General features: G+C 40.3%; 2 protein-coding genes across 10 annotated transcripts; one reads left to right on the forward strand and one right to left on the reverse strand.

Annotated features, from left to right (window-relative positions):
- Window positions 1–12,456: 12,456 nt before the first annotated feature.
- Window positions 12,457–41,664, reverse strand: C1H12orf4 (chromosome 1 C12orf4 homolog). Of its 9 annotated transcripts, none has more exons than XM_034785055.1 (14): window positions 41,530–41,664; window positions 39,053–39,247; window positions 38,629–38,774; window positions 37,633–37,814; window positions 34,403–34,502; window positions 34,198–34,319; window positions 32,533–32,639; window positions 31,594–31,791; window positions 29,066–29,204; window positions 25,190–25,266; window positions 22,767–22,969; window positions 16,729–16,786; window positions 14,781–14,848; window positions 12,457–13,139 (listed from the first exon to the last, which is right to left on the reverse strand). In XM_034785055.1, exons 2-14 carry the CDS (start codon window positions 39,228–39,230, stop codon window positions 13,047–13,049), a joined length of 1,671 nt encoding a protein of 556 aa, XP_034640946.1. In that variant the 5' UTR covers window positions 39,231–39,247; window positions 41,530–41,664; the 3' UTR covers window positions 12,457–13,046. The 9 variants fall into 9 exon arrangements, 8 of the variants coding, with proteins under 8 accessions (XP_034640946.1, XP_034640929.1, XP_034640986.1 ...); XM_034785038.1 differs by lacking the exon at window positions 41,530–41,664 and adding an exon at window positions 41,073–41,197; XM_034785095.1 differs by lacking the exon at window positions 41,530–41,664 and adding an exon at window positions 40,894–41,049 and having other exon boundaries at window positions 25,190–25,264; window positions 29,076–29,204.
- On the forward strand, window positions 41,156–57,651 carry RAD51AP1 (RAD51 associated protein 1). Its single transcript, XM_034785108.1, has 9 exons — window positions 41,156–41,323; window positions 44,889–44,938; window positions 46,092–46,233; window positions 48,128–48,237; window positions 49,356–49,442; window positions 51,279–51,431; window positions 51,810–51,968; window positions 54,833–54,988; window positions 56,180–57,651. Exons 1-9 carry the CDS (start codon window positions 41,304–41,306, stop codon window positions 56,305–56,307), a joined length of 1,005 nt encoding a protein of 334 aa, XP_034640999.1. The 5' UTR covers window positions 41,156–41,303; the 3' UTR covers window positions 56,308–57,651.
- The last annotated feature ends 14,438 nt before the right edge of the window (window positions 57,652–72,089 follow it).

Raw genomic sequence — 72,089 nt, forward strand, 5'->3', positions numbered from 1 at the left:
AAAGGCAATGAACATTAGGTGCCTAACTCTCCTTTGTGTCTCTGAAAATCTCTCCGCATGCCGCCATGCTTAAATAGGGGCAATCAATGTTCATGCTTCAGGGCATCAATTGGTGGCTGCAGTGATCAGGAAGGAAAGATTCCCTGGTGTACAGTAGTATGTAATTGGCCAGGTGCACTATGACAAAGTGGATAGGACACTGGAGTGGGAGACAGGAGTTCTTTGACCATTTGTGCTATGTGTCCTTGGACATGTCACTTAATCTATCCGTGCCCCCTGGGTAATAATGATAATCGCCATTCTTTGTGAGGTGCTTTGGGATCTACAGATGAAAAGTACCATTCATGTGCCAGGTAATAGGGGAAATTTTTCACTTTCCTGCAAAGTATCAGATACTGTCCACTCCTGGAGGCAGAAATAAAGGATCAGTGGTCCAATCTGCATGGCAAATACCATCTTCCAGAATATATTTAAAAAGTAAAAGTCAAAAAAGGTGTTGCCCTTGCGATAAACAAAATATCCTTCACCTTTGTGCAACATCAGTGTTTCTGTAACTTGTTTTTAAGGTTTTTAAATCCAACAAAATTGGCACATAAACAAACTTAAGAAAAAAGATATAGCAATTTCCAAAAGTATATTTTTATCTGCAGCTCAAATCACTTACAGGAAGGATTCATAAATAGAGCTTAGCAAGGTTAGTTATCAACATGACAGTGGAGTGTGCTGTTTTGCATGTAGTAACATCAGGTTTAAAGACATGTCCATAATTAAGGCACTGCTTGAAAGGAAGAACCATTTCCAAGGGCAGGGAGAATGGCCCGAAACGGATAAAAACACATCCAAGATAAAAACTGGTGGTCAGACAGTGGTTTCACCACAACTAGTCTACAGTAACTATCCACATCCTTTTGTGAGGCTGGTCAAGCTTGAGGGAAAACACGTGCCAGTGACCCACTGCAATTTTCACTTCTCAGTCTGTGGGGAGTGCCAAAAGATTCATGTCTCAAAAAAGGAGATTTAGCCTGCTTGTACTGGTAGGATTTCCGCTTCAGAAATAACCTGAATCTTCCTGGCTTGTAAGTGCAATAAGTGTGAGAAGGAAGCAAGCCCTCTTCTTTGTTGAGCGATACTATTTCTGCTTGGCTTTAAAAGTCGTCTTCGGAACAAGCTCAAAATGATCCCTATAAATGACTTGTTGTGAGTGAGTACAGAGCACTTTGGAGGATTATAATTTATGCCAGGCAGAAGCCATTCTGGTTCAATTCAAGCCACTTAAAATAAGATATTGGGAGACAACCAAACCCGCTTCAAGTCTGCTAACTTTCCAGTTCATAAAAAGAACAGGAGTACTTGTGGTACCTTAGAGACTAACAAATTTATTTGAGCATAAGCTTTCTTAAATTTATCCTTACAGGGCCTATTCCTGCAAAGGTGCCGGGTACCCTGAAGTCCCATTGAAGCTATTGAGAATCAGAAGTGTTCATGAGCTCAAGCCTATAGTTCCATTTTAGAGTGTCAGGTGAGATTCTTCTCAGTAGGGAAGAGACAACCACTCATTTAAAAGAAACAGCCTGCAGCTCTTTCTCTCTTCCTGCATGCCTTGCTCCAAACTTGAATAAATACGTTCAGTTAAGGGCCCCATGCCACCCTCCCAGGGGAGGAGCATTTCCTGCAGGAATGCAGAGAAAGTGTTTGTATGCACATGGTGCTCATCAAGGAGTGGATTTGAAAACGGCAGAGCAAGTGGGACCTGGCAGAGGAGTTACTGGTCCCAGTGCATCAGAGAAGGGTGGGGAAGCACAGAAGCAGTGCGGCCCACTGCATTAGGCATTGAACTGTGAGGTGGGTTCAATTCCTGGCTCTGCCACTCCAAGTCACGTCCCTCCTTGTGCCTCAACTTCCCCAATGAGGCCATTGATACTGAACTCCTTTGTAAACTGCTTTGAGATCTAGGCATAAAAAGACCACTATAAGAGCTAGGTATTATTAATTAATATTATGTAGAGCTGAATGGATTAGTCTGATTCCAGACCAGGGCAGCAGGCTGTTCCCGGAAAATCAAAGAAATGGGTGCTTAGCACTTTCTGAAAGTCAGGACCCTTTAAGATATCAAGTTGGGCACCAAAATCATTGAGACACCCAAAATTTTGTCAGCTAAGACATCTGAGTAAAATGCTAGGTTGTTCTGAAGCCCCAAGATGTGATATTTCTTTCACCAGCCACCAGTTTTGATTATTATGAATGGGGGCAAATACATTGCTGTTCTTCTACCCAGTTAGAGCTCTGACAGCACCCTTATCCCCGGATATCCAGTTGCAGACATTTGGATGAAGTACAGAATGTGCTGTGATTAGTATAAATTACATGGGAATAGCAGCCATAAAACTGTAATAAGAATCAGGGGAGCGAGCTGAAGCCAAATCAGAAAATTTGTATCTAGCTGACCCCCGGTGTCTCACATGCACAAATCCACCAAGTTAGAATGAGAACAGTTCAGTTCTGTAAAGATGGAATTTCCATAAAAACAGCCACTACCAGAAAAAGGGTTTTATTCCATGGTCAAGTCAATTTATTATAAAGTTCAGCTAAGACTAAGCCACTGCTGGTCTTGAGTCACATAACATTTTGTTGATAGCTCCCATGTGTTGGCCTTATGAACACTAGGAGAGGGAATTGTTAACTTGAGTTGAACACATCATAAAGATGAAAATAGTCACATTTTGTCATCTCCCAGATAGATTAGGGTTGGTCCCTAGTGCATAGTCTTGACTGCTTTTTTTTCAGTTTATTTGTAAATTATATAATAGATATCACTTCATTTTGGGATATTGTTCCATACGCTTCACTGTTAAGATATTCTCCCTCTAATTCATCATACATTTTCCTATGTCCAATTTAACCGCCTTACTGTCAGTTATTTAACACCACTTGGAGCAGCCTACATAAACCTTCCTCCTCCTTGATGTTTACGCACGTCCAGGATTTCCAGATGGTTTTGATATTCCTCTTCGGCTGTCGTTTAGCCACTGTTACTCTGTATCCCTTCATACCTAGCACCCAAAAAATGGCACATAAGTCCGAATTCTGACCTCAGTTACATCTGAGTAATTCTGGAGCAACTCCATGAACTTCAGACTTTGACTTCAGTAGATTTCCTTTAGATTTACACCAGTGTAACAGAGCAAAAGTTGACCCTTTTTAAAATAAAGGCTAGAACTAGTGGGAAGGTCTGAAATAACATCACAATCCTCTTGCTCTAGATTGCGTAAGATTGTTACATAAAACTAAACTCAATTTTCCCCCCTGTATTTATTAGTATAAATTGCCCACATTTGTTTTTAATCACAGAAGAATATTTGGGACCAGGTGCTTCATATTTACCTAAATATAAGGATCATCATTACTTCTAGTCCTAACAATAGAAACTGTTTTCTGCTCTGTGATTTCATTAATTTTCCCATTGGGTATTGGTGGTTGTCCCGAAGATAAAAAATTTCTCAGTCTCTTCCCAGCCCAAGATGTAACATACAAGTCAGATGCTGTGCCCTATATTCACTTTGTTTGTTGACCGTTCTGAAAGGAGAAATATTACTCTATGAGCCAAGAAGAGATTTCAGGCTCTGATTTGCTCTGCATATATATTTTCCAAAAGAAACTCTACTTCATGCTGGGGAAGGTGACCATGAGGAGCACATATATCTTCTTGCCAAAGTTCAGCTGCATTTGACATCCAACTCTTCATATAATCCTTCACTGCCATCTTAGGGTCTCTTCCTTTTTTTCACCTTTCTGCTATATCCCATTGAGAGTATAGCTGCAACTCACAGTATGCAATATTAAATTCCATTTGCTGCTTTCTCTTCCATATCACCTTGCTCTGTGTAGCAATGTCCGTCCTGTGGTTCTAGGTTATCCCTGTATGTCGCTACTCTTCTCGCTATTGCAGTGCTATCAGTGAATTTGAATAGCATAGATTTTGTTTTGATTTCAAAGGCATTAATGGAAGTATCAAAAAGAATTGGCCCCAGCACCAAGAAGAACTTTTCCAAGTCATCCTGTTCCTACTCCCCCCCTGGGTTCTTCCATCCAGCAAAAAAATTCCCTCTGTCATCACTCTGGCCATATTTGTGGTTTTGCATTTGAACATTCTGATGCTACAAGGTGCTGAGTGCCCTTGGCTCTGATTTAACTTCATTAACGTTATCGCCTGTTGCTTTGGGATCCAACTTTAGCAGGAGGTGAAGTTACTCAGCCGTGCTGCTCAGGAGGCAGCCAGCACTTTCAGAATTGAGGCCTAACTTCTCATGCAAAATGTTTATTAAAAGCCTCACTGTGCCCAGAGCACATTATGTTCACCTCTTCACCGTCCAGCTTCCTCACAGAATTCTCTGGGTGAAATGGGAGCTGCTCCTTGTAATCCCACCGCAGCCATTGTCTCGCTTACCATTTGTGTCTAAGAAGCTCATCAGTTCATCCCTTTCCAAAGGGCACTAAAACATTCTTGCCACAGAGGTAGGTGGATGTACTAGTATAGAGTGCCTGATTTCACCTCCAGCCCTCTAGTCAGTCATACCACCGGCTCAGTGAAAAATCTCACCAGTGACCGTGCTGGAGGAAATCTCATTTGGTCCTGGAGATTTGTTTATGCCCATCTTTTCCATCAAGTCAACTTTTGACAAAAGCAGTGGAAACAGCCACTTGTGCGCATGTACACTCTGCTCTCACTGATTTAGCAATTCATGAGCCAAGCCTTTCTCCCCACTCCTATCCTTGGAGAAGGCTGGGTTTGAGTAATTTGGAGTGTTAGGTACAACACTTATTCACCAAAGGACTCTGCCACCTCCCTGTGGCCCCATCCCCACTTGGACACAAGGGCAGAGACACATCTCCCCTCCCAGAGAGACAGGGCTCATGGCCTGGGGCTCCCTTCTTCCTGAAAGCAGCAGCAGCAGGATTCTCCTTTCTCCCTCAAAGAGACAGAAATGGAAGCAAAACTCCCTCTAGCCCAGTAATTACCTTAGTAGCCAAGGTGTATCTGCTTGGGTGGGTGGACCAGTCCTGCTGCACTCTTCTCCTGTCACACACAGCTCTCTGCTAGGGTGGTGCTGGCAAGGCCCCTCTGAGAATTTGTCTTGGAGTTAATGCTCTAGTGAGCTGCCTATGGGAATTCACACCTCTCACAGTGATTATTTTGCGCTGTTTGCAGGCTCAGCCAGACATTGCTACATCGGTTATACTCAGTTCATGTTTTCTTTTCAACCATAAGGACTAGAAACTTACGTATTTTGTTAAATAAAAGCTCAGGTTCCAGGAGCTAGGGCCTAACCCATGGACCTATAATGACTATACTTTAATCTGGCCCTGAGTCTCCATGGGAAACTGGAGGAAGAGGAAACTCAGCCTGTTCACCCCATCTGGCAGTAGGAGTGAAGGGAACAGATCATGGGTTGATTTCCCTTCTTTCTAGAACTTTGTGATGTGCATGCTCCAGCCACTCAGAGCTCCCTAACATGCCAACTGCACTGAGCATGCTGCAGCCCCACAGTGCTGGTCACATGGCAAGAGCTCTGTATGAGGTGGGTGACAGGAAGGGACCATGAGTTTTAATCTGAGTTCTTCCACTGACTGATGTTAACAAATCTGTGCACTTCATAGTCTTCATTACTGAGTTAAGGGCTCATACCCCTATTTTAGGAGGCCAACAAGTATCATCCCCCACTCCCCCCATATTACACATGAGAAACACAGTAAAGTCACTTCTCTCACAGGTGGGAAGTGAAGTCTTTGTTGTGTCTCCTTCTAAAGGATAACAGCTTACTAGTGCTACCAGCCACTCCTTTATCTCAAGTGTAGAGGTCTGTGCTGTGAATTTAAAGGTCCAGGATTCCAACAGCTGATTACCTATGTGGGTGGTCAATATCATTGCCAATAATAGGATTTCTGCTTTGTTCAGTTTGCTGCTAAAGAACATGGGAAATTACATTAAAAAATTTAAAAGAACATTAAGATTGTAAAGTCAAGCTCTCAGAAAAGGCCAGGATTAAGGTTGCACATGCACATGCATTGTGGTATGTGTTTTAATTACATGATCACACATTATGGAAGGCACACGACCCCTGCCTCATTCAGTGCATAAGATGGACAGTGAATGAGGTGCAGAGTTTTGCAAGAGGAGAAAGGATATTCTCTTATGTTTAAAGCACTGGACTGAAACCCCACAGAAGTGGGTTGTATGCCTGGTTCTCTCATAGACAGGAAATAATAGTAATCCTGAGTATTTTACATCATCAAAATGCTGTACAAACATTAGCTAATATCCCCATGGTGCACAAGGAAAAAGTGGAGGGACAGAGCTTAAGTAACTTGCCTACTGTTACACAAGAGTTAATGGCACAACTATATTAGAACTCAGGACATCTTAATTCTCAACCCCAGTTCCTTCATTTAGGCTATACTGCCTCTCCACAGCTTTCCTTTAGATTGGCTCTGCTAACCTGTCATGTAAAGGGCAAGGTAATAAGTCACACGAAAAATATTGTGGCTCCAGTCCATGCTTCACCAACCATAGTCTGTTACCAAAAGAAAACTATTGCAGAAGAAAAAATCCTTAGGCTTGATTCGTCTCCTGGTGGTGTAAATCAAGAATGACTCTAGTGAAATTATTGGAACTACCCCAGTGTAAAACAGGTCTGAGAGCAGAGGGAGGTCCCATATTTGAATACTTTGGCTCAAATTCCAACCTAGTGTGAGCAGAGGGTATTCTATTTGGCCTTTTGTTCTTACTGCAGGTTCTCCTATTAGGGACCAGAAAGAAGCTGTGTGTCTCAATTGTTTGCATGAGTCTTCTCTTCCTGGGTGTCAGTCGTCATCCAAGCAAACTGCCATATATCATATAACTCGAGACAATAGAGTATTGGCCTTCGCCTGCTGGAGGTTTGCCAGTTACATCTAGACTAAACAGAGACTCTTAAATTAACTTTATTTAATGACCTGAATTCTGTTCCTATAAAACCACCTGTAATTTATATTAACTATGGTGAGTAGGTCAATACACTGGTAATCAATGGCAGTGTCCCATTCCTTGCTTGTTTCTCTTATTAGTAATTATTCAGTAGGAGCCCAGCCCACCTGCTGCCAACACACAATTTTAAAAAGTATTTTTAAGGCAGTAAAGACAGTGAACAGCACTGTCATCCTTCCAAGGAATGTTGCATTGCACATACAAATAGCAATCGTCATGCCTATTAAGTCATTTTCCTCTTAGTCTCCAATAGCTTCCCTGGACCCATACAGGAGCTCTCAAATGGCAATTCGTCTTTAGGCTGTTGTTTTGTCTATTGCTGATTCTCTTGTCATTAAATACATGCATCTGTCATGTGTGGACCAACCAGGGTGACCCAAATGGCATTTTTTAGATTTACACTATATATGCAATATGAAAAAGTGGCAGCAAAAAATGTTGATCAACATGGCTCTCTTCTCAGCTGTATGGTAGGAAAAGCAGCAAGTAAAATAGCAATATATTGCGTCAAAAGCATCTGACAAACGTACAGGTTCGGTGGACAAAAAGAATGCAGTGTATTTCCTTTACAATATTAAGACTTTAGGGAGGCTCCCAATACAGGTTCTATTAGAAACAGTAATTGTCCCATAAATTACTGCCTCTTAAGTTTTAGTAAGCCACAAGTTATACTTTTGTATTGAAGACCAGTTAGTATGCCAGTTAATTATACTCAAAAGTTTCTCAGTTCTTCAGGCTTTACTAGGGCAGCATTCCTGTTGAAGGCAATGGGATTTGTAAAATCAAGACGTGGGAGGGGAGCCCAGGATTAAAAGGAAGGTCACGCTCTCCTCTCAGTTACACCAATATAGGTTCTCTGAGCAACTACTAACGTCAGTAGAGTTACTCCGGGTGTACACCACAGTAACAGAGCAGTATCTGGGCATAAATTTTATAGCATTATAGGCAGCCCACAGGAATAATCCAGACTCTCCAAATGCCCAAGGATTTTCGCTGTGCTCATTTCTAGTTAATGGATATACTGGCTGCAAAAACTGGCAAAGTACACAGTGTATAGTCCCTTTACAACTCCTAAGGGGAATACTTAGGATACTGCATCTTTATTAAATGGGATAGTGGTTAGAGCACTTGCTTTTCTGGGACCCAGGTTTGATTCCAGCTCAGGCTAGCAATGTAAACTGAGCTCTAGCAGGATTATTCCAGCTTCTTATGGCTGCATTTACATCCCACCTCTTTTCTTGCACACTGAATCAAGGTGCAATACTTACAATTGTCTTAGAAGCTGCTGGCATGGGACAAATGGCACTCAGCAGATGACGTCCACTGGCTCCATTGTACAGGGTCTGTGTAGCTCTCAGAGGACGACAGTGTTATGCAAATCCATTTGTTGGTTCACGTTTTTCTGTTACATGGGACTTTTATTTAGCTCCTCAGTAAAATGCCTTATAAAGTGATTAGGAAATGCTTCCAGCCACAAGACTATTAGTGAGGCCTGGTGCACAAAAGGAGTCAGGTGCCAAGTCTCAGTTTTAGGCTCCACTGTGATTGACAAACCTTCAGGTGAATTCACACAAAACAGCTGGGAGAGGAAGAGGTCCGTCTCCCTCATAGCTTTTAGCCCAGTGATTAGGGCTGTGGGAGACTGCTGGTTCAAGTTGCCCCTCCATGTGAGGGAGAAAAGGGATGTGAAGTACGATCGGGCACCTCTTAGGGCAGTGCACAGAGCCAGAGGAGTATGGGATATTCTGCTGTGGGGACTCCCTCAGTCTCATCTGTTGCAAGCTGGTTAGTCACTGGAGCAGGGGGACTGGATCCTCACATCCTGGGGGAGTGCTATAACCATTAGGCTATAAGTATCAGGGGGTAGCCGTGTTAGTCTATATCTACAAAAACAACAAGGAGTCTGGTGGCACCTTAAAGACTAACAGATTTATTTGGGCATAAGCTTTCGTGAGTAAAAACCTCACTTCTTCAGATGCATAGAGTGAAAGTTACAGATGCAGGCATTATATACTGACACATGGAGAGCAGGGAGTTACTTCACAAGTGGAGAACCACTGGTGCCTGCATCTGTAACTTTCACTCTATGCATCTGAAGAAGTGAGGTTTTTACTCACGAAAGCTTATGCCCAAATAAATCTGTTAGTCTTTAAGGTGCCACCAGACATTAGGCTATAGTGTCACTCTCATGCTTGTGCTCTCTTGCTCTCTCTGGCCCAATAATTCTTTCATTATCTTTGCAGAGTTCAACAACTTGCACATGAGAGCTTGCGGGACCATCAGAAAAGCCATTGCCCAATGGTTAGAGCACTAACCTGAGGTGTCAGCCTTGTTCAAATCCCTTCTCCTCAGGGGAAGGGGGGACTTGAACTGGGGGTCTCCCACATCCAAGGTGAGTACCCTAACGCTGGCCTAAAAGTTTTATGACAGAGTTATTCCTCCTCTGCACCCCCTACCTCTGAGTACCATGTAAAAATGGCATAGTAGGCACCCAATTCCCAGACTGTCTATGCTACAAGCTGGGGCTGTGATTCCCTGGCTCGTGCAAATACAAGTACATTAGCCCTCATTGTGCTAGCGTAAGTATAAATAGCAATGTAGCTGCAGTAGCAGCAGGGAAGACATGCAGAGAACAAACCTGCCTGAAACCCATTGGTATGTACTCAGCCCAGCTCAGCTATGCCTCCACTGCCTCTCCCCTTCCTAGCATGGCTACACCGCTATTTATACTAACGCTAGCTCTATGAAAGTTAGTGCATGTGCACACAAGCAGAGGACTCGCATCCCAAGCTCATAGTGTAGCTGTAGCTCAAGAGAGGGTTCTTTGCTGAGAATCACAAGCAGACAGAGGCGCCTCACTGCAGCCTGGACTTGCACATCTCTCTTGTCCATATCACTCATTGTCTAAATTAGGCGGCTCCCTGCCCACATACTGACTTCTGTGAATCATATAAGAGGTCTCTCTCCCATTCATTATATTGGGAGCTTAGGCTTCCTCCTCAGGCCTTGTGAATCACATTGATTTTGTATCAGAGGGGTAGCCGTGTTAGTCTGGATCTGTAAAATGCAACAAAGAGTCCTGTGGCACCTTATAGACTAACAGATGTATTGGAGCATAAGCTTTCGTGGGTGAATACCCACTTCGTCAGACGCATGTAATAGAAATTTCCAGAGGCAGATATAAATATGCAGGCCAGAATCAGTCTGGAGATAACAAGGTTAGTTCAATCAGGGAGGATGAGGCCCTATTCTAGCAGTTGAGGTGTGAACACCAAGGGAGGAGAAACTGCTTTTGTAGTTGGCTAGCCATTCACAGTCTTTGTTTAATCCTGAGCTGATGGTGTCAAATTTGTAAATGAACTGAAGCTCAACAGTTTCTCTTTGAAGTCTGATCCTGAAGTTTTTTTGCTGTAGGATGGCTATTTTAAATCTGCTATTGTGTGGCCAGGGAGGTTGAAGTGTTCTCCTACACGTTTTTGTATATTGCCATTCCTAATATCTGACTTGTGTCCATTTATCCTTTTACGTAGGGACTGTCCAGTTTGGCCGATGTACATAGCAGAGGGGCATTGCTAGCACATGATGGCGTATATAACATTGGTGGACGTGAAGGTGAATGAACCGGTGATGATGTAGCTGATCTGGTTAGGTCCTGTGATGGTTTTGCTGGTGTAGATATGTGGACGAGTTGGCATCGAGGTTTGTTGCATGGGTTGGTTCCTGAGTTAGAGTTGCTATGGTGTGGTGTGTGGTTGCTGGTGAGAATATGCTTAATGTTGGCGGGTTGTCTGTGGGCGAAGACTGGCCTGCCTCCCAAGGTCTGTGAAAGCGAGGGATCATTGTCCAGGATGGGCTGTAGATCACTGATGATGCGTTGGAGAGGTTTAAGCTGAGGACTGTAGGTGATGGCCAGTGGAGTTCTGTTGGTTTCTTTTTTGGGCCTGTCTTGTAGCAGGAGGCTTCTGGGTACATGTCTGGCTCTGTTGATTTGTTTCCTTATTTCCTCGTGCGGGTATCGTAGTTTTGAGAATGCTTGGTGAAGATCTTATACGTGTTGGTCTCGGTCTGAGGGGTTGGAGCAAATGTGGTTGTACCTCAGTGCTTGGCTGTAGACGATGGATTGTGTGGTGTGTCCGGGATGGAAGCTGGAGGCATGAAGGTAGGCATAGTGGTCGGTCGGTTTTCGGTATAGGGTGGTGTTAATGTGACCGTCACTTATTTGTAGTGTGGTGTCTAGGAAGTGGACCTCCCTGTAGATTGGACCAGGCTGAGGTTAATGGTGGGGTGGAAGCTGTTGAAATCGTGGAGGAATTCTTCCAGAGTCTTCTTCCCATGGGTCCAGATGATGAAGATGTCATGAATGTAGCATAAGCAGAGAAGGGGCGTGAGTGGACAAGAGCTGAGGAAGCGTTGTTCCAGGTCAGCCATAAAAAAATTGGCATATTGAGGGGCCATGCGGGTGCCCATAGTGTTACCACTGGTCTGGAGGTATATATTGTCACCAAATTTGAAATAACTGTGCATGAGGATAAAGTCACAGAGCTCAGCAACAGTTGTGCTGTGGCATCATCAGGGATACTTTTCCTGACAGCCTGTATTCCGTCTGTGTGTGGGATGTTTGTGTAGAAAGCCTCCACATCCATGGTGGTTAGGATGGTGTTTTCTGGAAGATCACCAATGCATTGTAGTTTTCTCAGGAAATCAGTGGTGTCACGGAGAGAGCTGAGAGTGCTGGCGGCGTAGGGTCTGAGTAGAGAGTCCACATAGCCCTTCAGTGAGAGTGCCTTATGCTCCAATACATCTGTTAGTCTATAAGGTGCCACAGGACTCTCTATTGATTTTGTAGGCACCTAAAAATTAGGTACTGTGCTGTCAACATCACAATGCCTAAACTCCTTTTGTGCATCCAGGCCTGACTTCCCCAAAAAAGAGACCTTTATGTTCTTCACATTTATCAGGCAAAGCCAAACCTCTGAAGTTAGCAAGATCTGTAGAGTCAATATAACAAGCTGCTATATACAGCAATGGGTTTCAATTTTTGTGATATTAATTTTTTGCCTTCAAAGGTGGCCCTTAGCAAAAGATTTTTTGTTTTTTTTTTGTACTTTTGTGATCCATGTCAGATCCCGGATATCCTCTACTCTGAATATAAAGATTCAAATTTAATATTAAATTAATCCTGCCTACTTTTCTGTACAATGCACAAAAATAGCTCTGATACTATTACTGAATTGCCTATGTGGAAGTCCCACCAATGCCAAATCTTCTTACTAAACAAGAGATGCTACACTAAAAATACCAGGACATGAAAAAGAAAAAAAAAAACCATTGTGAAAATGGAAATTACTATACTCTGTTTTTTAACAAAACTTGAAACCCATAATCACTGTCACAAGAGTATATTATCTACTGAATGATTTGCACAATACAAGAAGTTAGTGGTTATTTTTCATTTTATTTTACCTTTCATTTTGTAACTGTTATGGGAGGGGGTGTCAATTTTATTCTCATGGTCAGGGTGACCTTATTACAGTTGTTTTTACAATGTTTCCAGATTATTTAAGTTATTCTAAGAAGGCTTGCCTGACATAATTCATGCTCTTCTAAATTGCACTGGGCAAATTCAGAAAACAAGAATGTTTCCAAAAATGTATAGATATCTATTCCTGCTACTGTAAATGCTGAGGTTTGAAAATTACTATGTTTCTATAGATAACATTTAAATACACACATTTTAGATCACACTCAAATATTTACTGTACAGGATATGTGTAAAAAGATGAAATATTTCACATTAATATCTTGCTGAAAGACTGACTATTTGTTTTTTTGGCAAATACATCAAGACAGAACACTGATTTTATGAACTTTTAAATGGATATACATTATTTTGTTTGCAACTTGTAATAAAATTTAACTTCCAAATAAACAGTCAATTCTGGGAAAAATACAGAGGAGAAATTCTGGTATTTAAACCAATACTCTCATCTCTTCCAGTGACATGCATCTTATTACTTCAGAGGGGTTAGTGCTTAGATGTCAGAGTCAGCGTAGAGGACACTCGAAAGATCTGGGGGAGCATATTACTCAGCTGATAAAACATTTCCTCAGATATAGTCTGTAAAAAAGACGACAAAAAAAGCATTGATTTGTTTGCTATAATTTGGATGAGTCAAACCATTCTCTCTATATTCTCCTCTCTCCTCCAGTACTTTACTCGGTATTGGAGTCTTATAGCAGCACATCTACCATCCAGATGAAGTTTCCAACCACCATGCTATGACTAGGGCCCTACTTGAATCGTGGGATGATCTTCAAATAAATGCACCCGAGTTGAGGATAAGAGATGGAAAATCGCAGAAAAGTAATAATGGACCTTTGTTAATAGCAGTAATTTGGAAAAGCTAGAGTAGACCTATTTGCTTAAGAAAAAAATGCTGGAATAATATAAACACAAGTATTATGTTATGCCTGCTAATTTTTTTGTAACCAGACATTTTGCTTCAACTCTATTCCTTTTTTTTAAGTGACCAGTACAGCATAAAATTCAGGAAATTAAGTCTTAACACAATGGCTATAGAAATCAAGACCAGCCACATTAGCCTTTTACATTTTATAGATATTAAACGTTAGTGCAGAACTAATTGCATGCTCAAAATGCATGCAAAATTGTGATCTGTGCAAAATACACTAATTAAAAACAAAATTGTGGTGGAAGCCTAATATTGCAGTACGAAATTTCCGTAATTTCCACAATATTGCGAACAAAATATGGTCATAGCTATAACCTAATTCTAGTCATTAATAGGACAAAACCTACTTGCGAATATTACCGTGTATTTACATTAGTAAAATGATCTATTTAAAGAGGATTTCTTCCTCCAGTCACTAACTTTCTCTTAAGTAGATTTAGCATAGTCCTTTTCATGATTTCAGATTGGTGTCTCACTCTCTGAATTCCAAAATTAGATCTGATTTTGCGAGTAGTCTATTCTTGGTTCTCACTGCGTAGAGGCTCATAACTTTGTGTTGACAAGTAATTTTTTAAACTTATGAATATGCTTCCAAATAATACTTCCTTCCAGTTAACTTTGAAATGTATATAACTTTAAGGACCAGAGCAAATGAACAAAACTTAGCACTGATCACAACTTTTGGATGACTTCCTGCTTCTGAAGATCATTCAGAATTCAAACAATTTGGTAGTTATTAACAGACAACTTTGTAGTTCTAGTGCACGTCTTTTGGGGCCTGATTCAGTGGAAGTATGATTGGGCTCTTGCCACACTAACTTTCAAAGATGCTGGAGAAGACCAACTGAAAGCTTAAAATAAAGTCATTTAAGCTTACACTTCATACCTTCCAAAGAAACTAGCAGTAAAGTTATATCTTTATATTAATGATAAATATGTATCCTCTAAAACACTGTGAATTCTGACTCCAGTTATCCGATGTGTCTGTTATTAAATAGAGATAATAATGATACATCCTATAATGCCTTCTATCTGTGGCTGGCAAAAAGTGGTTCAAGCATTAAGTGTCATAACACCTCTAAAGCATGTATTATTCCCAATTTATAGATGAGAGAACTAAAGCACAGAGAGGTTAACTGATTTTTTTTTTTTTTTTTTTTTAAGATTATATAGAAAGGCTAAGGCATAGCAGGGAACAGAACCCAGACTTATCAGCACCCAGAGCCCTGTTCTATTTTTGTCTCCTTCTAAGCCATACCAGGAGTTAATTTCTCAATTTAACCTACCTGCGGTACCAGAAATTGTACGGTCCGAGAAATTCCTCCATCCCATGAAGCCATTTCCATCATGAAGCCTAAAAGACAACATTCACATATTTACATGCTATATGCATTAGGTTTTCCTTTTAATGACACTTATCAGAGTGTGGTATACATTTACATCTATAATTATGATTTCAGCAACCTGGTGGAGCTGCATAAACAAAATCAGCACCTCTGGCCCATTAGTTTTCACTAGCCTGGCCAACCTGCTGGTTCAAATCTCTGGTCAGCCTGGAGATCCTGATGATCCACTATGAAGAACACCATTCTAGTCTTGAAGAGTGTGAAGTTCCAGCACTTGAGCAAACTGCACAATCTGGTGCTGGTCAACATGGAGCTGCAGTAGGCATCAAAAGATACTTTCTGGATCTGAATTATTTTGACAGCTTGCTTTCAACAACTAGCTATGCTTTCTATAGAACTCTGGTGTGAGCACACCTGGAATATTGAATTCAGTTCTGGGCACTCTAATACCAGAAATAGATTGACAGCCTGGATGAAGTTTGGAGAAGGGCAATATAAATTATCATGAGGAACTGATTTGTGAAGAAAGAGCAAAACATGTAGATTGGCTAGCTGCTGACATGGTGTTTATAGGACAGGGGTTCCCAAAATATGGACCAGTATAAGTCCACAATACCATACTGCTGACAAAAATATGTTAAACACTTTCCTAATAGTATTTTTCTATGGTGCTGATATAGGGATGTAGTATAATTGTGAATGAGCATATGGCCCCCATCTACTGGCCCCCACTAAGAAGAAACTGGCTAACTTCAAGTGTAGGGGACATAACATTCAACTAATATTTGAAGGGTTTGAACAGCAAAGATGGAGAGGAATTATTTAAATGTAGGGCACAGGAGTACAACCAGTAGTAATAGACAATAATAGATAAATAAAAAAAGGGAAAAAACTGAGGCTAAATGTCAGGAAAATTCCTGCTCGTTCACCTCTGAAATAATCTCCAAAAAAAATTAGTAGAAGCTTCATTGTGTGGGTCATTTAAAATGTCAACTGAATGAGATACTGGAAAATATACTGTGAAGGAACAATTCTGCACTGGCAGATAGATGTCTTGATGATGTAATGTGTCTTTTTTCATCTTTGTCTTCTAGACTTAGTCCTTGTCTACACTTACCGGGGGTTTGACGTATGACGATCGATGTAGCAGGTCAGATCGCTCTCCCGTCAACTTCTGTACTCCACCTGAACGAGAAGCGCAGGGGGAGTTGACGGGAGAGCATCTCCAGTCGACGTCACGTAGTGTGGAACCCACGGTAAGTAGATCTAAGTACGTCGACTTCAGTTACGTTATTCACATAGCCCAAGTTGCATAACTTGGATCGATCTTCCCCTTGTAGTGTAGACAAGGACTTATACCTGGTCTACACTAGGAATTTACAGGCATACAGCGAACATCTCTCAGGGGTATGAAAAATCCACACCTTTGAGAGACAGATCTATACCAACTTAACCCTCTGTGTAGATAACTCTAGGTGGACAGAAGAATTCTCCTGTCCATCTTGCTACCACCTCTCAGGGAAGATGGATTACTGACGCCAAAGGGAGAATCCCTCCCGTCGGTATAGATAGTGTCTACACTGAAGTGCTTACAGTGGTGCAGCTGTCACGCTCAAGTATAGACAAGTCCTCATATGACAAGTGTGTGTTAATATTACTTTTTTCCCCTCTGTTCTAATACAGTATCATGTGTTCATCACTTTTTAAACAGGAAAGAATATAGAAAACATACACATTAATGGGAAAGTTGTGCCAACAGATACAAAATTACTTCTGACGCTCTATTTTGAATTCCTCACATTTTTCGTCTCTTTTGCGACATGTAATTTTAAGTGATTTGTGCTGACAGTGAATGTGACACAGAATAATAGATGAAGCATGCACTAACCTTTGACACATTTAAACACAAGCTCTGCCCTCTTTAAGCACCATGGTATAGTCATTTCCTTAAAAAAGAAAATCTAATTAAAAATTGGTTTAAGTTAATAAAAATATCAACAAGTGGCTCAAGACAATAGCGTTGCAAGACAATGTTTTTTCTATCAGGTCTTTAATATTTTCGTGTTTATCTTATTCCAATGTCTTTATTACTCCCATATTGTCTTTACAGTCTCCAGCAAATGAGCAGGTGCGAAAGGTCATAATGCTAAACACAATTTTCTCTACTAGAAAGCAGAAAGTTCTCTTCTTAAGCGGAGGTCTCTCGAATGTCTCAGGCCATAGACCACATTTGCTAATGTTTATTGATCTGCTTCATTCTTTTCAAATATCATAGACAAAGAACACTTAGTTTTCCAATGCATTCTGGAAATGTTTATTGTTATGGATTACCACAAAAACTCAGCTACTGAGTTATTTACAGTGCTGCGACAGGCTACTGTGTGAACAGTGCAATATGCATTTTTAAGCTGAGATTTTCAAAGGGGGATATTGATGAACAGCGCCCATTTGTCTCAAGAACATTCACATGCACTATTACCATAAGCGGCTTTGAAAATCTCAGCTTTCAGGTATTAGGTACAATTAAATTGCTTATATGGTCAGATCCATACTTTGGATTGCTAGAGTAAGGATGTGTTTAACAGCCTAACTGCAGTCACTGCATTTGTTGGTATTTCTTTTGAGGACCTCTAGCTATGACCCTCATACTATGGCCACTGGCATACTAAAAATGCCTTGGGCAGATAGGTCTTGTGTTGGGGTTGGATTTATATCACAAAATAAATTCAAAAATTCAAGTGATACAGATACAAGAAGAGATGGAGGGGGAATTTGTAGCTCCGTTAAATACCAAGATTAGGTATGGTACCCTGCGCCTATAACGTTTTCCAAGAGGCATGGCTAATAGGGACTTGTCAAATAAATTTGAGATCTAGAAAAAAGTTTAAACACTGGGGAACATTACAGATGCTCCCCAACTTACGCAAGCATTCCGTTCCGAAATGCCTGGTGTAACTTGAATTTTGCGTAAGTCAGGAACATATACCCGACAATTATGCGCAAAAAAAACCAAAAAACAAAAAAAAAACACCCAACTGTTTCTAGCTTACGGAACTTTTTCCGTAAGTGCGGGTTTGCGTAACCCGGGGAGCTTCTCTACATGAATTTCGGACATTCCTTGGAATCTAAGCCAAAAAATGGAAAATACTATTTTTATCTCACTTGTAATCCATCAGTGGCAGATATATAAATGTCAATTTTATTAACCTTATTTAAAAAGAATCATTCCTATGATTCACACTCTGGAACTTCAAAAGATAAGCACCTCCCAGTATGAAGAGAACTATGCATATAAACATGGACTTGCCACTCTACATACCCTTCCAAATTTCCAGTTTAAGCACTTTTGTATTCCATAAAACCAGCAAATGGTTCTAAATCTGCACAGTGTAAATGACAGACTGTCAAACACCACATAAAGAGCATCTCTACAGCGGGGGGGAGGGGGGGAAATCAGCCTTATTTAAAAAGTATTAAACTTCTGATCATTTCGTAACACAAATACAGTTCACCCTATACGTTGCCTCAGAGGGTTGCTGTAAGCCACAGTTTCCACCTACACTAGATACAGTGGATCGTTATATATTATTTAAAAAAAAACAAAAAAAAACCTAGAGTGGCGGTAGAACCAACATCGTAAAATGGTCACATTTAAAAACAATTTTCTCATGATGCAAATCCTTAGCATCTGTTTGCTTTGCCCTTAGATTACGCAACAAATGAATCAGTTAGCACAATGCTGGACAACAGAATATATATTTTTTCAAGCTTTCCGGAAGAAATACTGGGTCTTCATTGTAATTTATCTGCCTACACAGGCTGTCTGTCACATGTAAGGTAGGCGTTTGTTGGTGGTTTTGATCCCTGTTTTGGCCTAGTTTAAAAACCAGTGTCTAAAAAGAAAGGTCCTGTTGCCCTGAAGGCAAATTAGCAGTAGTTTTGCAGTCAGTAAGGTCAAAAAACATTTGATACCTTAAAAGGACCTACCGAAGAAGCAGGATATGACACCAGTTCTTGGACAGTGTCAGAGGAGTACAGATGTTAAGTGTTGGGGACACTCACGGAAATAACAGATTGAACACAGAACGCCAATGAATTAAACCCACAAAAACTCAAATATGAATTAGAACCCGAATCATTACTGTGTTATCTTTAAAAGTGATATACTCATGATTTCACTATGCTATCAGGTTATTTTTCACATTCAGAGTATTCCACTAAGGTTCATAAGGCTACTCAGACCAGATGGGCAGGGTCCTATGTGCCAGTGTATGGGGTAAAAAAGATACTATCATTCTGGGTTGAGTTTTGATTAGTATCACTCTAGTGAGGTGCAAGAAGTGTTCAGGGAGTATGGTCTGCAGTCAGTAACCATGATCTCATCACTGTCTTGCCCTGTAAAAATCTATCAAAAAAAAGAGCTTGATTTGTTAGGAGGGCCATTGTCTAGGACAGAGGTGGGCAACCTACGGCCCGTGGGATCCTCCTGTCCGGCCCCTGAGCTCCTGACCCGGGAGGCTACCCTTGGCCCCTCCCCTGCTGTTCCCCCTTCCCCGCAGCCGCAGCTCACTCTGACCCCGGTGCTCCGTGCTGTGCGGTGGCGACGGCATGGCTGAGGGGGGGAATCCTGTCTGAAAGGAGTTCAGCCAGTAACACCGATAAAGCATGTGATGAGAGAAATCTTTGCTTTGAATTCACTTTGCTTGATAAGTTAGGTATTAGTTTGTGTTTTAACTTTTATTTCTTTGTAACCAATTCTAAATTTTATACCTTATTACTTGTAATCACTTTATCTATCTTTCTGTAGTTAACAAACCTGCTTTATTGTTTTGTTTAAAGCAGTATGTGTTTCGATTGAAGTGTCTGGGAAGCTCCATTTGAGATAAGGTTTGTGCATGTTATTTTCTATTAACAAAATTACGGACTTTCTATGAGCTTGTGTTATTCAGAAGGGTAGTGGGCTGTACACCACACACATTTCTAGGGGCAAGTCTGGGCCTGGGAGTTTGCTGGTGTCACTCTGACACTCACATTCAGGAGTGGCTGGCTAAGAGCACTCATAACTCATCTGGGAGTAATTTACATGCTAGAGAGGCTGTGTGTGAACAAGGCCAAGAGTGGTTGCAATGTGAAAGGGACCCCAGGTTAGAGAATTGAGGGGACACAGCTGGCCATCAGTTCAGATTGTACCCTGGGGAATGTCACACAGGTGCTTAAGTTTTTACAGCATCAGGCCCTATAAGGGCTAAAAATAGAGAGTCAAGTCCTGAAGTCTCTAAGCAGTTCTCAGTCAGGCAAAAGTCCAATTAATTTCTATACATTTGCCTTAGTAAGGACCGGGCTACAATAGTTATACTCTGACTAAATGTGAATTTGGTAGCTGTCTCATATGATATATCTGATGGAAATGAGGAGTGGAATTGTTTATAGTGGTACAAGGGCACATACCCAAAATAATCTGCAAAAATGATACAAACAGCCAGTTTATGCTACAGGTAGTAAAATCTCCATTTCTACTTTTTGGACTTTTCAGAAAATGTTCTGCATCCCTGTAATGGTCACAATAGGTGCCTGACTGACACCCCTGAGAAATGTTCTGCTTTTCTATAGAACAGTAATACAGGCAACAGAGGCCACAAAATATTCCTCCTCTTTCTATCCATGGCAACCACAACACCTGAGGAACAAAGCAACAGCTCTGAGCTGAGGGAGGGAGGGGGATCCTGTCTGAGAGGAGTTCAGCCCATCTGCTCAGACTGCCAGTTGTGGTGTTTTCAGTGATGAAATGTAAACACCCGTCCATTAGGAAATAGCATGAAGTTACCTCAGGTTATGCAGCACACAGGACAGAACCGGGTTTGCACACATTGAAGTCTACAGAGTGTACTTTTTAAAAAACCCAGCAGTATTATTATTACAATTATTTGCACTGCCATATCACCAAGGGGCCCCAGTTATGGACCAGGACCATTAGGCACAAGTGAAATAGGAAAAGCAACTTTTTTTGTGACATTCACTTTATATGAAGTCCCAATACCAGTAAAAGAGAAGTCACCCTTCATTCAGGTTAATAAACTCCACGCAGTTGCTAAATTATAAAAATCCATCTATAAAAGGGCTTTTTTTTTTCTTTTTTTTTTGCAGAACAACAAAGAAAGCTCCTGATGAATGCCTGTCACAATGAAACATCTCAACATCTCTGCAGCTGTGCTCCTGGTTAACCACTTTACAAAAAAAAATTTTTGCGTAGGTGGTAAACACAACTTTAGAAAACAAGGTTTCCAAAGGCACCAAGTTCAGATTAGCTTTCAGAAATCTGATATTGTTCATTTCTCCCTGTCAAATGTATTACAAAAGTTGTATGTTTTAAATTAGGTCAGCCAGCTGCAATAATTTGTTTGTTACCAACAGTTCCAATTCAATTCACAAAGTATATCAAGGATGAATATATAGTTTTGCCTAAATCTACACATACTATGCTGGTCATAATGTTTATTCTGCAAATGCTTAAACCAGAAAACCAATACAAAAAGGGAGATAAAAGAAATTAGCATTTAAGAATCTAAAGAGCTAGGTGTTCATTCTATTCTTCAGTTTCACACATTAGAACATGTCTTTTAACTAGGATCCCATCAGAAAACGAGGAGCAAGTCTACACTACAGTGCTAAATCGGCACAGCTGCACCAATGCAGATGCACGGCTGTAGCACATCTGGTGAAAACATGCTATGCCAACAGGAGAGCCATCTGCCATCAGCATAATTACTACACCTCGGCGAGAAGCAGAAGCTATGTTGGCGGGAGAGTGTCTCCCACTGACATAGCACCGGTGAGAACCATGAAAACTTGCGTCGCTTGGGGTATGTGTATGTGGTTTTCCACACCCCTGAGTGACATAAGTTACAGATGCTCCCTGACTTACGCAAGTGTCGAATTTTGTGTAAGACGGGAACGTTTACCCGACAATTACGCAAGAAAAAAAAAAAAAAAAGCTTACGGAACTTTTTCTGTAAGTGCGGATTTGTGTAAGTTGTGTTTGCGTAACCCAGGGAGCGTCTGTATATTGACTTGGGCTATAGTGTAAACCTGCCCTTAGAGTACAAGGATGGGATATATATAATTTTTTTTTTTTTTTTTTAAGATTATGCAACTGAAAATAAAACTGAACTAAAGGTTGAAGAAAATCCACAAAATATATCACAGGAATCAACTGATGTTCTCCCTCCCTAATTAAAACCTAAGACTCAAGTTCTGATAACCAATCTCCATGAATAGACTTATGCCTGCATAGATCAACTCAGGTTTGCAGCCTGAAAAAAGGTTTATATCAGAGATAAGATTTCATTTTTAAGAGAGTTAATTATCTAGTTCTAAACTTTTAGGTTGAAGTATATAATTATGCACAACATTAACTGAGAGTTTCCTAACTTTTGCACAATTACATCTTTTACAATAATAGGTCTTGATCCTACAAAAGAATCTGTGCAGACCCTATGTCTGTGTGGAGTGCCATTTAAATCAGGATCCCTACTGGTGATTCCTTTGCAGGACTAGGGTCAGATTGATTAGTTTCTGAAGAAGGACTATGCAATGCTAAAAGTAGTGTTTTAAGTTAGGTTGCTTTTTCCTCCCTCTCCCTTCTCCCCCCACTTTTTTTTGTTAAATATAAAGACTGAGACCATCCTGTACTATCTACAAATAATAAATAGAACACAGAGACAAACAGTGCTAGTACGCTCTAAATTTCTCACCTCCACTCTTTTTCAACCAGCATCAATGAAAACTGGGAGTATGGCACAGCTACTGTAGAGCTTTCTCAATTAGACCAGCAAATGTAGGAATATGCTACTTTTCTGAGTGCAAATATAGAGGTTAAATTACTCTGTGGTTTTGTTGGTTTTTTTTGTTTTGTTTGCTTTTACTTACCTCTGACATATCGTGTACCAGTAGAAGAGGGATGCTAATTGTAGTAATATCATGTGTACAGCAAACTTTGAGAATATTTCTGAGGCCCATGATCGCAGGATCCCGAGCAGTAATGTTACCAGACCTTACATTATCATCCACACACAGATGAAAAGCAACATGAATTTCAGAAAGATTTGAATGGCGTGTGATGTAAAATTCTCCTGCAAAACAATGAAAGAGAATGTAATCTCTATCATGCTAGTAATCTATACTAAATACAAACATATATAATAAACATCAAAGCATGCTGGGAATGACATGTTTTAATACCAATGGTCTGAATCCAATGTGGTGTGTAATGCTCCTTTATCAAATTAAATCAATTGCTGTACTTTCTTACTGTTATTTTAAAGACACAAGGCAAAATGTGCCCATCTAACCTAGATCAGTAGCTATAAATAAGAAAAGACACTAACAGATGTAAAAACCTGCGGAACAGTGACACCCATCCCCTGTTCACATTGACCCAAGACTTATTTCCATGCTTTTCCACTGTATTTAGTTGGCATCAGAGATCTGGTGTAATAAGGCACGGCAGTGCCAATATAGACAGATATGATCTATATGTGGTAGAAGACGTCAGTAGAGAAAAAAAATAAAGAGGAGGTGTAACAGTGAAAACATATACGCAAGCAGTGAAGTGCAGACAGATGTGGGAGGCGGAAATACCCAAAATGGATGGGTTAAAATAAAGGCTACAAAAAGCCTGTGGGAAAGGATAGTGGGTTATCTAACAGGAATGTACAGGAAGATGAAGCGGGTTATCAGAGAGCATCAAAATTAAAAAGAAGGTGTAGTAATGGGGGTTTGTTTAAAAAGTGCCTAAAAACTATTTGTCAAAAGGTATTTTTAGACTTGGTGGAACACAGTTTTAATCCCCAAAGTGGAGGAAGCAATGAAGGGCAATGGAGTCTTGGATCTGATATTAGCCCAAAGTAACAGAGATAAAGGTGTGAGGAAATTTTGGGGACAGCCACCACAAATTAAGATGCTAATCCAACAAACAGATCCACTTGGGTATAGCCCTATTGAAGTCAAAAGGGAAATCTCCGGGGGGAGGGGGAAGGTCACCTGCGTGAATCTCGTTGCAGGATTGGGACCTAATTATAAAGATGGGATATAGAAACAGCATCAGTAGGATGCGGATTTTCATGAACAAAATATTTTTGAAATTAAGGATATTGTAGGTGTTGTAAAAGCGGCAAACAAGCCAGTTGGAAAGTGGAGAGAGAAAAGGGGGGAGAATTTAACACTACTCTTCTACCAGCAGTGACACAAAATATAAACATTTTTAGAAGTAGCCGAAGGAAAGGTATGTGAATGAACTGGAATACAAGAGAATTATAAATCATAAAGGTAAAGGGGTCAATAGAAAGGAAAGGAGGTGTGTGCAGCAAAAAAAAAAAAAAAAACCACCCGCAGACAAAGTAAAGGAGGCAAAAGGAAAGAATACTTGTGATGGGAGGTGGCAAGGGAAACAAAGTTCTGAGTTGGGCCCTTTGCTTCTGGTAGGCTAATTTCAACACTGCTTACGCAAAACAAGGGAGAAATGTTATTCTCCCTATAGGGCTGGTCTACATGCAGTTTGTACATTAATTTAACTGCCCTGGTTTAGAAACAGCTTTAGTGAAATCAGTGCAACCACCACACCCCCAGCTTGGACATCTTCACATCAGTTTGAATGTCTTTTAGCTGAAGTTGGCTTGTAATTAAACTAAACTAATTTAACTGAGTGATTTTAAAAAGTGTCCACATTAGGAATTACCCTGATTCAACTAAAGCTGTTTCTAAATAGTGCACAAATTGTGTGTAGATGTTCAAATCATTTCTACATAAACTTTTCTTACTAATGGGACAACACATACAGAGAAGCAATGAGAGATTTCCTCCTGAAGTCCCTGGTTAAATAAAGCATTTAAGAATATGCTTAATTTTAAGTGTATGAGTAGTCCCACTGACTTTAGTGGGACTACTCATTTGCTTAAAGTTAAGCACATGCTTAAGTGCTTTGCTGGATCACAGCAATAGTGACCAGAATCAACTATTTTAAAAGACAATTGTTTTCTGAAAATATTTCAATACTCCTTCAAATATTGTAAGGTGGGTTGTTTTTTTATTAGCAAAACAAATCTTAGGCACAGACTGGTTAAGCGACTTTCCCAAAGTCACATGGCAAGTCAGTGGCAAAGCTGGGAATAGAAACCAGATGTCCTGACATCCAGACCCGTGCCTTAGCCACAAGAACACCCCTTCTCTCTGATTCAGGGCAAGCTGTGTTTAGTTTCAAATTTGTGCTCTGAATTTAGAACTAGAAAAATATGTATCTATAAAGCACAGTCTGCTTTAAAAAAAAAAATACAAATCCTCATAATAGTACTCACCAGGCAAAATATTTGATTGGTTTCGTTCAATATTCTTGGACTTATCTTCATTTCCACCATTTCTGTTTACTGAATCTGTATGTAATGTAACCATTAAATACTGTACATTGTATATAAGCTATGTATTACATTAGCCTTGGTAAACGGACATTAAATATTTTCACTCATCACATTTTAAGAATTTAGGAGCTGATCCAAAGCCCTCTGAAATTAATGCAAGTCTTTTAATGGACTTTAGTAGGCTTTGGATCAGGTCCGAATTGCAAAATCATCTCTGACTTCGCTTTCACACAGCAGTCCTTTATTTAGGCGTGCTCCGAAAACCAAATGCACTCAAAATATAATAGAAACAGAATGCTATGAACAGACTTGGAAGGAAGAAAGATTGTTATTTCACTGTACTTGCAAGGCACTCAGATACTATGATGTTGGGGACGCATAAATATATAGTCACTCTAGGCCAGTGGTTCTCAACTCATGGCCCACCTGGGGCCTAATCAGCACACAGCTGAAGCCCATGTAACATCCTCAGGGCCATACAGGTAGTATGCATACTGTGTGGATGTGGCCCACATAACACAGAGCTGCATATGTGGCCCAATATGGTAAATAGGTTGAGAACCACTGCTTTTCTTTCTTAAAGCTGCCCTCGCCCCCCCTTGGTCTCCTAATTCTCATTTATTTTTATGGTCTTAATTCTCTAAAGCAGGGATCGGCAACCTGTGGCACGTGGCCCGCCAGGGTAAGCTAATTTGTTTACCTGCCACGTCCACAGGTTCAGCCGATCATGGCTCCCACTGGCTGCGGTTCACTGCTTCAGGCCAATGGGGGCAGCGGGAAGCAGCAGCCAGCACATCCCTCGGCCCACGCCACTTCCCGCAGCCCTCATTGGCCTGGAGCGGCGAACTGCGGCCAGTGGGAGCTGTGATTGGCAGAATCTGTGGACGTGGCAGGTAAACAAACCAGCCCAGCCCGCCAGAGGACTTACCCTGGTGGGCCGTGTGCCAAAGGTTGCCGATCCCTGCTCTAAAGTCACATTAGAGTCTTACAGATAAGAGGAGAGCAGTAACTTGATTTTGCAAACAGGAACATAAATGTTTATGGAAGCCCATTAACATATAACCAACAATTTACCATTCATTTTATACAAAAAGAATTTAAAAGAAGTATAAAAATAAGAAAACAACAATGATTTACTACATGAAATGAATTATCGGTACTACTTTGTATCAAGGAAAATTATGGAGATGTTTACATAAAACCGGAAGTAAAAAAAAAAAATACTGAAAACTATTTTCATAAGACTGTCTACTACAACATGCTGGTTCCTAAAGGAAAATAGTTTCTCTATATACTTTTTTGAGCCTACTCACGTTACTGACTCACTTAAACCACATAAGTACTTCTTTGCATGAAAACAAAAGAATGAGTACTGCCTCAACAGCATGTGGTTGAAGATTTCCTGTCATTTTGTGCAATCTCTTAGCCACTTGTAAATACAAGGTAGAGGGGTGAATGATACACTTCCCCCCAGTCCTCCTGTTAGTTAGGATATTCTCTTCTTTACTACCCAATGGTTGTGAAGGAAAAAATAGTAACTCCCTCCACATTATTGAAATTTCTAAATCTTTAGACAGAAAATAAAAAAAATAAATCAGACTAAAATTTGTCCATTGCTATAGGCAGGCTTAAATCAGAGAGAGGGAGAAGGTACGGCATGCCAGAACCTTTCCCAAGCTGCCACTTTGTGCATCAGAATCTCAAGATTTTTTTTTTAATTAAGTCTTTTCTGTTAACCAATGCCATATCGTGTGCCCAAGTTTACAGACAGACTGGAACAATAGCTCTAAGAGGGGTGAATTTCCCCATTCATCACACAGGGCATTAATTCAGTTGCTGGTGTATTTCAAGTATAACTAACATCTCATTTTGTCCTCATGAATGTGGAGATACTGCCACTTGATTGAAGGGGAGAAAAATAAAGATGGAGCCAAGGCATCCAGGAGAACCTATCGGTATATTTGAACACCACTGAGAGGTAAACAAGCCTAGAGGACATACACAATCATATTTTGATTATCTCATAGACTCATAGACTTTAAGGTCAGAAGGGACCATTATGATCATCTGGTCTGACCCCCTGCATGCTGCAGGCCATAAAACCGTCCCTACCCCTTCCCTGGACTCTGCTGTTGAAGTCCCCAATCCTGTTTTAGGTGACTTCAATCGGCAGAAACCCTCCTGCTAGAGATCCCTGCCCTATGCTGCGGAGGAAGGCGAAAAACCTCCAGAGGCTCAGCCAATCTGCCCTGGAGGAAAATTCCTTCCCGACCCCAAATATGGCGATCAGTAAGACCCCGAGCATATAGGCAAGAGTCTCCAGCCTGACCCCGTCAGCCATTATACAATTTACCTACCATTTCTTGGTTTTCCTTGACTACTATGTTATACCATTAAACCATTCCCTCCATAAATTTATCTAACTTAATCTTAAAACCAGACAGGTCCGTCGCCCCCACCGTTTCCCTCGGAAGGCCGTTCCAATATTTCACCCCTCTGACGGTCAGAAACCTTCGTCTAATTTCAAGCCTGAACCTCCCCACGGCCAGTTTATATCCATTCGTTCTCGTATCCACATTAGTACTAAGCTGGAATAATTCTTCTCCCTCCCTCGTATTAATCCCTCTAATATATTTAAAGATAGCAATCATATCCCCCCTCAGCCTTCGCTTTGTCAGACTAAACAACCCAAGCTCCTCTAGTCTCTTTTCATACGACAGGTTTTCCATTCCTCTGATCATCCTAGTGGCCCTTCTCTGCACCCGTTCCAGTTTGAGTTCATCTTTTTTAAACATGGGAGACCAGAACTGCACACAGTACTCCAAATGAGGTCTCAATTATCTGCTCAATCTATCACGAGTGGCCTCTCAAGCAGGCAGCTTCTTTTGTGGGAGGACACTGGAAGAGTACCTGTATCTTTTTTCTTTTAAAAATTTGACTCCGGCTATACAGAGTTTGTGAAAATGTCATAACAATTAGCTTTTCTTATAGTATTTTCTTTTAGGGCTTGAGCCTACCTTTTGACAGGACACACAAAGATGTTACAATCATTACAGGATACACATGCATGAGTGTAGAAGCTTAGGATATATGGCAATGTGCACTATATTAAAGTGCACATTTGAATCCTTGATCTCTGCTCATCAGTAGCTTGGAAAGGGATAATACTAATGTTGCTCCAGGCATTATCAGAGGGACTGGTAAAAGTTATAAAATTGTGCCAGATAGCTTTCTCCACACCAGGACCAATGAGTCTAAAACTAATTCAGTGCCAGTTAGAGTAAACAATATCAAAGAAGACAATTACTCTTTGCTTACTACATAACAGATATTGGATCCTGTCTTTCGGAGATCTCTAAAGATTTAAGTGTCAAGAAGAGAAAGGACCTAACAGATGAATGTTTTTCTGCCTACATATGAACCTTTAAAAAGACAAATTAAAATGAGAGCTGGCTGAATTACTGCTATGAAGCAAAGTAAAAGTAACTTATATTGGAAACCACAGATATCCCTAATGTTTCTGTCTTCTCGGAGCTCTCTAGCTTACTTTTATTGCAAATTTTGTATGTTAGTTTCAGACAATCAGTTTGGCAGACCATTTATGCTTCAAGAGACAGAAGCGATCTAATAAACTATCTCTCCCCCGCACCCAATCCCAAAGTGCTTTATGGAGGTACATCCCCATTCTACATAGAGGGAAACTGAGGTACAGAGAGTAACTTGCCCATACAGAGAGTACAGAGTAACTTGCCCATACAGACACACACAAAGCATTTAGTCACAGGGATGTTCTATTTTAAGAAAAATAATTCTGATTGACACTGACCATGCTGTCTTTTTGACTTACTGCTGCGCTGTGCTCTAGCATAAAGTACAACCTGCTGCACAATTTCAAGCTGCTCTTGAATCCCAGGAAAATGGAAATCTGTGCATTCTTGGCAAACTGTTGCAAAATCTAAAAGAAAGTAAGTTTAACACACAAGTTGCGGCTTTTGTCTGCAAATATTATATAATTTTGTGCTAGTACTCTAGCAAGCTAGTGAGAATAGCAAATGTATCTACTATGCTCCACTTGAAATTCAAACAATTTACAAGAGAGCTAGAACATTTTTTAAATAAATGGATTATTTAAAAAGGAAAATCTTCAAAGACTGATATTACATACCAAGTAACCTAAAAGACCATGCCTGAACCAAACAAATACTGTGTGCATGAATTAGTTTTCTCTCTTATTTTGTAAGACATATACATTTGAATGCTGTAACCTCTTTTGTTGGTACCTACCATAAATATTTTAGTGAAATGTGTCAGAGTGTTAGTTACCAACAACTGGTATGACTACTAGTGTAAAAAGTTATGTGCTGCAGACAAAATGAATTAATAGTTAAATTTCTCACACAACATATCTAGGAAGCCAGAATCAGAACCCTAGTCCTCCAACACCAAAAACACAGACCTTACAACTACAGAAGATTGCCCCAGCTGGTAGCAGACTCCTTATCCTTTCTGTGAACAATAGTATGCATCTCCTTAGATCAAAGTGCAATTCTGGTTCAAAATTAATGATTATTAGTATTTCAGAGGTGCATAAAGGCTCCAACTAAGATCAAGGCCCCATTTTGCTAGGACGGGGACACACACACACACACACACACACACACACTCTCTCTCTCCCCCCCCCACTTGTTTCAATGGGACTACTCCCATAAGCAAACATAAGGATTTAGAAATCTTTGCAGGCCCTAATATACACATGCTTCACATGGATAGTTCTAAAATATCTGCAACATGGGGGCTAAATAAGCGAGACTATCAAAGTAAGTTATAAGACTTTCTTCTACTGTACTGAGCACACTGTCAGCCCTGAACAAATAACACAGCCCTGATCCCACAATGCTTACTGCATGGGCAGATTGCTGTGCACCTATGGAGCCCCATTATCTTCATTGTGGCTCTACAGTCCACTTGTAGATTTATGTTGCAGGATCAAGGCCTAAGAATTTTCCTCCAGTCACTCTCTAAATAAAAGTCACCAGGTTCAGGTTTTTATTTGTTATTAAAAACAAACTGAATGGGAAAATACCTTCAAAATGTGTAGAGTGCACACGATGCTTTTGCTATTATTCGCTAAATAAGGAAGCTAATGATTGAAAAGTTAGGAAGTAAGAATTTTTATATACCTTGTTGACCTCCCTGGTATGTGACCAGGTTAATCTTAAGAGGGCTTTTGGGAATGTTTCTTAAGAAGTAATTTTTAGGCAGAAGACATTTTCCCCCCTTAGCTCTAAGGTCTAATTAGTTGCTGCTATATATGATAGAAGTTGCTGCCTTTTTAAATCTTTGTTTATTATGACTTCTAAACAACATCTAGGGATTAGGACAAGCAGCTTTTTGTCTGTTTTGATAAACTGAAATAAGTAAAAAATAATTATTGTGAGTATGAAACATACTTTTAGGATCTGAAGCAGACTAGAAATAGTAGTAATGGCAATTATATCATGATGCAGTTTCTTCTGCTACTCTGTTTTTATTCTCTTGGAATACTTTACTTCTCACTGGAAGTATTTTTTAAGGAAAGGATACAACAGGATGTCAGGGACAGGAGACCCAACCAGTAACAGTGGCTCTGGCCAAAACAAACATTTGAAATGTAAACATTTTTGTACTGAATTTCAGGCGGAAGCTGGGAGAGGTCTGTAATGCGGTTCAGAGAAAGCCGATGTGGCCAAGATTGGAACTGGGGCAAATAAAATTTCAGTTGCCTTGCCCACAGTGGCTAACCATTTATACAAGTCTAGCTATTTAAAAGGAGTGCTCTCACAACTGCTACCAGTTCCGTTTTCTGGAGCAGAAAGCACATACAACTTTCATTGACTTCCACTCAAATTTGCAGTTCTCAACACTTCTGAAACTCTGGCTTTTTTTTTTTTTTTTTTTTTTTTTTTTATAAAGATGCCTAAATATGGACTTTAAAGCCTAGCTTTAGGCACCCAACTGTGAAAACCTTTATCTTTGTAAAGATATAGGCAGTGCAGCAAACTCTGGAAATACTATTAATTATTATTATTATTATTATTATTAAGCAAGTTCCAGAATAGGCAAGTGAGAGAGGGATCCAGACACTTAAGACTATTTTAGTAGTATGTTGGAGGACAGAGATAAGCTGAAGCAAATTCAGCTACAAGATTTGAGATCTGTCAGATAAAGAGAGAAATGGAGGACTTGTGGTAAAATCAAGTTTTATAGGAATTGCTTCTTTTTGAGAAGGGATAGGGAGCAAAAGTAAAGACTGCAAGGGTAACTTTGGTGTTCGCTTCAACAATGCACTGAATTAGATGACTTACCTCTTTTGATGCCACTGTATGAACTGATTCGGTTGTCTACCAATAAAACCAGGCCACAAAGAGAAGTTGAATAGAGTGACAATGCAGTTTGAAGTCTGTGAAGCTTTACTCCACTTCGGTGATTGCGTTTGTGTTTACAGAAGTCCAGTATATCAGCTCTCAATAATCTCAAATTATGCATAGTTTTCAACTGGGCTCCTGTGTAGAAAGCAAACCCAAAGAGTGCTGAATACAAACAACTTCAGATATATTACTAAATAACGAACTAGAATATTCATTGCTATCAACCCTTTAATGCTCAAATATGCATTGTGCATGTGTGTGACCAAAACTTAGAATGAAGATACACAACAAATAATCAAATGAGGGTAATGAGTGCATTTAGCATCTATAAAGGTGTCAAGATTTTATACTACCGATAGTAGCAATTTACAAGACTAAAGGGTCTGCTAAGACCATGTGTGTATGATAAAGGAAGGTAAATCTAGGCCTCTAAACAAGTCCCATCCTCCACCATGAGACAGAGGAAGAAATATGTAGGTTGTCAGCACATGTCAAATATTAAAAAAATACAATTGCATAAACAAATTTAAATTGTTCATTTTAAATATTTAATGTTTGGAAATTCTTTTTTGGAGTTCAATCCAACTCTTAACTTTTGTCATTGACTTCAACAGAAGCTGAATCAGGCTCTAGGTAAAAAAAAAACAATTTTATCTGTATCCTGAAATTTTCCCTGGAAAGAGTTTTTCAGTTAGCTACTAAGGCAAGGCTATTGTTTAAATACAACAGATCAAGATGCCTTATACTAGGTATTATATTAATACTTTGTCACTTATTCTCAGTACTAAGTATGATTCTGTACAATTACACTTCAGCTTAATGGCTTCTTGAGAATTCAGTGCTCAATTATCTATGGGATCATGTTATTATACTTACCCAAATGAATAGTAAAACTTTCTTCTAACTGTCTCTGCTCTTCATAAATTCTTCCATTGCCTTCTACAGATTCTCTCAGCTGACTGGGTTGAACCTTAATTTCCTCACTGAAATCCATTAAAATACATTTAAAAGCTCTAGTAGGTTTATCATTAATGTCCTTCTTTTCAAATGCAGAAATTTGTTTTGTTTTGTGTTAGGGACATACAAGTTTTGCCCAACTGATCTGTGGAAGCCAAAAGGCTGCATATAATTTGCATGAAACAGAGCAGATTGCTGCAGCCTTATAATTAAAATACAGCGGTATGGCCCAGAGAGATTCCAAATCCCAGCTCTATCCTAAACTGAGCAGAAGTCACAGATTCCACTATAAAGAGGGGAGATTGAAGATTAAAAAAAAAATATTGGATTTCCCCTCTTAACCTAGCTGTTGAGAGCATCCAGTAAATAATTCTGCAGTTGCTGGATTTTATAAAAATCCATTTGTGGATGTTTTAAAATGGAATATCAAAGGAATGTGAGCTTCAAATTAGACCTACTTTTAAATCATTACAATCTGGTAGGAAAGCTTTTAAACACTCCTTTAAAAAAGAAAAAAATCCACCACTGTTTGCTCATCATGAATGATATGAAAGTCTCGATTTCTTTTGTGGTATATTAAGAACACAAGCTCCCCTTGCTGGATTCCCCGGCAGAAGACAAACACTGTTTCCAGAAAACAGTATTGTCAACATGCTTAGTGCAGCTCATGCACAAATAAATAAAACATGTTTGTTTCTGCAACATTAGAAGACGACTAAGACATAAATGTCACAAAAAGGAAAAATAAAAAAGTAATGAGTATCAAGTTGAATAATACTGTATTATTTTTAAAAACTGAGATTTAATTTTTATTCTCTCCACTGTGTAAACAGCATCTTCCAAATCAATTAAAGTTAATCATTAAACACTTTTCAGTCTCCTCTCACAGCTGGGTGCAGCTGAAACAGTAAGAGATGGCATGCTGTATTAGCACTTCCCAGGTGCCCCATCTGTTTCTGCCTAATTAAAGCTTTAATTAAAAAAATTAAGACTCCAACTTTTGTAACTATTAGTAAAGATCTCAATCCTATGAACTCTTGTGAGTAGTTCTATTAAACTCAACAGGACTACTCCATCCACAAGCATTTGCAGAACTGGGGCCGAAGTTGGCGTAGCTCCGTTTTTGGGTACCACCTGACTTGAGACTTTGTGCATGATTTTCAGATGTGCTAAGGACCTACAGCCCTTGGTACTCTGAAAATCAGAAACAAGGGTCAGAAACTCAACTAGTATATACTGACAACTCTGGAGCTACACCAGCTTACACCCATAAAAAAACCATCCATAAATGACCTCAGAATGCATTCTGGAACATTATATTAGAAATATACATTTTAAATAGTAAGGTAAAGTAGGAAGACACAACTTAAAGACATAATTTAAGCCCATGCAGAGTGTTCTATATTTTCTCTCTTCTATAAAAGAACATGTGATGGTTCTATTTTCAGTGGCTCTCAGCCTTTCAATATATATTTTCAATTTAAATGACTATTAGAGAACAATTACTAAAAAGCGAGTCCTGTAAATTACTGTTGTTGAACAGAAAGAATATTTAAAAGAGAACTTTACAGCAGAGATAAATACCTGATTGAGCTGTTGTTGGGATTTTTTAGATCTTGATGAAGTTTTATCACCCATTCCTGATACTCCTGTTTTTGGATGGCGGTGGACTGTTTTAGTTCACTGGTCCATTTATTCTCCAAAACCTAAAAGTAGACATCATTCCAACCAATTCATTTTTAAGACAATTCTTTGCATGATTTATTCCAATTCACTGAACTTAATTTACCTGTTGGGATTCAAAATGCTGAGCAGCCAACGCATTTACATCTTGATCTGTTAGCGACTTTCCTAGTTCTTGCATCACCTTATCCATTTCTGCTCCTTGTCTAAATCAGAAGCCAATCATTTAGACCAATGCACAGTTACATTCAGTAAACTTTCTGGATGTCTCTGCCAATGTTGAAAGCTTAGCTACTTATAGCTGTCAATTACATCATTATTTTCATTCTCAAGGTAGGTTTAAATATAAAATTAAGCTTGAAGGCAAAAAATCAGAAATCCAGCGCCAAACCCACCCAACTTATCCACATACGTAGTGCAAGGGACTTCACTGGGAATATTTGTGTAAAGCAAGCAGATTTTTATGCAATTTTTTATCCAGTGCTAACAAACCATGTGTAGGATGGTTTGTTAGCATTAGATAAATGCTATTGGTTGACTCCTTTTAAGAGTGAACTTTTTATACACTGTTTGAGGATCAGTAACACCAACCATTTTTTAAAAAGTCAATTTCCACATGTGCAGAAGCAACTTTTCAAATCTCAGCATATCAGAAGGATGTCATTGTTTTGTTTGTTGAAAATAGTTTAAATACAGTTTATTTTAATCTTTTTCCCTTTAAAAAATTAAAGCAGGTGAAGTGTGTTAAATTAAGGAACCTGGATACTAAAATCCTTTTTACAGAAACAGAGCAGGACAAACTTCTCCCAATTCTGAGTTGAAGGGAGTACCTGTTGTGTTGAAACGATAGTTTAATTTCTGAACCTATTCAGTCCAGTGAGATTATCAACTGGTAGTGTTTCTGTGATGTGGATACCTAACCACCAGAAACTGGACTGAGACTACCAAATCATTTTATATTGAACTAACTTCCAGTGTGAGCTACGTTCAAAGTAAGAAAGATTCAGTAGCACATAACCACCAATCATCTAAGCCAGCTCAGCTAAACTCTCTTTTCCTTTCCTTAATCCTCTTTTGTCACTTGCCTCATCATTTCTTTTGCAGGCACACTTTTCTCCAAGGAAAGATCAGCTCAACATAGCACAGAACTGGCAGCAATACCTTGCACAAAACAGCTATTTAAAACCTAGGGGCAGGGTTTTCGAATCAGGTCATGTGTAAATAGAATGTATAATGCCTACATTCAATTGGTGTAACTTCAATAGTCCCTTACATATGAAGATTCATGGTCATGCAAAATACATGAAAATAAATTCCACTGAAGTCAATACACAGTTATGCCATAGCAAAGCTCTGCAAGATAGAATGTGGAGTTATTTTCATATGCTCTGTTTCTGCTTATACATACATGTGATTCACTGAGAAAATAATTCACTAGTAGTCAGAACCTCATACTATAACCATATTGTAGCAATTTAATGTCTCCATAACGGTCATGAATAAAGTAACTTCATACTGGGAGAAAAAACTAAATAGGTATGCATGCACTGTCTAATGTGGGCATAATATCAGAAGGTTGAGGTTTTGAGATATTTACCTTCACTTGCTACTCAACAAACTATGTAATTGGGACACTTTGGTGTTAATACAATGACGCCTGACAACTGTCCCTTTTTAACTAATATTTTATATTGTTATATATTTTTCTGTGTATTAATGTTTCAGCTTAGCTTTTATTTCTGCTCTAAAGAGGAAAGCATTGCATATACTTTTCCTAGTGGATAAAGAGGCTTTTTGCAGCTTTTCAACAGTCTATCAGTTATCTAGAATCCAATGTTCCAATAATATGTATTATAAGCTATAATCATTGGCTGGAGTGGAGGTCTTTTCTCCCTCTTTTGATGTGAGGAAGTTGTTGGTTTGCATTACTTCAGGCATGTTAAAAGGTACTGGACCTTTTGTATAGGGGCCTTTTTGTGTTTTCTAGACCCTAAAGAAATAAATGTTGCATTGTCTATATATGACATTCCTTTTAAAAATACAACAAGAACATAATGATGGCCATATTGGATCAGACCAACGGTCCACCTAGCCCAGTATCCCATCTTCTGACAGTAGTCAGTGCCAGATTCTTCAGAGGGAATGAACAGAACAGAGAATTCTTCTCAGTCTGCTTTGGGCTTAACTATCCTGAGTAATTTTGTATTGTCTGCAAACTTTGCCACCTCCCTGTTTATCCCTTTTTCCAGTTCATTTATAAATATGTTGAACAGCACTGGTCTCAATACAGATCCCTGGGGGACACCACTACTATTTACCTGTCTCCACTGTGAAAACTGACCATTTGTTTCTACCCTTTCTTTCCCGTCTTTTAACCAGTTACTGATCCATGAGAGGACCTTCCCTCTTATCCCATGACTGCTTACTTTGCTTAAGAGGGTGAGGGACCTTGTCAAAGGCTTTCTGAAAGTCCAAATATACTATATCCACTGGATCACCCTTGCCCACCTTTGCTGAACCCCTCAAAGAATTCCAATACATTGGTGAGGCAAGATTACCCTTTACAAAAGCCATGCTGACTCTTCCCCAACATATCACGTTCATCTCTGTGTCTGATAATTCTGTTCTTTACTATATTTTACTTTCAACTAATTTCCCTGGTACTGTAGACTTATGGGCTGTAATTACCAGGATCACCTCTGGAGCCTTTTTAAAAAATTGGCATCACATCAGCTATCTCCAGTCATTTGGTATAGAAGCTGATTTGACAATAGGTTACATACCAGTTAGTAGTTCTGCAATTTCATATTTGAGTTCCTTCAGATCACTTGGATGAATACCATCTGGTCCCGGTGACTGACTACTGTTTAATTTTCAATTTGTTCCAAAACCTTCGCTAGTGACACCTCAATCTTGGACAGTCCTCAGATTTGTCACCTAAAAAGTATGGCTCAGGTGTGGGAATCTCCCTCACATCCTCTGCAGTGAAGACCAATGCAAAGAATTCATTTAGCTTTTCTGCTATAGCCTTGTCTTCCTTGAGTGATCCTTTAGCATCCAGTGGCCCTACTGATTGTTTGGCAGGCTTCCTAATTCTGATGTACTTAAAAAAAAATATATATATTATATATATATATATATATTCCACAATGTATGTGGAACTTGAACATATTAATGTGATTACATGGAGTTACATTTTTGCATTTTAACTGACCTGTACTCTTTTTAAAGAGGGAAAAAGCTAAAATAAGCCTTATATTGCTAACTGTTCATTTACAAAGCTTGTAACAGAGTCATATAGAAACCATCAGGTTTAATGAGACATTTTAAAAATACCTCTCTCGTAATTTTTTCAGTTCCACGTCTCTTTCACTTATTAATTCTGAGATGCTAACAAAATAATTGTGTTCCAGGTTTAACAGAGTTTCAGAAGCTGGAGAGTGTATCAGATCATGGTACACATCTGCAAAATCTTCATCCCAGCTGGGTTCTTCAGGTCTTGCATGTTCTAATGTTGTCTAGAAAGTAATAAAGTCAAATATTTTAAAGAATGCTATGGAAATTTTTAAACAAGCACACAGAACCAAAGTCACTTAAAATGACAGAGTTAATTTTTGTGCCAATGTACACTGTTCAAAATTTAAAATTTTCCTTTTCTAGTTTGGCTTCTCTCCCCCATCTACTTTTATCTTTGAAATTCTCTCTTTCTCCTCCATTTCCCCATTCCATCTTCTGTTTTCCCTTAATTTCTATCACAACCATTCTCTCCCCCAGCACATTAGGGTGGAAATAATAGAACAGGGGCTGCTCAACCTCCAAATGTGGATGAGCTGATAACCCTACAAAAGATTCTCTACCTGAAACTGAGTTTGAATAAAAATGATTTATCATCTACCTGTGAGAATACTTTTTAAAAAAAAAAATCAGTTAAATCATTTCCAATTGGATCTCTCCAACAAAAATTCCTACTGATCTGTGTAAAAAAAGGGGCCAACACATCAGTATCAATAGGAAAAGTCTTAGGCAAAGTATAAGGATAAATTCTGCCCCCATTTACATCTGTTCAACCCCATAGACTTCAATAGGAGTTGAACCCTGAGGGCTCATTTCTGCAAACTCTTACTGAATAGTCCTTTCATGGATAGTTCCACAGACATGATTAAGAACTTGCAGAATGAGCCCTCAGATTTTATCTGAATAGCCAAATTATCACCCCGTGGGGTGATCAGTAAAACTGAATTTCAGTGTAATTTCTAATGCTGCCTACATACATTTTGAAAGACTACACAAGTAGCAAACCTCTGGAAATTCATATTTTAGATTTTGTCTCACCTCTGTATAAGCTTTAGCCCAAGCATTTGCCAGCTGGTGTATGTCCACTTCTCCTGATTTCACAGCTTCCAGGGCCGCCTCTGCTTCTTTATCATAATCTTTTATGGATTCTCCTTCTATGAACTGACTAAGAGATTGCTTTAAGTCTATTGTAATAAGAAAAGAATGTGTCATCAACCAGAGTTTACTATGAATAGTTAAAATAAAAGGAAATTTCTAACAACTGCATGAACACGTACTTAAAACTGCTAAGTTTACTTGACCACACTCCTTCCTCATATATTAATATGCAGTTAAACCATAAAAACAGCTAAATATTATTAAAAATTCCTTTAAAAACATTTTAGAAATAGTATCATTTTGCTTAGTATGTCACAGCACATTAATACATATAATACTGATCATTTACAAACCCAATTCTCACCATTTTCTATGAAGCAGGGTAAATTGTGCAGGAGCATTAGACGTCCATGCAAGTGATTGGCATTTTCTTGCACAGGAAATTTGAGAGGCACTGTAAGCACTAAGCGCTGATTTCCAGCATTGAATTTATATAAAAACTCTCTCTCTCTAGTGCAGGTTTTTCCTTTATTGGCCTTCATCTTCTTTGGTTGATTTTCTGCATAATAAGCAATATCTTTTATATATTTATGTATTTCAACTGTTAACAAAGAGAAACACAAAATGAGTTGGCAATAATTAAAATATTCAGGGAAGGGGACATAACAGCCAACATTTAAAAAAAAAAAAAAAAATGGGTGCCTATATTTAGGGCAGGTCTACACTATAGCTTAAGCTGATATAACTTACATTGCTCAGGAATGTGAAAAAGTCTCCCGGCAAGCGACACAGCTTCTGCTTCTCGCCAAGGTGGAGTAATTATGCCAACTGGAGAGTGCTCTCCCATCTGTATAGTGTGTCTTCACCAGATGCGCTACAGCCAATGTAGTGCCATAGTGTAGACTTGCCCTAAGACTGCTAAAAATCACATTTAGGTACTTAAATAAGTTGCTTGATTTTCAAAAGTGCTGAGCACCTGGAAGCTTCCACTGATTTTAATGACTAAATATGGATTTAGCACCCATTTCTGAAAAACGTGGCTTAGGCCCCTAAACTCAAACATGCTATTGGGGTAGTGCAAATTACCATAAGTAGCCTTGTTGAAGTCAAACACTGCGTCCAATAGTATGCATTTGTATTTTCAGACCCAAAGAGACCATACATGTTAATTAGGATTTCACCTACTCTTAATGCAGATATATTAAAACAGAGAGGGAATATTTTGGGTTAAGTGTACATTTTAGAATAAAAATTGTTTTGAAGGGTTTATACAAACGTAATAGAACAATTTTAACAAGACCTAAGTTACAAAACCTAAAATGAATATGTTTTCATGAATTAAAAAACACCGCAAATTAGAATACGAAGTGGGTATTCACCCATGCAAGCTTATGCTCCAATACATCTGTTAGTCTATCAGGTGCCACAGGACTCATTGTCGCTTTTTACAGATCCAGACTACCACGGCTACCTCTCTGATACTTGACAAATTAGAACAGTTTGTTTGTATTTAAACAGACCCTTGCAAGGTTTGCAACTCAAACCTTACAGCATTGTACTGGGCCAAGAGAACAGAAAGTGAAACTGGCTAGTTTATTGTCATATCCAAACTTGGTGAAGTGCAAAAAGTAAACAATAATTCTTTCACTTTTTATAACCACATACATTAATGAAACAAGAATGGAGGGGAGGAGGGACCATGTCCCCTGTGCTTATGTGAGCAGAGAGGGCCTGATGCAGATAGAACTTCGTTGGCTGCATTAAAAGTGGTTTGTCACCTGCAGGACACCATCCTACTATCAGTGGGAAGCTGCACCCTGGGATTTTTTAGGGTGGGAGAAAGAAATGGGGGGAGAAAAGCTCTCTATTGCACCACTGCACAAATGAAGGAAGGAGTTAATGATGTCTGAGATTTTACCCTCCTCTGACACACTGTCCCCCGTGGCCTAGGTTAAATTGGCGATCAGACTAAATGATCCTTTCCCGACCTGCAGCGCTAGGAAGGCTGAATGAGAGCCAGGGTTTCTGTCCACACGGGCCAGCACAACACACGCGTTAGAACCCCGAGCCCGGCGCTGCCCACGCTCGGGAGTGGCTCGCGCAGCTCGCGGCACGGGGGTTCGTTCGGGGATGACGCAGCCCCGGCTCCGGGCAGAACATCCGCGCGCTCAGGCGCAGAAACACCCAACGGTCCCGCCTCCTTACCCCGCCCGAGGCAGAAGCCAGTCCCGCCAGTCACCGCTAGCAGGGGGCGGGGGAGCCTGAGCGCGGGGGTCGCGAGCCTGGCCCCGCACCGCGAGCCGGGCCTGGGCTCCCTGCCCTGGCTGGCGCTAGTGACGGGGGGAGGGGGCTGTTCCTCACGGGCGGGACGGCCCCGCCCTCACCTGAGCCCCAGCGGGCGGGGAGAGCAGCTGGTCCGGGCTATTGGCCAGTGGGGCAGCGATGCTGCTCCCAGCGGTTCCTTCGGATCCGGCGCCGCAGATTCGCCTTCTCCTCCCCGCTCGGGCCCCGCCTCCTTTTTTGTGGCGGTGACGAATGTGTCGGGCCGGCGCGAGCGCGCGCGGGGAGAGGAGCCGCCCGCTCGGCGTCTGGGGAGCCAGCGCCGCCCCGCCGCGATGGAGAGGCCGGTCAGGAGGTGGGTCCCCCCCTCCTCCTCCTCCTCCTCGCGCACACGGGCCAGGGCGCTGTCCCCGCACGGACTGTTACACGGCTGGGAGGGGGCGGGGCAGCGCGGGAGCAGCCCCGCGGCCTCCAGCTGCTGGGGGGGGGGGGGGAGGAGCGCCTGTGACAAGCCCCCGCCCCCTGCAGAGCCCCGGCCTGGCGGGTCTGATTCTCACTCACCCCGTTAGCGGGTGGCTCGGTCTCCCGGGGGCAATCCAGCGCCGTGGACAGGGGTAACTGCCCTCTGGCCCTTACCCCTCTCTGGGCGGCGTGGTCACTGTCAGCGCCAAGGGGGCACCGGTGGCACCGCTGGGGGGGTTGATAGTCTGACGCCGTGTCACTGATGTCAGCAAGCACCTGTCACTGTTATCACATCGCTTGTGTGTGTGTGTGTGTGTGTGTGTGTGCACATTGCATAGGTGCTGCGGGTCCTCACCAGGAGCGATTGGGTGGATTGTACTGTCTGCCTGCGGCATTGTGGGATGGCTCCTGAAAGCTAATAACAGTTGACGTAAGCACCGCAATGTCTTCGCTGACGTTACGTCGACTGTGACGGCGCCACTTCGGGAAATGGTGTTACTAAGGCCATGTTTACCCTACAGAGTTAAGTTGACCTAAGTTATGTTGATGATCATAAGCCGCTTTAATTACATCAGTTGTGCACATCTGTACAACGCTCTTTGTGTCGGCAGAGCACGTTCACAGTCGGATCTTTTGCATGGACAGAGAGTGTTGCATTGTTGGTAGCTATCTCACTGTGCAATTGCCACTTTCTGTCTCTGGCAAGTCTGGGAATGGATCACAGTGCATCATGGGTAAGGTTATGATTAGGTGACAGAGGTCACGGAATCCAAAACTTCCAGAGACTTCCGTGACATTTTCCACTTCAGCCCCAGGGCAGCGGGGCTGGAGCTGGAGCTGTCAGTCCCCGTCCCTGCCCCCTCTCCTCCTGAAGCTCCCAGGCGCCCTAGGTGGCGGGGGACAGACACCCCCTGCAGCTGCCCAGACACCCCCAGCAGTGGGGGGACCCCAGAGCCCAGCAGCTGTGGGTGTTGGACCATCCTCTCCCTCCCCATTTGTTCAGGGATATTTTTAGTAAAAGGGACAGGTCACAGGCTTCTGTAAATTTTTGTTTATTGCCTGTGACCTGTCTCTGACGTTTACCAAAAATATCTGTGACAAAATGTTAGCATTAATCATGGGGTTGTGCTCATTATCCCATGATGTAGTTCTTTCCTTCCAATCATTCTATGGGCTTTCAACTTCATTTCATGCCATTTTTTAATAGCCCCTGTAAACTGCATTTGCCATCTCTGCCTGAAACCATTCTGAACTGCTGATCAGTCTGGTGATGAGCATTATAAGCCCAAAGCAGCTGGTCCTGCAGTATTTAATGAGCTGGGAAACAGAAGTTGAATCTGTGTTGCCTGCCCTGCTGTGTGCAGTGGAAAGAAACAATTCAAGATTGTTGCTGGCAGTTATGGAGTAGCTGCACACTATTGACTGTTGTTACTGGCCTTGGGTAACAAGCACTGAGTCATGAGATTGCATCGTGATGCATGTCTGGGATGACAAGCAGTGGCTGCAGAACTTTTGGATGTGCAAAGCCACCGTCTTGGAACTGTGTGCAGAGCTTGCCCCTGCCCTGTAGTGCAAGGACACCAGAATGAGAGCTGCATTCATAGTGGAAAAGCGAGTGGAGATTGCTGTGTGGAAGCAGGCAAGTCCAGACTGCTACCAGTCAGTTGCGAATCAGTTTGGAATTGGAAAGTCCATCTTGAGGGTTGTGGTGATGTAAGTGTGCAGGGCCATCAATCGCCTCCTGCGATGAAGGACTGTGACTCTGGGTAATGTGCAGGAAATACTTGATGGCTTTGCAGCAATGGGATTCCTTAACTGCAGTGGGGTGATAGATGGCACGCACATCCCAAGTTTGGCCCCAGACCATCTTGCAACAGAATATATCAACTGAAAGAGCTACTTCTCCAGGGTCTTGCATACTACTCCATGGTCTTGTAGGTGCTGGTGGAACATCAGGGCCGTTTCACTGACATTAATGTGGGTTGGTCAGGGAAAGTTCATGATGCACAGATCTTTAAGATCACTGGACTGTATAGAAAGCTGCACACTGGGAATTTCTTTCCCAACCAGAAGATTCCAATGGAGGATGTGCAAACGCCCATAGTGATCCTGGGAGACCCCACCTACCTCTTGCCCCCGTGGCTCATTAAATCTTACACTGGGAATTTAGACTGCAGCAAGGAACTTTTCAACAACAGGCTCAGCAGGGGCCGAATGACCATTGAATATGCCTTTGGCTCGGTAGACCTCAATGAGGACAATATTCCGATGGTCATAGCCACCTGCTGTGTTCTGCATAACATTTGTAAAGCAAAGGGAAGATGTTTCTCCAGGGATGGAGCACTCAGATCAGCTGGCTGCTAATTTTGATTAGCCAGATACCAGGTCAATTAGAGGGGCTCAGTAGGGGGCTATTCGAATCAGGGAGGCTTTGAAGGAGCATTTTGACAATGAGCCCCAGTAATGTGTCTTTATGTGATGCATTCGGCCAGGCAGTGTTTACTTGCTTCCTTGAATGACTCCTGTAATGCTAGCTTCCTGAGCTTTAGATTGTAGTGAGCAAATGTTCCTCTGCTTATAGCCACTGTATTTGAATTTTCACAGAAACTACTGTGTGCATGACACAAAGACTCATTTTGTTTCAAAGACTATACTTTAATTCAGGGGTCGGCAACCTTTCAGAAGTGGTGTGCCAAGTCTTCATTTATTAACTCTGATTTAATTTTTGCATGCCAGTAATACATTTTAACGTTTTTAGAAGGTCTCTTTCTATAAGTCTATAATATATAAATAAACTATTGTTATATGTAAAGTAAATAAGTGTTTTAAAATGTTTAAGAAGCTTCATTTAAAATTAAATTAAAATGCAGAGCCCCCCGGACCAGTGGCCAGGACTCGGGCAGTGTGAGTGCCACTGAAAATCAGCTCGCATGCTGCCTTTGGCACGCGTGCCATAGGTTGCCTACCCCTGCTTTAATTAAAGGATAAAACATGTTTTTGCATGCAGGGGACATGGTAATGAGGAACAGTCTCTCCATTAAGGCTCTCAGGGCTGTGTGTAACTCCAGTTTTCATCATGAAACTAGTCTCTAGGGGTTGAGTGCAAGGGGTATTGCTACTGAATGGGAACATCTGAGGAATGTGTTGGGGGAGTGTGGGGGATGGCATGGAACAGCATTCTGTATTTGCTGTAGGGGGAGTCATGCATGGATGTGCTCAGACTGCAGCACTATGAGAGACTTGGGCATCTTACTCTCCAGTATCTTTATCATCTGCTCCTGCCCCTGTCTCCTTTCCAGGCTGTCCAGCCTGAGTTTTCCCTCCATGCTCTTGTTTTGCTATCTGCTGTATGTGCTGACTGCTTTGAAAAGGGGAATTAGTGCAATGCTGAGAAACTAAAGTTAACAAACAATGATTCTTGTGTTGAATGACTAATAATGTGTGTTGTTTTGTCACAGGAATAAGAAAATTGTTGATTATTCACAGTTTGGGGACTTTGAAAATGATGGTAAGTGGTCTACTATTATCCACACCAAAAAGAGTTAAGTTCTGCAATAGCTTAATATAAAATGTTAGTAGAATATGGGCCCTATCCTTCTGTTGAATTCAGTGAAAAAACTTTTATTGGCTTCAGTGGAATCAAATTCAGGCCCTGTTAGAGTACAATCCATGTTATAAGGATATTACACAATAGAAGTGATATTTACACTGCTGTCCTGTTCATAATATTGGGTTAGTTCAACCCCTCCTACAGGTGAAAAAAAGTAATTGGAGGAGGCTTGGGGCAGGAGAGCTCTGCTAGGTGGTTCTTGCAGAGATTTCTCTGATATTTTTCCAGAGGGATGGTGGCCTATTCCATGTCCTTCCATGGAACAGGCTACAGAGTTTTCTGTAAATCACAGTGATCTGCAGGAATCTAGGACCATCTGTGCAGAGGTCTCATGCCTCTTTCACCTCCATCCCATTCAAACTTGATATTATCACTTATTTTTATTGCAATTTTTTTGCATCGTAGTTATACAAATAATTTGCGCTAAAGACAAAATTTTAAAATTCTTGGACTGCTTTTAGTCTGATATCCCTGATTTTCAGTCTTTGTTCCCAGTTTGGGCCTTGGAGGACTAAAGAAGTATACTTTGTAAAGAGGCAGGGTAATGAAAGGGGAGAGGAGATCTCTTTTAAGAATGGGAATCATTAAAAGGAAAAGGTTCCAAAAGACCAAGGACTGTAAGAATGATGTATATTGAATGGTATTCACTTACCAGAAGAACTTGAATCTCAAGTGAATGAGAACTCTGAGAACACATTTGAGATTGAAACTTTATCCCCATATTGATAATAATTAATTAACTTGAATATTTACATCTTGAAAATTGTTAGAAATAGTATGATCAGATCTCACTATGATTATGATCTCTAGTACCTTTTGTTCAAGAGTATCCCAGAGATCATTACAGCTACATCTCTTTGTCGTCCAATTATGAGACTGAAAATTGGTTTAATAGTTTCAGATGAGGGCCATAAGAACATAAATGTTTTAGAATATTTTATATTTGTGATTAAATAAGTTTTCTGACGAGAGACTTTTTTTCATGGTGGTTGGAGAAACTTGCACTGTATGGGCTAAACTATTTCTAACTTGCACATGTTTTCATAAACAGATGAAGACTTTGCCTGTGTACCTGCACCTTTAAACAAAAAATCTAGAGTAGTACCTACAGAGACAAATAGAGAGAAAAAGGAGAAGCAGAAAAGGCCACACAAAGAGGTGACTACAGTGCCGAAGAAAACACCCAGTAAAAGGTGAGAGGTAATGAAGTGTAGTTAGTTGTGTGTGCAATAGAAAAGCTTCATCTCATCAACACTTCAGTTTCTTAATTTTCCTCATGTTTTACATTTTCCTAGAGTGTAGTTTAAATAACTACAAATAAAGGTCTAACATATTAATCTGAGATTTATTATCAAATTATTTTGCTCACTAATGAGTGAAGGATAATCTAATAATGTCTAATGACAAGAGTGCCTGCACCTCAGTCCTTCAATCATATATGACTAGGTGGACCCTTTTGCCGACATGAAGCACTGTGGATTTCAACAGGGCACTACACTGGTGCAGAGATCTGCCCACATAAATCCAATGCAGGTTTGTGGCCTAAATTAGGTAAATTTGTGGCTAATCTAATCTAGGTAGTTCTAAGGAACTCATCAGTATAGTACATGAAAACAGCGTATGGTCCATAGGCTTAGTATACAAAAGTGAACAGGAGACACTTGACATGGTTTTAATCAGGCCATAACTTCATTATTAGATGCCTGGGCCTACCTGGCAGCTAAAAGTGTACAGTGCAGGTAGCTCCATGTTCATTCAATATCTATCGGGGGGCTTCTGCCAGCCCCCCACTTTTTCCATCCAGGTCCCCTAGACAACCCATTGTTGGGACTTTACCATCCTCCCTTCCCACCCACTCCGAACGAGGGTTAAAGTGGGCTGTAAGAAAAGGAGGTTTGCTCCCTGCCATACCAGTCATAGGAGCCCCAAACACCCCTCATCACCCATTCTGCTCCTTTAATCAACAGCTCCTTTTTAAGTCCTTTACCAAGCCATTTGTCTGTCCCTGTATCCCTTCCGTATGGAGTACCTGCACTTGACATTCGCCCTACATTTACATAATGAGTTGCTACATAATAGTCTAACACCTTTCCCTACTCACCATAACAAAACCCTCCCTGACCCTGCTATGGGGGAAGGTGAAAAAAAACCCACTCCACCTAAGCCAATCTGGTCGTGAAGGGAAGGCAAAACAAAATCCCCACTCCACATAAGACAATTGGGTGGTGAGGGAAAAATTCCTTCCTAGCCCTCCTAGAAAGGAGTGGCTAGCTGATGCCCACAGCAGGTTCTGACCAAACCTGGTATTTTGCCACCTCAAGGGAGGGAGGGCAGGTGGTGCTCCACCTGGTCCAGGGAAAAGGGGCTTTCTTCGCCAGGCTTGCCCCTTTTGAATTCCCCAGCCCTTCCGGTCCCTGGGGATGAATCAGCATTGCTATGCTGGATCGGTCCCTGGGGATGAATCAGCATGGCTATGCTGGATCACTCCCCCTTTTGCAGCAGCTTCTGAGCCTCGCCCCACTCCGCTCCCCAGTGCTATTCCCTCTCCACGGCAAGCTCCTCCCCCCACTTAAAGGTGCAGTGCAGTGAAAGGTTCAAACAAACAAACTTTGGGCTTCAACAAAAGTTCAGCTCATATTTGACAGAAATTCAGAAGTAGATCTTAATAAAAGTAAAATAAAACCTGAGTTATACTTATTTTAAACAACTTTTTGATAGAAAATATTTTATGTGGAATTCCATGCCAGTAGGATATTTTCTACAAATGAAATATATTTTTCCAGTCTGTTACTGATAATTAATTAATGTATGTACAACACTTTGAAGACATAAAACATTCTATATTGGTAAGTGCAAAGAACTTCTGTTATATCATCTGAATTTCACAAACCACTGCTCATTTGTTATACAGTAAATTACAGATTATGTATTGTAACATTTTTTATTATTTCCTGCATAAGTGCTGATTTATAATTACATTAATGAGTAGCTGCTCAGAAGTAGCTTTGCATTGCTTCAGTTCGCTAAAATAATATTCACTAGATTTACTGGAAAAAAATTTCCTGTAACGTTTTTTACTTGTTTCAGGATAGCCTTAGATGACAAACTTTACCAGAGAGATTTAGAAGTTGCGTTAGCCTTGTCAGTGAAAGAACCATCTGCAGACATCCTTGAAGTGCAAGATTCAGAAGAACAAGGTTATCTTTACAGTTAACGTTTCCCATTTTAGCCTATTCCTTGATTGTATTTGGCATCCTTTGTAGTTGCTTTATAACTGTGCTGGTATTGTATCCTTTCTTTTAATAGATTAATTGAGAAGACTTGAACATTTCTTTTTATTTGTTGATGGGATGAGGTTTATCATACAAAATTGTGCTAGTGCTAAGTAGTGCTGTGCAATTCTGAAAAAACTTACTATAATCACTTGTTTATAATATAGATTAAGTTTCAGTCTTTGACTATCCTAAATACAAAGCTCTTGGGTTGATTAAACTTTCCAAGAACAATATTAACTTTCTCTCATAGGATCTGATGCAACTCACCATTGATGTCAGTGGAAAAATTTCCATTAACTTCAATGAGAATTGAACTGGGCCCATGCAGATGACTTCAACCATTTCAGTCTCACAATCCTCAAAATCTACAGATTTAGACTTTGGAAGAATGTGGGGCAGAAGCTGTTTTAATGGTGCATGTACGTTACTGAGTACACTGTCCATGCATAACAAAATATGATAATCTTTGCAAGCAGATGTATTAGAGACTTAATTTTACAATAAATTTGTGGATTTTCCACAATAATGGCTTCTTTTTGTCTCAGCTTTTAGTGGAATGTAGATCTGTAATTACAGAGAAGTATTACTAAACATTAAATGCATTTTCTCTGCTTCCAAAATATGTGGAGGGAGAAAAACGTAGTTAAAATGGGGGGGAGGGGAAAGTGTGAGAAAATGTTTTAATTGCATTTATGCTCCATATTAACATCTTCCTCTTAACACTGTGGTATACTGTCTACACATTGTTTCCTTATAGTGAACATGGATATAATGCAATTCAGTTTATTATAAAGAAGAAAGAAAATCAAAAATTATTTCAGCCCATCACATTGTGGCAACTGTAATTCTGGTCAAAGTTAATATCTTACATTGCAGCTTTTCTGTGATGAAAAATAATGACATAATTATCTACTAAAAAGAGTTTTATTTGGAATCTGCTAGAGTTTAACTTGTTTTTGCTAAATTATTTTCATTTCTTGATATCCTGACTGTTTATAGTGCTAATTTTCCAACATATTTTATGTGTTTTTTAAATATAGGCGTTAAAAAATTTACAGCTATTGAATTAGAAAATGTAGACAGCAGTTCCCTCCTCTCCAACTGCAGTGCAGATAGTGGTCTCTTAGGTAAGTTATTTTTGTGTCTGTCTTTATATGTAAACATATGTATTATGTGTAAGCAGTGTTTCTGAAACATTTCTTTTCAGGAAAGTGAAGGCAAAAACTATTGGAGAAAAAAAAAATAAAAATCATTTTTATTCTAAATTGCGTAGATACGCTTTGGTCTGAAAGGTATATTCAATCTGCTTAGATCTAAATTTGGCTCCGGTCTTAAAATCAGTAGGAATTGAGTTCCGGTTTTCAAATAATCTTTTTAAACCATCAATTTATCATCAAGAAGTGAAAACTGAACAAACCACATGTATGCATGTGTGCACACAAATATTTTAAGGTACTACTTATCTCCTTGGAAGATCTAAGTACTCTCAACTCCTTGATTCTTCACTCTTAACACCTTGATTCCAGTGTGACGGGTTGGATCACAGAAACCCCCTTGGGAGCTACCACCTGATGTGCCAAGACTACCCCTGCTCCTGTTTTCCCTGCCAGCTCAGGACTCCAGCACCCTGTCTTGCTGAGCCAAACACTCCAGTCCGCTCCAACACAGACCCAGGGTCTGAATCACTTGCCCCAAAGCTGCAAGTTTACTTGAAAACAGCTCACAGAAGTGTGCTTGTCTTTAGCTCTCAGATGCCCAAATCCCAATGGGGTCTAAACCCAGATAAATTTGTTTTACCCTGCATAAAGCTTATGCAGGGCAAACTCATAAATTGTTCGCCCTCTATAACACTGATAGAGAGATATGCACAGTTGTTTGCTCCCCCAGGTATTAATACATACTCTGAGTAAATTACTAAATAAAAAGTGATTTTATTAAATACAGAAAATAGGATTTAAGTGGTTCCAAGTAGTAACAGACAGAACAAAATAAGTCACCAAGTAAAATAAAATAAAATGCGCAAATCTATGCCTAATCAAACTGAATACAGATAATCTCACCATTAGAGATGCTTCAGTAAGTTTTTTCTCAGACTGGACACCTTCCAGGCCTGGGCACAATTCTTTCCCCTGGTACAGCTCTTGTTGCAGCTCAGGTGATAGCTAGGGGATTCTTCATGATGGCTCCTCTCTCCTCTTTGTTCTCTTCCACCCCTTTATATATCTTTTGCATAAGGCGGGAACCCTTTGTCCCTCTGGGTTTCCACCCCCCCTCACTGGAAAAGCACCAGGTTAAAGATGGATTCCAGTTCAGGTGACATGATCACATGTCACTGCAAGACTTCATTACTCACTTGCCAGCACACACACATACAGGAAGACTCCCAGGTAAACACAGCCATCTGCAGACAATGGGAGTCATCAAGATTCCAAGCCATCATTAATGGCCCACACTTTACATAATTACAATAGGCCCTCAGAGTTATATTTTATATTTCTAGTTTTAGATACAAGAGTGGTACATTTCTACAAATAGGATGATCACACTCAGTAGATTATAAGCTTTGTAATGATACCTTACAAGAGACCTTTTGCATGAAGCACATCCCAGTTACGTTATATTCACTTTTTACCATATTTTTCTAAAACTATCCCAGTTACATTATATTCACTTATCATGTTTTTATAAAATCATATAGACTGCACAATGTCACATCCAGAATAGCAACTTTTACCTGCAAAAAGGACTTATCAGAGTAGTTTTTAAAAAGATAAAATGAGAATTACAGACATTGGAAGAAGCTCAAATACTGTGTACTTGGATGATGATCTCCAAAAATACTCAGAATCAGTACTGGAAACTAAGGCTCCAGTCCAGCAAAACACTTAGTACTTACTTACTATTAAGCATGCAACCAGTCCTTTTATTAACTTGTGTTAATAAGACCAATGTTTATCCTGCAGGCCCCAATGAGGTCCCAGATGACAATGACATCCCCACAGATGGTCATAGGCAAAGAAGAGCAGCGTCTAAAGCTGTGTCACAGCAGAAGTTACTGACAGATAACAGTGATGAGGGAGACCATGCTGATAACTATGAGTCAGAGTTTGTGTCTGGTAAGTTTTCTACTATTAAATTTTTCCTATTGGATATGTTTTGAATATGTCTAATTATTCTGAGAGAAGAATATTTTCAGTGAAATGTGTACTGTTTTCAGCCTTATATACAGTACCTTTGTTCCTCTTTAATAACAAATCACTGTATTTCAGTTATGTTTCCTGATTGCATTTCAAGAGACCGAAGCTGAAGGCTAGGTTTTTGACATGGTCAGTTGAGCTTATTCATCCGTATTCAACCTTCAATGTGTTTTAGCCTAGGACTCCAAACATGGTTTCCTTTTGTTCAGAATATGCTTAGAAAACCAGGTGGCAACAATAAATTGCACTCCTAGAAAAGAGATGTCAAACCTCATATATTTTTTTCTTCTGTTTTAGATGAGGAATCAGAGAGTGGTTCAGATTTCAGTGAGGAAGATGATGAAGACTTTGCTGCAAAAAAGAAGAAAACTAAAAAAAATAAAAGGAAAGAAATTAAGTTAAAGGTCCAAACAGAAAAAGAAAAGAAACCCCCCAAATCCAGAATTAATGCTACAGGTAAGCTTGATATAATCAGTAAAAAATACAGAGCTTGTCTAGACAGTTAGTGAATATGCAGCTGGGGTGTGAATCTACAACATTCAATTGTGCCGCATGCTAACTGTCTCTCTAAACCCTGCTACCATGTACTAAAAGTTCCCTAGTGCACACTGACCTATTTGCATTTCAAAGCAGAGTCATTTTCAAAAAGTGAGTGAAAAGAAGTTTCAGGTACTCTCCCTGTTCTTGAATCAACCTGCTGATTTTTGTGGTTTTACAATCATTTTTTCCTACTTAAAAAAATCTGTCTTCTATTGTATGAAATACTTGCAGAAATAGGGGAAATTGACTGACAAACTGACTATCTGGGGTAATAATGAAACAGTACACAAGCTGCTGTCAAATGGACAACATAAAAATGAGAAATAATTAGGGCTGTCAAGCAATTAAAAAAATTAATCACTATTAATCGTGCTGTTAATAATGGAATACCATTTATTTAAATATTTTTGGATGTTTTCCACATTTTCAAATATATTGATTTCAGTTGCAACATAGAATACAAAATGTACAGTGCTCACTTTATATTTATTTTTATTATAAATATTTGCACTGTAAAAATGAAAGAAATAGTATTTTTCAATTCACTTAATACAAGTACTGAAGTGCAATCTCTTTCTCAAGAAAGTTGAACTTACAAATGTAGAATTATGCACTCAAAAAACCTGCACTCAAAAACAAAACAATATCAAACTTTAGAGCCTACAAGTCCACTCAGTCCTACTTCTTATTCAGCCAATTGCTCAGACAAACAAGTGTGTTTACATGTGCAGGAGACAATGCTGCCCACTTGTTTACAGTGTTACCTGAAAGTGAGAACAGGTGTTCGCATGGCACTATTGTAGTTGGCATCACAAGATATTTACATGCCAGATATGCTAAAGATTCATATGTTGCTTCATGCCTCAACCACCATTCCCGAGAACTTGTGTACATGCTGATAATGGGTCCTGCTCAGTAACGATCTAAAGCAGTGGAGATTGACACATGTTCATTTTCATCATCTGAGTCAGATGCCACCAGCAGAAGGTTGATTTTCCTTTTTGGTGATTTGGGTTCTGTAGTTTCTGCATCGGAGTGTTGCTCTTTGAAGACTTCTGAAAGCATGCTCCATACCTCGTCCCTCTCAGATTTTGGAAGGCACTTCAGATTCTTAAACCTTGGGTTGAGTGCTGTAGCTATCTTTAGAAATCTCACATTAGTACCTTCTTTGCATTTTGTCAAATTGGCAGTGAAAGTGTTCTTAAAATGAATAGCATGAGCTGGGTCATCATCTAAGACTGCCATAACATGAAATATATGGCAGTATGCGGGTAAAACACAGAGCAGGAGACATACAATTCTCCCCCAAGGAGTTCAATCACAAATTTAATTAACACATTATTTTAACGAGCATCATCAGCATGGAAGCATGTCCTCCAGAGTGGTGGCCAAAGCATGAACGGGCATACAAATGTTTAGCATATGTGGCATGTAAATATATGTGGCATGCAATGCCAGCTACAAAAGTGCCATGCGAACGCCTGTTCTCACTTCCAGGTGACATTGTAAACAAGAAGCAGGCAGTATAATCTCCCATAAATGTAAAGAAACTTGTTCGTCTTAGCAATTGGCTGAACAAGGAGTAGGACTGAGTGGACTTGTAGGCTCTAAAGTTTGACATTGGTTTGTTTTTGAGCGCAGTTATGTAAAAATAAATCTACATTTGTAAAGTTTCACTTTCACAATAAAGAAATTGCACTACAGTACTTGTATGAGGTGAATTGAAAAATACTATTTCTTTTGTTTATCATTTTTACCGTGCAAATATTTGTAATAAAAATAATATAAAGTGAGCACTGTATACTTTGTATTCTGTGTTGTAATTGAAAACAACATATTTGAAAATGTAGAAAAACATCCAAAATATTTAATACATCTCAGTTGGTATTCTGTTGTTTAACAGTGCGATTAAAACTGCGATTAATCGCGATTTTTTTGAGTTAATCACATGAGTTAACCGTGATTAATCGACAGCCCTAAGAATAATTATTTAATCTTTAAGTTAGAGTAATTATCAGTTTTAGGTGTAAAAAGAGTAAAATAAAAATGAACAGACAGAGGTATGATTTTTTTTTTTTTTCAATTGACTGTGTCCCTTTTAAAAAAAAAAAAAAAAAAAAAACACCAAGCAAACATAACCATGATTAATTTAGGTTTTATACATTATTTTACTTTTAGGTCCTTATCGTATGATCACATCTAGGTGGGTGGATCCCTGCACCTACATGGATTGCTTACAGGAAATCAAGGCCTTAATGACCTTCAGTGTTATTAATAGCATAGTTAAAGATATTTATTTACCACACTTGAATTACAGGGTCACTATGTCTCTTTAACACAATTTGTATCCGCACAACAACCTTTTAAAAAACTATTTCTTACATATGTGTTAAATAACTGTGCATCAGATCTGCTATTGTGATTTAGTTGCAAACAGTGTTTAAGCTAAATCATATATTACAGAACCAGTTTAGTTGTGGTGTGGAAATGTTTTTTTCTTGTAGAGTTTATGGCAGATTTGTGCTAGCTTGTCCGTTCATGCAGTTCTACAATACATCCCATGCCAGTAACGAGCTAAGTGCCTACTTCCAAACCAGGAAATAAATATGAGGCTATAACCTGTTCAAATAAATGAACCTGCATTGATTGGAAGGCATGATTCTCAAGACGTATCCACCTGTATTTCTTTGAATTGAATGATCCTCACTTGTACAGTAATTTTGTGCAGTGTGATTTCTTCAATAAAGAGCAATTTTTCTAAAGCTTTTATTGTTTTCCAGCCAAAGTGACTCCAGTAGTTTCTTCTCCACGGGTAATCCAAGCAAAATCTCAGTCAACATTGAAGGAGACATCAAGTTCTCCAGAACCTATTGGAGAACCTTTATACGCATCAAGTCCCTCAACAGACAAGAAGAAGCCCAAATGGATACCACCAGGTATATGCAATATGGTAGCTGCAGACAAATATACCTATTTACATGTGTTTAAAAAGGTGTTCTCTAAAGTATTTGTATTTCTGAATGAGCACCTCCTCATCAAAACATGAGCTACTCCACTCACCTCTGTGTCCTAGAGTCACTTTTCGCACACAAAATTAACTTGCCCACTTCCCAGCTGCCTTAATAACTTTTCTCTTGAAAGGAAAAGGGTGCTAAAGCTTTTCCCAATAGCGTGGCCCAAATCTCAATATAGAGATTGTCTTGTAGACATTTCCTCTTTTAAGAGTTGTCCAGCATCCCTGTTGCATTGCACTATTTGCTTCCTTACAAAAATAATAGTGGGCAAGTATTGATGTATTTGTACCTGCCTTTAGTATGAGAAGTGTTTGGTCTTTTTTGGAAAACTTAGATCACACTGCTGCTGCCTCTTGTTTTTTCACCTTTCCCATCTGTTTTATTCTTCTGCATGTGGATCCTTTATGCTTGGTCCTCTTTCCTTGCATGTGACTACATACTCTTAGGTCCTCCTTTTCTACTTCACATGCTGCTAAATGCCTAGTTCCATGCTCCCCTGGATATTCATCCTCCAGTTATACGTCGTGCCCCTGCTGGTGGCTCTGAGTGGTAACTCACAGTTTCAGGCAGAGCAGACCCTGTGAGGGGAGACTGTGGGGGGAAATCTCCTTCTATGTAGCAGCAGCCTCTAGTGTAAACTGCTAGGCTATGGGCTCTTTGTTCTCTGTTGTTTTTACATACACCCTGCCTCTTCATGGCAATAAAGACAGGATATGTATAAAAGCAGTTGATTAAAAGGGTGAAGGAATATAGTACCATGAGACCTGTTAATGCTCTGCAGAGCACCAGCAAGTGTACAGCAGACCATATTTTGAGAAATTCTGCATTATGGTAGCAGAGTGAAATGTGTTGGTGTCACTCTGCGGTTACATGTAGGGGGAGCCTTAAAAGTGTCTCCTGCAGATTTTGTATCCTTCTGCTGTAGCTATCAAGTATGTTCCCACTGGCAGCGTACCTGATTTTTATGTGCTTTCCTGCAATATTGTTCAGGCCTTTCTGCAGTTTCCATAAGAGGATACCTAATTAGTTCTTCTGTAATATCTTCTTTGTAAGTTAGTGACAATAATTTTTCTGTTAATTTGTGACATTTGTTTTGTTTTAAAATGCTTTCAGCTGCCTCAGGATGCAGTAGTAACCCACTGGGAGGAATTTCAGTTAAATCACCTACTCAAGGTCTCAGACTTGGCCTGTCCAGATTAGCACGAGTGAAACCGCTGCACCCAACTGCTGCCAGCAGTTGAATGGTCTATGAAAGTGTCTCTCACTTGAAGGACTACTGTTTGGAAAGAATTGGGTGTGTAGTAGGGTTCTGTTGTTTTTAAACAGGGTTGAAAACAAATGAGCAGAAAACTGTTCATTAAACTGTTCATTCAGAGGGAGGAAATGCTGTCGATGTTGCTTGTCTGATACTAATAAAGAGCCTTCATCCTTCAAGGTGCAATGTACCACCAGTGAAGTGCTGAGCAGCTTCAGCTGCTGAATAATACTTAATCAACTAGACCTCAGGTTGCTCAGCACCTTGATGGATCGGACCCAAAGAGAGAGATTGTGTATTTGAGATTGTACCCTTCTGATGTCTGTCCTCTTTTGGAAAAAACAAAATAGGCATTACATTTTTAAATTTCATAAAACCAGAATCTAAAAAGCAGTGTATCAATTATGGATCTAAATATATAGCCTGGATTCTTAATGTAACCTTAAAGTTACAGTTTTGAATTCCAAATGTTTAGTATTCATTCTGTTCATAGTCCAATTAAAGCATCCCTTTAATAAAGTGAAATCATTGTTCCTCTCAGTCCAGAAAAGTTGATTCTCAAATCTTTGTTAAAACTTACTGATAGTTGTATTTGTGTAGATTTTATTGCTAAGAATGTATAATGTGCTGCTTAGAAAACTGTATTTTTAAAAAAAAATAAAATAAAATATATTTTATAAACAGCTAGTTTGTAATAGTAGCTGCCTTTATGCATTTTGAAAATTTCTTACAAACTTTGGCCCTAGTCCTGCAAATATGTAAGCATTACCTTATGCATGTGACTAGTCCCTTAAAGTCAGTGGAACTAGTTATGAGACAAATCCAAAACCCATTGAAGTTAAGCACATGCTTAAATTTTTGCAGAATCAAGGGGTTTATGATTATGTATTGCACAATAAATAGATTTTCATATAGTTTTGGAATGGTAGTTACTGAAACACCAGGACCTGACCTTAATTTAGAAATGGTGAGTCGATGGACCAAAAGCAGTTCTTGTCTAAGCAGGTGCATTCCCACAAAAGTCAGTTGTGCCAACTTACACAAGGGATGAATTTGACCTCATAACAATTCAAAGAATTGGGTAATGAATCAGTGAATCATTTGCAAATAGATGATAGTTTTTAACTTCTTAATTCCCTTCAGTATGGGATATGCGGCAAAGGCATTAAAGGGATAAATAGCCCAATTGTTCAGAATAATATTTGAATGTAATTTTGTGAAGTATGATGCTGTTTGAAGTAAAATATAACTTAACTGTAATTAATCCTTTATATAATTATACTTTTGCAGTACAAATGTGATTATAAAAATAAAACAAGCTACTAAAAGATTTATTGTGGATTTAAGAAACTGAGGAGGTTAATGGTTTCCTGGGAATAACCAAGAGGAATTCTTGGTTCTAAGTAATGGATTCAATTTTTTAGGCAAGTCACTGACCTCTGGGTGCCTCAGTCGTCCCACTGGCAATGTTAGGTAAAAGCTGGAACATCAATGAAAGACACATAATTCCTTTCAGTAGTTATGCAGTTTATTTGAGCTCTAAATGCATTCACAACAGTTCATTACCTGCCATGATTTGGTTTCTGTCATAAATAATTGTATAGTTTGGTTTCTAGCATTAATACCAATACTTTTTTTGTTAATAAAAAGCAAAGGGGGTGAAGGTATAAATGAAGAAAGAACACAGTATTTAGCTCAGTTTGCTATAGTTTGACACCCCTATCAAAATTATTTAAAACGGAACAAAAGAACCTCTGATCACTGACCCTAATCCTAACAGAGAGACAAGATGAGGTAATCTCTTTTATTGGCCCAACTTCTTTTGGTCAGAGTGACAATTTTCAAGCTTACACACACCCAAAGAAGAGCTCTGTATAAACTCGAAAGCTTGTCTCTCTCACAAAGAGAAGTTGGTACAATAAAAAATATTACCTCACTCACTTTGTCTCTCTAATGTCCTGGGACTGACACAGGTTGAAGATTGAAGTCCATGACCTCCATGATAACATTCTCTGAAATGCTTCCAGTTTCATGAATAAGGCCAGTTAGACAGGCAGAGATGCAGGGTCTCAGTGCATGAATGAGACAATGGTATAGGAAGGAGGGCTTTGGGTTATTAGGAGCTGAGGAACCTTTTGGGAAGGGAGGAGCCTATACAGGAAGGATGGGCTCCACCTAAACCAGATTGCTGGCAGATAAAATTAAAAAGTTTGTAGAGGAATTTTTAAACTAAGGGCTGGGGGAAAGCCAACAGATGCGGAGGTTCAGACAGAGATATTCCTTATGGGAGGATATATTAACGAGGATTCTCTATATCCTAGTAAAAATGAGAGAATAGAAGTTGATCAAATTCAGGTGGGAACTGAAGAGAAACAGTCAAATGAAAAAGAATCCCATTCAATTACATCACAATGGCAAACAGCTTAAAAGTGATTAATTTTATAAGTACTTGTATACAAATTCTAGAATTCTAAATAATAAGATGGGTGAACTTGAGTGCCTGGTATTAAATGAGGATATTGATATAAGAGACATCATAGAAACCTGGTGGAATGATGATAATCAATGGTACATGGTAATACTAGGGTTCAAAATATATAGGAATGACAGAGTAAGTCGTGCTCGGGGGGGGGGGGAGGAGTGTCTCTGTATATGAAAATTAAATATAGTAAAAGTCTTAAATGAATCAAACTGTATAATAGAATCTCTAGGGATAGAAATGAATAATAAGAATATATCAGTAGGAATATACTACCAGCCACTTGAGCAGGATGACGATGGTGATTGTGAAATGCTCCAAGAGATTAGAGAGACTATACAGAACTGCGTGCCATGCCCTCCCCTTCCCAAACTCCCCACACACATTCCTTGCATGTTCCCAGCCCATCGCAGTACCCTTTCACTCCACCCCTTCAAACAGGTTGCCTAATGACAGCTGGACCTACACATAACTATGAGAACCTCCATTAAGAGAGTTCTCCTCAGTGTCATTTTCCTTGCAAGACATTGAATTCTGTGTATTGGTTATTGCTGTTTAATAAAAATGTACTCATAGAAAATGAATCTTTTTCTCCTACACACAGTGGTTGGTGCTGGAATTCATACACAGAGGCAACTGACATATTTGCAGACTACTAATCACGCTCAAGAAGCAGTCATTACAAGGGTCATTCCAGGCAGCAAGTAAACAAAGCCTTGCTGAATGCATTATAGAAAGACACATTACTGGGGCTCATTGTCAAAATGCTACTTCAAAGCCTCCCTTATTCAAATAGCCCCCCATTGAGTCCCTCTAATATCCTAGTATCTGGCTACTCAAAGTCAACCGCCAGGGGAGCCGCCTCAACGCTCCACCCCGGGAGAACTTTTCCCCCTTAGCTTCACAAATGTTATGCCAAGCACAGCAGGCTGCTATAACCATGGGAATATTTTCCTCATTGAGGTTTAACCTGCCAAATAGGCAGCGCCAATGAGCCTTTAATCTGCCAAAGGTACATACATTCAATGGTCATTCTGCACCTGCTGAGCCTTTTGTTGAAGAGCTCCTTGCTGCTATCAAGGTTTCTGGTGTACAGCTTCTTGAGCCACAGGAGTAAGAGGTAGGTTGGATCTCCCAGGCTCACTGTAGGCATTTCACCACCCCCATCTGAATCTTCTGGTCTGGAAAGTCCCTGCTTGCAGCCTGCTATCCATGCCAGTGTTAAAAATAAAAAATAAATGAATGGAGATATCCTGTGTCCTAGAACTGGAAGGGACCTTGAAAGGTCATCGAGTCCAGTCCCCTGCCTTCACTAGCAGGACCAAGTACTGCTATTTGCCCCAGATCCCTAAGTGGCCCCTTCAAGGATTGAACTCACAACCCTGGATTTAAGCAGGCCAATGCTCAAAGCCACTGAACTATCCCTCCCCCTGAAGATATGTGTGTCATATACTGTCTCTGACCACCCCGCATTGATAGCAGTGAAACGACCCCGGTGATCCACCAGTGCCTGCAGTACCATAGAGAAGTAGCCCTTTTTATTGATATAATCTGTCATAAGATGGTCTGGGGCCAGAATTGGGATATGCATGTCATCTGTCACCCTGCCACAGTTAGAGAATTCCATTGCCGCAAACCCATTCACTATTTCACGCACATTTCCCAGAGTCACAGTCCTTGGCAGGATGTGATTAATTGCCATGCACACTTGCGTGAATACAACCCCCACAGTGGACTTCCCAACTTCAAACTGACTCATGACTGACCAGGAGCAGTCTGGAGTTGCCAGCTTCCACACAGCAATCCCCATGCGTTTCTCCCCCAAGAGGGCATCTCTTATTTTGGTGTACTCATGCTGCAGGGCAGGGGGGAGCTCCACACACAGTTCCATGAAGGTGGCTTTGTGCATCCAAAAGTTCTGCTGCCACCACTCAGTGCTTGTTTCCCGAGCCCAATAGTGACGGTCCACCATGTTTAGCTGCTCCATGAATGCCAAAAGTAATCTAGATTTGTTTCTTTCCATGGCACTCAGCAGGGTCGGCACCACGAATTCCTGTTCAGATTTGCAGGTCATGAAATACTTCATGATCAGTCGTGTTGTGTTCAGAACACTTATCACAAGACTAGAGAGCAGTGCAGGATCCATGCTTTCAGGCAGAGATGGCAGGCACACAGTTTACAGGGGCTGCTGAAAAATGCGTGAAATGTAGTCGGAATGATGGAACAGAAAAAACTGCATCATGGGATGGTGAGCCTGCACCCATGATGCATTGCAATCCATTCCCCATTCCCACAACTCCTAGCAGCTTCTACACAGGGATAGCTACCGACAGTGCACTGCTCTCTCTCGATACTAGAACATCAACTGTGGACATGCTCCAACAACACAAGGAGTGTTGTGTGAACATGCACAAGCAATGGGATTATAGCGGTTTATGATCGGCAGCATAACTTGTGTCGACTTAATTCTGTAGCCTACACATAGCCTTAGTCTCTATTCTTAAGAGGTGTATAGACAATATTTCTGGCTGAATGTGTCAGGGCTGCCTCACACTTCACCTGAAGAAGACAGAAGTCTTGCTGGTATGTCTGGTAGGTAGGGTCATTGCTATGAAGGGTTTTGCTTCCTTTGTGCCCCAACTTATAAAGGGACACAGAAGTAGCCAAAAAAGACTGGATAATGCATAAAATAGAGACCCTGACCATTTGAAATCCCATAGTCTTTTGTCAAGCATAGTCTGATTCTATTATCCTGGCCATTTTCCATCTCAGGAAATCACTCTATGTAAATTCCACCTCCGGTATATATAATATTCTTCTTCCCTTTCTGCTCTAAATTCTTTTGTAGTGTTGCTGTGCACTGTTAAACTTTTTCTGTGTTTCACTCCACTGGCTGACTGTTCATTAAGTGAGACATTAAGTGGCCTTTGTATACATTTTGCTTTTAGTTGTAAGGTACCTTGAGATCCTTCAGAAGGAAAGGTGCTTTGTGAATAGAAGATGGAGCAGCATTAGACAACATAGTAGTAAACGTGGCCAGTGCCTTATCTACACTAGTGCTCTCCCCTTTGCTACCATTGGTAGAACTGCACTGGTGATAAGGCAACAGTGAGAGAGTTTAAGAAAAGGGTTATGGCAGACAAGGTCTCTGGCTGTAGCTCCTGGTCCACTACCTTGCTTCCAACTCCTCTAAAAATCTGATTGAGCTTGGTAACACTCACCCTGGCTGAAGCAAAAGGATGATTGTCACTCTAGAGTAACAAGGAATTTTATTCAGAGCTATCTCTGGCTACCATATCCTACAGATGAAATAAAAAACAATATAATTGCAAGCTCACATGCAAATTTACAAACTATTTGCATGACTTTTGAGGGTAGTTTGGTCACTATGACCACAAGAATGCCAGTTTGTCATATAGAATATTAATACATCATAGATACAATCCGCAGAATTCCACTGCCACAAACACCATGCATCTGCTCTGGCCCTAACACTAGCCTTGATCCCAGGCATGCTTATAAAAACTAGATTCAAAATGGCAAAATCTTGGGGACAGTGCAGGACGGTGGTGCTGTGAATGTGCATGCAGCAGGTTTCCTTACCTGCAGGCATTCTTCTGTGTCATCGGCTTGTGCATTTCTCACTTCAAACTCTCTTTGAGTGTAGTGATAATGCCACAGAAAAAGAGAAAATCGCCAGATGAGAGCAATCGGCAGAGGCCTACTGAACACAATTTGAGGTTAAGTACTGGTGATTGGTGGGATGGAGCTGCATGTTCGGGTACACCCAGTGCAACTCCCTATTCTCCTTCACGGCAGGCAAGTCCCAGGGACCCCATTTTTGAAAATGGTGATTCTCTGGGGATCTCATGGAAGACGTTTCTTTCTGCATTAAGATCCATGGAGGAAAGGTTGGAGATTAAGATTGATGCCTTGGCTCCACAGTTGTTAAAAACTGAAACTTCTATTGAATCATGGTGGGAAACTTTGCAGACACTTACTAATTGTTTATTAATAATGACATAATTATATAGCAAGGTCTATGACATTTGGAAATGGAGGTTGAAAGACTTAATAATGTGAGCAGTGTATTAATTAAAGAAAATATGTTATTTTAAAAAAATGATAGATTGGAGGGCAGTAGAATCATAGGACTGGAAGGGACTTCGAGAGGTCATCTGGTCAATTCCCTGCACTCATGGCAGGACTAAGTATTATCTAGCAGTGTTGGGTCTTCATAGAATGTGCAGAAAGTATTAGGAGGCATGGGAGAGGCTGGTAGCATCCAAATACTTCTGGAAACTATCTTTGACACTAGAGTTAAGACCGTCCCATTGGATTTAACTCTTATCCACATTCCTTAACTCTTGATTATGCTGCAGAACTTGGTTGCATAGTCTGCGTTCATACCCCACAGATAACTCCCATTGACTTTAGTGGGAGTTTTGCTCACTGATCAGATGCAAAATATGCAAAAGAGATCTGCGGTGAGCATCTGAGAACAGGAATATGTGCTAAATTCTATTTCCTCAATCTGTGAAAAGTGTGTTTTGTATTCAAATGCTTAGGGTTCATTCAAGAGAGAAAACACTGTTGCAAGTTTATTGTTTCTAAGGTGCTGAAATACTACAGCGATGGGTGTGATAGAAAAACCTAGACAGATAGTTAAAGCAATTATGACTTACAATAACAATTGGAGTTTCCTTAAAATGAAGTGAGAATTAAGATTTATCAATATTTTATGAGCATTGCTATGATTTTTGTACTCATCCTATTTTCTAGTTTTCTTCAGAGCTGAATAAATTATTAGCATAAATAAACAATAGGTAACACAATAAAATAAATAATAAATAAATACAAATAAACCAATACATAATTTTGTGTATACGCAATTATATTATTACAGATAAAGCTGAGTGATCATATAAACTACTGCAGTGATAGGTGCATTATAAGCAATTAAAATAAGCTATATATATATACTTACATAGTAGTAAAAGCCATTGTTTAATACGACATTGGGATTTACATTATAACACTTTGGCCTTGGCTACACTTACCAGCTAGTTCGACGGCTGGAAATCGAAGTTCTGGGTTCGACTTATCGCGTCTAGTCTGGACGCGATAAGTCGAACCCGGAAGTGCTTGCCGTCGACTGCGGTACTCCAGCTCGGCGAGAGGAGTACCGCGGAGTCGACGGGGGAGCCTGCCTGCCGCGTGTGGACCAAGGTAAGTTCGAACTAAGGTACTTCGACTTCAGCTACGTTATTCACGTAGCTGAAGTTGCGTACCTTAGTTCGAATTGGGGGGGGTAGTGTAGACCAAGCCTTTGTTTCCACTTGCTCATAACTTTATGAAAAATGATCCATTTAGCTTAAATTTTTTATGCATGACCTCAGCCCTGGGTAAATTGTCTTGTTTGTTTGTACTTTTGTTTGTTTGTGAAATGTCAGCAAAATCTATCCAGGAATCCTGAGCAGACAGAAATAATTTGTAACATTTTTTTCCTCAGCTTTGATGAGATAGGATCTTGGAGTATTTCAATTATCCTGTTTCATTTATCCACTATTTCTAACCAACTGTTTTAGCTCCAGCGTTTAAGTCTGGTAAGGGCCTAGTAGAATTTCTTTTGTCATGAAACATTTTACATGAATCTTTCTGTTTCATATAACACCTTATCCTTTTCAGAATTTGGCCAATAAGGCTCTAGTTTCGGGGAAATGATGGTATATGTGAATTTGATTTTCTAATAACAACTGGTGGACTATTTATCACTGTTTAAACAGTTAGCTCAGGAAGGCTGGAATGGCTCATTCTGCTTCAGGATACTTTTGACAGCCTGGACTTCTCTCTCTGTGTTGCCATTCCCTTGAGGGTAATATGGACTAGCGGTGAATGTCTTGAATTTTGCAGGTGAAAAATGATTGGAAATTAACTGATTATACATTACATAGAGACCAAACAAACACTTTCATTTATAACTATCTTGCCAAATGTAGTTCACATAAGTAATATCTCTATGAAACATGAAAAATAGTTAATGACCACTAAATATGATTGGCCATTGTAGTCAGGTATAGCTGTAGCTGCCATGATCCATCAGGCAGAAGGGTTTAAATGTTCTTTGTGCTGGGAGCCTGTTGTCACTGCCGTTGCAAGATATTACTTTATTTTTAATGGCTATACTCATTTCTAGGTACCAGATGGCTTGTGTTCTTGTTCTCAACGTATGCTTAATCCCATGTGAGCTTCAAATATCTGGATCACTCCCTCACCTTTCAGTATTTCTGGGAAGACTGTGAATTTATTCTCGTTTCAGAGGCTCTTGGTTTGTCAGTGCAGTGACACTCAATTCATTAAGTAAAGCAAAAAGATCTGAGCTTCAGCCCTCATCAGTAGTATATTTAGCCACCCTCTTTAAGATACTGCATTATTGTTACAAGCTCTCTCTTTGCATTGGTGAGGTAAGTAGTGAAGGCATAATTTACTTTTATTTCAGTGTTGCTGAATTTAATAAGGTCAACACAAATCCTTATCGTTTCATTTGTTTTCAAAAACAGGAACAATAAGCTCATGCCACTCAATTGCTTCATGAATCTGCACAATAATTCGAGTACTCTCCCTCATTCAAACTCCACCTGCACTTTTGGTGCCAGTGAAACAGATAATCTCCCCTGGGCTTTGCAGTAGGTATCAGGCCATGCTTTATAGAATATCCCTTAATGAGACCTGTATCTCCTAGCGCATCAGTATTTATATGGCTTACATGTTTGATTAATTCTCTTGTCTTTGTGGACTTTGGCCCAGCATACTAACAACCTTGTCACTATAGACCCCAGACGTACAGAAACTAGATGGCGTGCCACTTAATTCTGTGATTCTCTATGCAGCAAAGTAGGGTGACCAGACAGCAAGTGTGAAAAATCAGGACAGGGGGTGAAGGGTAATAGTAGCCTATATAAGACAATGCCCCAAATATCGGGACTGTCCCTATAAATATCGAGACATCTGGTCACCCTACAGCAAATTGTTGATTGCATTTGACCACAATCTGTCCAGAAATTCCAAAGTAGCTTTGGTGCGCTGCAGCTGGTGTGTGGCAGCATTGTGTCATAAATCAATGCAATGAAAAATAAAATCCTATTTGAATCAAGTCCACCTCTGATGTGCTACATCTTTGCTTTCCTCACACACAATATTAAGCAAGTTTCTATAAGTTTCTAATAACCTCATTATCCAGCTATGTTGGAAGAAGGACAGGAGACACTGGATGTGGTTTAATTAGGCTGCAACTTTATTCTTAACTGTCTGGGAGTGTACAGTGCAGGTAATTCCATAACCATTTCAATATATACCCAGGAGGCTTCTGTCAACCCGCTTGTAGTGGGGCGACGCCTCACCCTGCAGCTTCTCCTGCTGGTTGTCCAGGAATTAGCTCTTTTTACCAGCTCTAGAGCGCCCTTTGCTGGTGTCTCGCCGCCGCTGGCCCCCATGTCCCTCCTGGAACTCAGTGCCCTTTTACCTGGGATGCTGCCCCTCCGGGCAATACCCCACAGATCTGGGTCTCCCCTCCCTGGGGAACCCCCACCCTCTATCCCCACCTTGCCTCAGCCTATGGGCTACTGCCAGTCACCATCTAGCCCCCTTTCACTGGGGCCGACTGCAGTCTGTATAAGCCTCCATCATAGGCAAGGGAGGTTTTCACCTGCTGCGTTTTCTGCAACCCAGTACCTCCAGGGGCCTTGTACAAGGCCCTGCAGCCTGGGGAGTTGCTGGCCCAGAGCTCCCCAGGTCCTCTGGCCTTTCCCCAGCCCTGCTTCACTCCAGTACCCTTTAGTAATCAGGCAGCTAGGTCCATCTCCCTCCTCAGCTAGAGAGAGACTCTCTCTAGCGCTTGGCCACAACCCTCTTATAAGGGCCAGCTGGGCCCTAATTGACCTAGCCACAGCTGTGGCTGCTAGTGCAATCAGCCTAGCTGGTTGGCTCAGCTAGGCTGATTGCACTAGCCCTGTTTACCCAGGAGTGGGGCAGCTGCCCCACTACACCTCCCCCTTACCCATCCTGGTCCCCACCCAACCTGCTGGGTGGGCGGGACTATGAAGGAGAGGGGATTGGCTCCAAGATATACCAGTCATAAAAGCCCTGAGCCTCTCCTGTTTCCTCTCCTTTAAAGAATACCTCCTTTACATTTTTTTCCAATCCATTTTATCTGATCACTGTGTCCCTTCCCTACAGAGTACCTGTACTGGACATCCGCGCTACACTGACATAATGAGTTGCAATATCATAGTCTAACTCCTGTTTCATGTTTGCTCCAACTAAGCCCCTCTCCCCCGAAACTTATTGAATTAGCAGTTAATACCAGTAAGGTACATTGTATTAAAATACAATTGTGTTTTGGGTGTTTTCAGGGCCAGATTAACGCATAGGCTAATAAGGCTATAGCCTTAGGCCCTCCTATTTTTAAGCCCTACTGTTGGCCCCCCATTCCATATTGAAGTAACAGCTGAGCGACGGTAGCGGGGCCAGCAGAATTTTTTTGTCTCATTAGATATTGCTTTGTACAAATCAATCAAGATTGTGAATTCAATTTATGGAGGTTGTGATTTTGTCTTTGTGGGCTAAGTAAGTGTTTGTGAGCCCAAGCAATATTGAACTTTGTACACAGAAGGCCTACACTGGACTATAGAAACCATGTTGAAGATAGGAGGATGGCAGAAATTGAAGGAGGTCAAAGAAAGACGGCAAAGACAAGATGTAGTGCTGAAAGGTACTCCTTTCATCCTAACGTTTTTTCCTCCTACTAAGTCTGGTGGTGAGGAAGTCCAGGCGAATACCAGCCCAAGTAAACCTGCTGCTCCTGCACCTGATGAAAACAAGCAGCCACCTGTGACTTCTCTAGCTGCAGTCTCACCCCACTCCTCTGAAGACGTTCCCAGTGATAGTAATACAAAAATATCCTTCTCCAACCATCCAGGCAAGTGGGACATCACATCTCAAGATCTCATTGCGTATTGGACTGAGAAGGGCCCACAGAAATGCCCGAATCTAGATACTGACTTTTCATTGACAAAGTGAGAGTACACCAATCAGAATCGTTATCTGACCAAATCAATGTTTGAATATGTGAAGCCTAACAAACAGATTGGCAAGAGAGAATGGCTCATCTATTAGCCTTCTAAGAAGAAAGTGTACTGTTTTTATTGCCACCTGTTTTCTTATACCAAAAAGTGGGGAATGTTCTGCAAAGGCTTCAATAATTGGAAGTATATTGCATACGTTACCAATCATGCAATGAGTAAACAGCATGCATTGTCAATTAACAGGTACCATGCCCGAAAGAAAGTTAGTGGCAGAATTGATACCCAAATGGAAAACCAGTTTTTGGAAGCTTGTGCTTATTGGAAGAACGTTCTCAGACGCATAGCTGAAACCATAGTTTTTCTTGCTGAGCATGGTCTGCCATTCCGTGGCTCAGATGAGACTGTTGGATCGAAACACATTGGCAATTACCTTGGCGTTTTAGAGCTAATCGCTAAATTCAACCCTTTCTTAGTTCAGCACATCAATGAACACGCAAATCGTGGAAAAGGCCATACATCATATCTATCAAAGATTATTTGTGATTAATTCATTCCACTGCTGGCAAAGAAGACACTATCAGCCATTGTAGATGAGATCAAAGATGTGGGATATTTTTCAGTGTCCGTCGACTCAACACCCGAGGTGTCACATGTAGATCAGCTGACTGTCATCTTTGAGATTTGTCAGGACGGTGATGGTTTGCTTCCATACCTGTGGACAGTGGCACACTTAAAAATGTGAGGTTTTGCTTTCTGCAGCTTCCTCCCTTGTCCACCACCTGTTTTTTTCCACTGCCACTACAAAGCAAAAAGACATCAAATAATCTTAATATTGTTCCAATCAGGAAAAAGATACAAATCCCCAACTTTAAGTGAATTTGGACAAGGAGGATCAAAAATCAATAGTAGTCTCTCTTTCTCTCTCTCTTTTTTTTACAAGACCCCCCCTCCCCTGGTCTATTACTCCCATCTATTTTTATCTCTGTGTGTCTACTTTCCCATCTCTCTGATATCCAAGCTCCTCTATTTTATCTGTAGGCACCCTTTACCAGAGGGGCACAAAGCAGGGGGTTACATATCCAATTTCACTTTCACAGTTTTTGTGCTTGTGGCCCAGGAATCCACATTTACAGTGCTACCAAAACTCCTCAGAAGAGAAAGCCCGAGAAAGCTCCAAAAAATCGGAGGTTGGACAGTTTTATGTTTTCCTTCTTGAACAAATGAGGTAATTTACAAGGGCATTTAATTTACTTGCTTTTTCAGTTTTGGTATCTATCTTAAATCTGGAAAATCTGTTCATTCTGGTCATGTTACAGCACTAACTGAATTGAACAACAGTGGAGGGTAGCAATCAGACATTTCTTTCAAAAATATGTTCTAACACTAGGCAAGCTATTTGTCCTCCTTTTCTAAGGTTTGTTCCCTGACTGATACTGAGACAAAACTGGATGTTATTTTGTCTGGTATTGGACAAGAGATGCCATTTTGAAGAGCACGCCACCCCTCTGCCCCCTAAAACTGTGATCTCCAGAGGAAAAAATTTAGGCTGTGGAATAGTTTTCCAAAGGAAATGTTGGAAGCTCCATTTTTTGGCACATAGATTAGCCAAAGCTCTAGATAATTTCCTGTAGGGAACAAACATACACTAGTTCTAGGATGATGAACAGAATGATCTTACAGACCTTTTCTATACTGAATTTTTATGATTTTTGAACAACAACAACAACCACAAATATTACTTTCTAAAAAGCAAACAAGTTCTTAATCTTTCATTTTAAAATCACCATTTTACAAGTATAGCAGAATACTGCAGGTTGTTCATTTCTCAGTCACTATACACTTAATGCACTTGACTCAGCCAAGGTATTCATATATTTGAGGAAGATGCATACCCTGATGCTTTGGATGGGATCTCTGAAGAAACTTAGCTGGTCAGAAAAAGCAGCAGCTATTCCAGGCCTCTCTTTTTTCAGCTTTAGTTTTCTGAGTCTTAAAAGTCACTTAGCATGGAAGAACAAGTCGCCAACAATTCATACAGAACAAGGACCCACTCCTGCAAGTCCATACTGTCATAGGACTACTGAAGTGAATAATGGCTGCAGGATTCTGTCCTGTTTTTTATATCTTGTAAACAAGACTCCGAAATTTCTACCAGTTTCAAAATGTAGTTCCTCAATTCTGCTTGATGGTCTATAATCAAAATCAGGCTCATGGTTAGTATAATCTGGGAAACATTCTAATTGTTATTAGGTCCCAAATTATTAATTATTATTATTATTATTATTTATTTATTTTATTTGTCAAGTCTGTCTCTTTTCCTGAGAACTTTTATTATCAAATAAGATAAAACAATAGCAAAAAGCTTCATTTTAAGAAAGAGTAAATATCTATATATATCAGTAATTTCTTTGCGAATCTTTTAGAAGTTGTGGGAGAGCCACGAAAGGTCTTGGAATGTTGTGGAGGCTGTCAATAGGATGGGTATGATATATATAGCAAAAAGATAGTGCAAGATGTAGAAACATATTGAAAGGAAATAGAAAACATCAGCCTGGATGGATGGTTTGTTAGAACATTTAGATCCAAAAATAGAGGTTTAGGACCAAAGTCTGATATCCTAACTCATCCTTAATAGCACTTTGCTCCATAAATAATTTCATTGAATTTGTTGGCGCTATTCATGGAGTCAGATAGTATTCAACAGAAGTAAGGGTATCAGAATCTGGTCCGTGGCAAAGGAGGGTTTCCCTGACTTCCTCTTTACAAATAAATTGCTGAAGAGCATTGATAGCAACATATTACTAAAAATCTCCAGCCCATGCATCTTCACCCAATTTTCTTTAATGCAATTTTGTTCCTTAAAGGAAAAATTCTTTTTAATCATTCCAAGAGTGGATACTTACTAGCCAGCGTACTAGTCATCTTATTTTTCATCAAAATTATACATCTTATATTTCATCAAAATTATACTCTTATATTATATTCCAGTGAACTTATATGTGAATAGATACTGCTTGCAATATTTCAGTGAATTGAGTAGCTTCATTACAGAATATTTTTTTTCAGGATGGTCAGAATAGTTTTCCCATAAGCACAGGCATAATATAAAATGTGTTTAGTTGTGTGGTCCCACTGATTAATTTTCTTTGTCATCACTTGATAGGAAGAAAATTGCTTCGAAGCATGAAAAACTAAGAATAGGCAGATCTAGCGTCCTCCCTGTCATCATTAAATCAGGGAAAAAACAACAATTAATACAGGCAAAGGTAAGAGAACTTGATTTTCAGTCCTTTGCAGATCTCAGAGAGGTAGGTGTAACTTCCTGTTATATCAGAATATGATGGTACTTTCCTGTGCCAGAAGTAGGAATCAATTGGCAGCTAAAACCCAGAGCCAGACTGAATGCAGAGTTGGCGGACACAAGCAGCTTTAGTTAGTCTTCTAACCTCCCACACAAGGGCCAGTCATAATCACAGACCCTGCACTTGATGGAATTCAGGGACTTCTCAGTCCACATGTCCTGGGGTACACATTCCCCTAAACAGAGACAGGAGGGGCCATGGTCCCTCTCATTCCAATCCACAGAACAGGCCATGTACATCAGTGGAGCAGGCGGTACTATCTTAGCCTGCTTAGTCCCCCTCTGTGTTGGCCACTCAGACCTGAATGCACAAAAGGAGGTGCCTAAGTCTCATTTTAGGCACCTAAGTCCCAATTTTTGGACTGCTGCAATGCTCAAAAATCCAGCTGAACCCTGTAGGTGACTAAGCTCACTCATCACCTAAATTTTGCAGAATAAAAGTTGCCTACGTGCAAGGGTGACGGAGTCTTCCTAAAAGGGGGGGGAGGGAGGACATTAGGCACCACTCTCTCCATGGCCCCATACCTGTCCCTCCTCTTCCCTATGAGGCCGGGCCGGGGAGCCTGGGCCCCTACACCTGCTGGGGAGCGGGAGGAAGGGGGCGAGAGCAGCCCCCAGCCAGTGTCCCTACCCCCGCCCTCCCAGCATCTCTTACCCTGACCCAGCTGTGGCTTCAGTACCTTCCGTACAGGCTAATGGTGGCTGTATAATCAGCAAGCCCCATTCCAGCATTAATAGCTATGCAGGTATCTGGCCTGGCCTGGGGGCAGGGCCGCAGCCAGGCCATGGCAAGAGCCACCCAAGCAGCTGTGGGGAGCCACAGACCCTCCAGCTGCCCTGGGTAG

This window comes from Trachemys scripta, chromosome 1 (genome assembly GCF_013100865.1).
Source record: "Trachemys scripta elegans isolate TJP31775 chromosome 1, CAS_Tse_1.0, whole genome shotgun sequence".
Lineage (NCBI taxonomy): Eukaryota > Metazoa > Chordata > Testudines > Emydidae > Trachemys > Trachemys scripta.

Excerpts from the sequence above, each read along its gene's own strand:
- C1H12orf4 (XM_034785055.1), bottom strand. The coding sequence starts at position 39,230 with ATGAAGGCCAATAAAGGAAAAACCTGCACTAGAGAGAGAGAGTTTTTA. Across the intron at positions 16,787-22,766 it reads TGGTACACGATATGTCAGAG|GAAATGACTATACCATGGTG; the intron begins GTAAGTAAAAGC and ends TTCTTTTTTAAG. Across the intron at positions 14,849-16,728 it reads TGTGTTTAAATGTGTCAAAG|GCTTCATGATGGAAATGGCT; the intron begins GTTAGTGCATGC and ends GTTGTCTTTTAG.
- RAD51AP1 (XM_034785108.1), top strand. The coding sequence starts at position 41,304 with ATGGAGAGGCCGGTCAGGAG. Across the intron at positions 41,324-44,888 it reads ATGGAGAGGCCGGTCAGGAG|GAATAAGAAAATTGTTGATT; the intron begins GTGGGTCCCCCC and ends GTTTTGTCACAG. Across the intron at positions 51,432-51,809 it reads TGAGTCAGAGTTTGTGTCTG|ATGAGGAATCAGAGAGTGGT; the intron begins GTAAGTTTTCTA and ends CTTCTGTTTTAG.